Raw genomic sequence first — 72,089 nt, 5'->3', positions numbered from 1 at the left:
ATTCATGGAAAAGAGGCAACAAGAGTCACATGGAGCTTTCGGGTGTGTGGATCATATCATTGATATCCTTCTTGAAAATAAGAATATCCAAAAAAAACACATCATTTGGCACATGAATCAAGTTTATTTTGCAAGACTTTTGGGATATGTACATATACGTTAACCCAAAAACCCAAAGATTCGGAAGATTGGGAATTGAAATTAGGGAGAGGAGTTTGTGTTGAGTAGTTTGAAAGTCTATAACTCAAGAAGGTGTTCGATTGACAAGGTAGTTAGCAGATTTGACAGCTTCGTCCCAATAAAACCAAGGCATGTTTATGCCAAAGAGGGAGCCACACACTACTTCCAAAAGTTGTCTATTCTTACTCTTTGCCAATCCATTTTTTTTGGGAGTATAGGTTCATGAGGTCTGAAGACGAATTCATGATTGTTCAGAAAATTACCGAGAAAAGCTCAACAAACTCAGTACCATTGTAAGATTGCAAAACACGAATCTACTTCTGGTACCGAGTGTGTACCATTTGGTGAATTTCTGAAAAGTTAGACACACATCACTCTTTTTTTTAAGCAAGGATATCCATGTCATTCTAGTGCATTCATCAATAAATGTCACACAGTAACGAGCTCCACAAATAGAGGGAACCTTTGCAGGACCCCAAACATCAGAATGAATAACCTCAAAAAGTTCGGAACTCTTAATCAAACTCGGTAAATAAGTGTTATGGTGGCTCTTAGCTAGTTTACAAGTATTCAAATCTGAAAAAAGTTGTTGTCGCGATTTCTTAAGATAACCAAAGGAAATATGGCTGAGTCATCGGTGCCATAACCATATTATTGCTTGAGCAGTATATTCAGTTCTAACTTGATTTTCCTGACTGATTTTTAATCCCCCATTCTCAGTCAACTTCAAATAATAAAGTTTGTCCCGTCTAAAACTAAACAAAGAATCTTTCGGGTTAAGTGCCATAGCCATATTTTTTTGGTTCTCGGTCCAGTCCCATCTGAGAACTGGTCCGGTAAGCCACTGGGTTGACACAGTTTGGGTCTCTAATTCCGGTTAAGTCCGAGCCCTGGTCGCTCGGCAAAATAATTAAAAAGTGGACCTAAGTTAATGGAAGCAAAAAATTTATTTTATACCATTGTCTTCTTCCTCGAGATGATGCGACTTTTTCATCTCTGGGCGGTGGTACGATCTACTGGAAGGCTGAGCAGTGGCTCGGCTGTTCACCATGATGTTTGGAATGCTACTGGACTTCTCTGATGGTGGCTCTGGTCACGTCAATGACAGAGAAGAATATGGTGTTCACGAAGAAACAGAGAGTCTTCGGCGACGACAGAGCGTCCCTTCATTTCACAGCGATGACAGAGGGTCTTCCGTTTTTTGGTGCGGTCATTGGCGACATTCAAGCTGGTGGTGCGGTCATCAGTGACGTTTAGAGGCCGGTTTAAACCAGCTCTTCATTTACGGCAACTACATAGCAGACCTGCTATGGTTTTTTTTTTATTCGTGACAGATTTGGTGCTTTTCGCTTCGGCTATGGGATAGAGCTTCTGCTCTGCTCTTCGGCTATAGGATATGTTCTTCATTCACGGTGACGGCAAAAGACTTCACCCATTTTGATACCATGTCAAATAGAGTAACCTCAAAGAAAGGTTTCAAAGAAAGTTTTTCCAATATATTCTTCTCTCAAACAGAGGCTATTTAACATACACTTATGTTGGAAGATAGGGCTCAAGCCCACACGACCAAGGAAGGCCCATATATCTAAGAGTATTATAAGATGGGCCAAACAACCAAAGAAGGCCCACAAGATGGGCCCAAGCCCATAAGAAGTAGGACCCACAATAATTACCATAAGCTAGCATCCTTATCACATCAGTTGGAAGATCAAGAAGGACTCAAGAAAGTATTTTTATCTCATGGTCACGCCTAATAAGAGTTTTAGTTGCAATTATGTTTGTCCTTTATCAATATTGAGTTATTTAATTATGGTAAGACTTATCTTTAAGTGTTAGAGTTTGGGTGTAATCGGGACAAAGGTAGTTTTATTGTAATTGGACTCTACTACCTTCCTCTATTATAAATAGAGGTTCATGTACTCTGATTATAACAAGTCAATGTAGTATTTCTCTTTTCCATAAATTCAGCATGGTATCAGAGCAGGTTCTATGAGTTGACTTGGTCAACCCACATTGATAATGAGATTGTTTTCTCTAAACCCTAAACCCTAAGTCTAGGTTCATAGTTTTTTTTTTAGTCCCTACACCTGTAGATTTCTTTGCATTTTTTACCTCTATACGGAGTTTTTCATATTAAAAATTATATATTGACGAAAAGATATTTGAGTCTACTTTCCAAGGAAAAACTATTTTTTTCCTATCGGAGTTATATACAGAGATATATCGATATTTGAATAAGCGAAGGTCAGATTAAAAAAAGGTTCGAGTAGCAGCAGAAAACTTCAGATTTCGAGCAAAGGTCAGATTGAGAAAGAGGTTCGAGTGACAACAGAAAGCCTCAACTTTCGAGTTATTTTATGATATCAAGAAAGATACTTTTATGTAGAATTATATATCAAAATAAATATACATAAGTCTATTTTCTTACGTATTCAACCAATTCTCGGTGTGACTTTTTTTAAGGAGATATTGATCTTGGAAGAGTCAATGGTCATTCTGAAAAAACAGGAGAAACAATTCTTAGTTCTGCCCGATGACAGAGACCAAAATATATCAGATTATTTATCTTCTGATAATTATATTTTATGAAGCTAAGTTATACTTGGATGAAAGGTATTTAAGCACAGTTTCATAAGGATAAAATTTCATGTCAATCTGATCTATATTTAAAGAAATATTCGCATTGGAAGAATCAATGGTCATGCTGGTATTCTGTTGTATTGAAAAATCCGAATTTATGCCCATTGTTTTGCGTCACTTTTTGAGTTGATATATCTAAAAAATATCTCACTTCTCCCTGGTTTGAGGGCTTATCTATACATATATGTTATTTGGGCTTATTGCTACATCTATGATATTTGGTTCAAGCTGGGATCACTGCCATTACCTCCCAGCTTGAGGGGGGGAGAAGTAGAAGAAGAACAAGAAAGAGGTATTTTATTCCATATGTTGTGGATGAGTTTATGTGACCAAATTATTCAAAAAAAGGGGAGCACAAAAGATGAAGATTATGCATCTAAGAAAAAATATTTATATCGGATTATGATTATTTCATGGGTCCTTCTACAAGGTTTATTATTTTGGTTCATGTTATATGTGTTGAAAGATGGTCGTGTTATATTCAACTGCAGCTATTATGTCTCTTTGGGGACATTATTATTGAAGAAGAGGTGGCCTCATATCATCATTTATTTTACCGGGTCAAAAAATATCACAGTTGGGAAACCATGATGGAGGATACCCTGTTAAAAAATATCACGGTTGGGAAACCATGACGGAGGAATTTAATACCCTGTAAAAAAATATCACGGTTGGGAAACCATGATAGGCCCTGTAAAAAAATATCACGGTTGGGAAACCATGACGAAGGAACTTATTATTACATCTATGTTATACCCCCCCTGAATTGGCCAGCTGGGTCTCAAGGAAGAGAGCACCAGCGTGAGGGGGAGTGTTGGAAGATTGGAGGACTGCCATTTTATTCAAAAAGATTCTATACATCATTTGCAGCAAGTTGGGAATTCTTGATGTTCTCTCAACCCTAGTTTGAGGGAGAATGTTAGAAGATAAGTCTCAATCCCACACGACCAAGGAAGGCCTGCATATCTAAGAGTATTATAAGATGGGCCAAATGACCAAAGAAGGCCCACAAGATGGGCCCAAGCCCATAAGAAGTAGGACCCACAATGATAACCATGAGTTGGTGATGAGAATGCAAAATGTCATATTTTTATCTCTTAATGCTTAGAATTTTATAATTATTTGGTGCCAAAATATACTCATTATTTTTATATTTTGATTTAGGATGCGAATGGAAGCGCTAAGTGCAAAACGAAGTTAATTGGGCGATTCTGGACAGTTTTGACACTGATTATTAATATGGTCATAACTCTCTCATCCGAGCTCTGATGGAGATGATTCAAGATGAAATAGAATTACATAAAAAATTTCTATAACTTTTATGTTTCTCGTTTTACGCAATACGGGTTGCATCTAGGTCAAAACCTGTCTTGAAGTTGCGGCACGTGCAGTGTGACCCAAACCGGATGCACGAAAAGAAAAACAATAAATGGGGAGAAAGAGGGGGATTAAAAAGAAAAAAAGGAGTTCGGCACCCCTGACCTCATTTTCACTTCTCCAGTTTCTCCTCTCTATTTTCTCTAGTTTTTTTCCTTCATATTTCTTCATGGCCCTATGTGGCTAAACTTTCAGACTTGGTCAAAGAAACTGAAGCCTCGGTATCAATACAACTGTGAAATCTGATTTATTTTCATCATTCAATTTATGTTTGAGTATCTCATGTTCTTCTGAAATTTTCATTCATGATTGTCTCATTTAATTCCTAGGAGGCCTACTAGTTTATTACTCGTTGCAATCTACTGTTAGGTTAGAGATCAAATCCGTAATTGTTTGATCTCTCTAACCTGTGAAGCAATTGAGATTTGATGATTTGTTGCATCAGAAATTATTAGATCTCGAGAAGAACATTGGACTAAATTAAATGCAGTCGATTGTGCTTGTGTTGTTTAGCTTCATCGATCTCTCTAATTCTTAAGGCTGCTGCTAGATTAAATCTTTAGTACTTGTCTTAGGTTGTTTAGTAGTTAGGGTTAATTGGATTGCTTGTTTTCTAATTAACTACGAAAGGAGAGATAGGAAGATAGTTCAAACGATGAATATTCAAGTGCGAATTGATATATGCTTGCATCGATAATCAGTTGTGAAATTTTGTTGGTGGATGTTGACTTAGACCAAGGTTTGTTCTCTTGATTGATTTCGATTCTTTTAATTTGAATTGTTTCTAAGTTGTTTTTTTAAAAGTGTTTTTGTTATACTCAACCCCCCATCCTTGTTCACGGAGCATAAAATTAGACTAATCACTCTTCGTGGGATCGATCCTTACTCATACTACTACATATATTTTTAGGAGTATAGGTTTTATTTTTGGTTGCCTACGATAGCACACCAAATTTTGGCACTGTTGCCGGGGAGTGATTCTAGTTGATTTTTGTGCTTTTTGTGATCATTATTTCATTCTAGAAATTTTTGAAAAAGAAAATTGTTAGTTTTTCCTTGTTATAGTTTTGGCAGAATTCTAACTCCGAAGGCAAATTCCACTATTTTTTAGGATTTCTAGAATTTTTATTTGTTTTATTTATTCTAGATTTTTCCTGATTTGTTTTTCATGTTTTATTAGAGTTTCCTTGATTGTTTATGATTGTATCTCGATCTTCTAATCAAGGTGATTTGCAGTACAATCCAGAAATAGAGAGAACTTCGTGCAGGTTAAGGAGAGAAGCTCAGAAGAATTCTGAAGAGAACGATCTAACTCTTGATTCCCAATTTGATAGTGAACTTGATTTAGAAGAGGAGGAAGTCATGGCTGGAAATCGAACTTTGAAAGAGCTTGCGGTCCCAGATTTGAATCAACAATCCTTATGCATAATGTTCCCCACTTTAGATGCTACTACTATATTTGAATTAAAATCAGGACTAATATATCTCTTGCCCACTTTTCTTGGTCTTGCAGGTGAAGATCCTCATAAGCATCTAAAAGAGTTTCATGTGGTATGCACGAGTATTAAACCCACGGGAGTGACAAAAGAACAAATTAAATTACGACCCTTTCCATTTTCTTTGAAGGATTTGGCTAAGGATTAGCTCTATTATCTATCCTCCGAGAGTATTACCACATGGAATGAGATGAAGAGATTGTTTTTGGAGAAATATTTCCCAGCTTCAAGGGTGGCCAACATTCGGAAAGAAATTTATGGTGTAAGGTAGCATAACGGAGAGTCCCTACATGAATATTGGGAACGTTTCAATAAATTATGTGCCAGCTGTCCCCATCATCAGATTAGCCAGCAACTTCTTATCCAGTATTTCTATCAGGGCCTTCTACCCACTGATAGGAGCATGATTGATGCTTCTAGTGGAGGTGCTTTGGTGGATAAAACTCCCGAGGCCGTGAGAAACTTGATAGCAAATATGGCGGCCAATTCTTAACAATTTGGCACTAGGCTTGACCTTCCATCTAAGAATGTTAATGAGGTAAATATTTCTTCCATTGAACAACAAATTGTGAGTCTAACTTCTCTTGTTCATCAAATGGTTGTAGGTAATACGCAAACAATGAAGGCTTGTGGAATTTGTTCAGTAGTAGGTCATCCAACCGATATGTGTCCAACTCTTCAAGAGGAGCCCTCTGAGCAAGTGAATGTGGCAGATGGTTTTCCTGGACAACCGCAAAAGAAGTATGATCCCTATTCAAACACGTATAACATGGGATGGAGGGATCATCCCAACCTTAGCTATGGGAATCCACAAGTTAATCCGCCCGCGACTCAAACTCACCCAAGTTACCAGCAATATAGGCAGCCATATTTTGGGATCTTCCCGAACCATGGATCGTGTCACCCTTCTTCCCTCTCTTCCCTCCAGATTTCCTATTGACGCTGGAAGAGGATTCTTGTTCCTTGAAGGTGTAATGGTGGAAATCAGAATGGAATGGATTGAACCTTGAAGGAGATTCAACCTGGACCTCAAAGGGAGAATCCGACCTAGACCTCGGAGGGAGAATCCAACCTATCTAAAATAAATTTCTCAATGCTTAACTTTCATTCATCTTGATGTCCCAATAAATAGGTTTGGGAAAGAAAATACAAGCTAGACCCATGGGTCAATTGGTTCACGCCAAATTACCGCCAAACCAAACCAAACCAAATTGAAATACATGAAAAAGGAAATAACATAATTTAATTCTTACGCCTATTGATAACTCGGGATGCTATGGAGTCCCCTTGGCCTTTCTTTGTTCCATCTCTTGTCTATTCCATTTTTTTATATAAGGGGCTGGTGGCATAGAGGTAGAACTTTTTGCACGATGTGCTGCATTGGGTCTTGAACATGGAGGCCTTGAATATGGTGAGAGCGTAGTGGAGGTTGTCCTGTTTGACCAAACTGGTTTTCTGACCAATGACTCCTTTAAAACACGCTGTTTATTATCAATTACCTTGGCCAAATTCATGACGTGGTCCAATTCTGTAGGACCATGTAATTCAACTTCCAGACGCAAAGCCTCTGTCAAGCCAACAGTAAATATTTGCACATACTGGGAGGGTTTGACAAAATCACTAGCTCTGGCCAAACGTTCCTGGAAGGTCTTTTGGTACACATCTAAGGGCCCAGTCTGTTTATAATTGATCAATTCACCCAATGGATTGCTACTAGCTGGAGGACAAAACCTCAGCATGCAAGATTGTTTAAAGGTCACCCAATCCTGAACCAAATTTTCATTTCAGAATTGGTGATACCATAGGAGCGCTTCATCAAGCATGTGGTATGCGGCCAAATGAACCCTGTCATCTGCCAGTGTTTTTTTATGGGAAAAGAACTGGTCATATTTGTGTAACCAGATCAAGGGGTCCTTCGACCCATCAAATGTAGGAAAGTCCAGTTTGAAATACTTGGGAACTGAATTTGGTACCTGTGGGTGAGGAGGCATTGGGGGATGGGGTTGGCGCAGTGGTGGTGGCTGGTGGAGGTGTTGCTCGACCTGAGGAGAATAGTCTGCTGGCGGCGGTGGCCCTCGACCCCCAAGCACAGCAAGTTGCCGCAAAATCTGTTGTAAGGACGAATCCATGGTGTTCACTGTGGTTTGTAGGTCATCAATTTTCTGGCGCTGAGTAGAAAGACTTGCCTCTGATCTGTGGCGATTTTCATCAATTATCTGTCGCAAATCCTCTGGGGAAGAGGAATCCCCAAGGGTGGACCTATCTAATACCTAGATGTTGGGATCTTCCCGAGCCATGGATCGTGTCACCCTTCTTCCCTCTCTTCCCTCCAAATTGCTTATTGACGTTGGAAGAAGATTCTTGTTCCTTGAACGTTTAATGGTGGAAATTGGAATGGAATGGATTGAACCTTGAAGGAGATTCAACCGAACCTCCAAGGGAGAATCCGACCTAGACCTCGGAGGGAGAATCTGACCTGTCTAAAATAAATTTCTCAATGCTTAACCTTCATTCATCTTGATGTCCCAATAAATAGGTTTGGGAACGAAAATACAAGCTAAACCCATGGGTCAATTGGTTCACGCCAAATTACCTCCAAACCAAACCAAACCAAATTGAAATACAAGAAAATGAAAATAACATAATTTAATTCCTATGCCTGTTGATAACCTAGGATGCTATGGAGTCCATAACACCATATCCCCCTAGACAACAACTGGGCCAAACTTCCAACTCTGGTATGTCTTTAGAAGATATTATTAAATCTCTTGCGATTAATAATTTGCAATTTCAATAGGAGACAAGGGCCAGTATTCAAAGTTTGGACAATCAGATGGGTCAGATGGCAACTGCAATTAGTCGGCTAGAGGCACAAAATTCGGGGAAATTACCCTCTCAAATGGTAGTAAATCCAAGAGAAAATGCCAATGTAATCTTTTTGAGAAGTGGTTAAGAGGTTGAGATTCCGGTAAAGGCAACCCCTGCATCGTCAAAGCAAGAAAAGGAGAAAAATATCATTGCAGACATGAACGTTCCCAATGATGATGACATACCTAAGCGTAAGTTTCCTTCTCTTTCTAACTATAAACCAGTTCCTCCTTTCCCTCAGGCTTTGGCAGATTCTAGAAAAGATGACCAAAATAAAGATTTATATGAGACTTTCTGTAGATGTGAGGTAAATATTCTATTTTTAGATGTGATTAAACAAGTGCCTCGTTATGCTAAATTCCTGAAAGAACTGTGCACAATTAAAAGGAAACATAAACTTAAAGGATGTGAGAAGGTGAGAGTAGGGGAGAATGTTTCTGCAATTATTCAAAGAAAACTCCATGTGAAGTGCAAAGATCCAGGTATGTTTACTATCCCTTGTACGTTAGGTAACATCGGATTTGAGAAGGCCATGATAGATTTAGGAGCTTCGATTAATGTCATGCCATATTCTATATATGCTTTTTTGAAACTTGGACCTTTGAATAAAACTGGTGTGGTGATTCAATTTGCTGACAGATCTATTGCCTATCCTAAGGGTGTAGTTGAGGATGTTCTTGTGCAAGTTAATGATTTGATTTTCCCTGCTGATTTCTATGTGCTTGATATGGAAAATGGTGACCAAACTGCTCCTATTTTGTTAGGAAGACCATTCTTAAAGACATCCAAGACTAAGATAGATGTTCATAGTGGCACACTTACCATGAAATTTGATGGTGAAATTGTTAAGTTTAACATTTATGATACCATGAAATATCCTGGTGATGATAATCTTGTTTATTCAATTGATGTGATTGATTCTTTCGCACTTGAAGTTTTTAAACTTGATGAAAAAGATGAATTAGAACTTGCCATTAGTAAGCATCTTGAGAAAGAGAATGAGGAGTTAGCTTTGAGTTCAGATTTACAGAAAACTGTTGCAACATTGAATGATATTCCATAGTTACAGCAGTCAGGTAACGTTCTTTATATTGTGTTACCAATTTCTAATGAGAGGCCTTTACCCTCTGTTTTGCAGGCTCCCACTCCATATTTGAAGCCTATCCGTAGTCACCTCAAGTACGTGTTCCTTGGAGATGGAGGAACGTTACCAATGATCATCTTCAGTAAACTTAGTACACACAAGAAGAAAAGCATGTGCAGGATGAACCTCATTTGCAGGAAGACCAACTGGCATCCTTATCACATCAATTGGAAGATCAAGAAGGACTCAAGAAATTATATTTATCTAATGGTCACGCCCAAGAAGAGTTTTAGTTTGAGTTATGTTTGTCTTTTATCTATATTGAGTTATTTAATTATGCTAGGACTTATTGTTAACTGTTAGAGTTTGAGTGCAATTGGGACAAAGGTAATTTTATTGTAATTGGACTCTACTACCTTCCTCTATTATAAATAGAGGTTCATGTACTTTGATTATAACAAGTCAATGTAGTATTTCTCTTTTCCATAAATTCAACAACTTACAACCTAAAATTAGGTCCAATTTAGATCCTAAAATCAGGGAAACAAATCGTTTCCTACAATTACTCTAATTATACAACTCATAATTTTACATTAAAGCTTCACACACAAATTTATATTGAGAATTATATATCAAAAGAAGGCTATGTGAGTCTACTTTCTATCCCAATAAACCGTTTATCAATCTGGTTTTTCTAGAGATACATCCACATTGGAAGAATCAAAAGTGATGTTGATATTCTGTTGCATGTGAAAATCCAAATTCTAACTGAATTTTTTGTTTCACTTTTTGAGTTGCTAAAGTTGGTAGAGTTTCCTATTTGTTTTCAAAATATAATCAAGATTTTACCAACTTGTGTATCTTTCCTTCTTTAAAAGTTTCTTTTGTTTGATCTCACGTTACATTAGTTTCCTTGAGAGAAATCTTTCCATTATGAGTTCCATTTCTGTTTTGATAAAGTCTGAAAAATTTTAATTAAAATTTTTTTTTTCCTAATCCTAGATTCCAAATAAGTGTCCTAAGTATCCCTTATTCCAGAATTATCTCTTGAATATTTTCTTTACAAATTGGTCAAGTTATGATAAAAGGTAATTGTTTTATATGAGAGTTCTATTTTTAGAATGTTTCCATTATTATGTTCCAAATGAAAACTTTCTTATTATGGTTTTTTAAGTTTCCTTAATCATCATGTTCATAAATGAATTATTTTTTTACCTCCCTTTTTAAGTAAAACCTGGTAACTTTTTATCCATCTATTGGTCTAAAAGCGCCTCCTTCTTACTTAGAAGTATGAATAGTTACTTTGTGCACCTTCTTTCTTTGGAAGTAGGAGAGTTGCTATCATTTTATTCACACCCTTAATTCCCCAAAGTACTTCTTTCAATTTGTGTTTGTTAAAACCATTTCAGAGCAATGCGTATAGACCACAATCTAAAAGTATAGAAGTGTGCTCATCATACAGGTAAGAGTCAAGTATTTTATTTTTCACCTAAGAGGTGATTCTATTTGAACTACCCTTAAAATTTGAGTAGTTTCTTTGTTGTGCCCTAATGTTGGGATGTTTTTCTACCATTGAAATTGAGCGGAGTGTGTTTTAGAGTATGACCAATTTGACTTGTGTATGGAGTTTTGTCGTATGGCTAGTAGTAATTTTTCTTCTGTCACTATTATGTTAAGCAAGTTGGGTATCTTGGTAAAGAACAAAGACATCCTTAGCTTGAAGGGGAGAAGTAGAAGAAGTACAAGATAGAGGTAACCAACAATGAAGAATTCCACGTATTGTGGTAATCAAGTTTTATGTGGTTAGAATATCCAAGTAAGAGGGAAGCAAGATGAGGACTATAAGCAAGTTGTGAAGAAGAAGAAGAAGCATCAAATTAATGCAATCAAAATTTCTTTTTCAAACACAACTTTTTTTGCCAAGATTATTTGCAATGTGGAGTTACAAACAGAGGGGGGGGGGGGGGGGGGGGGGGGGGGGGGAGGGGGGATTGTTAAAAGACACCCACGTGTGTAGGGGTTGCATTCCTAAAAAATAAGAACTTTTATAGAGATAGCATATAATTATAACTATGCAAGCTGGTGTCCTCTCTATTCTCCATTGGTTTCTTCTTTCCTCTCTTCCAAGAGGTAGAGTTCCTCTATTTTATCATTTCCTTGATATCTTTTGTGTTTATGTGTTGGCCCTAGAAATCATCCTAACTAACTAATCAAATAATAATTAACTCATGGATAATTCATTTATGTAATTAACAAAGTATTAGGAAATTAAATAAAAAATACAATAGTAAATTAAGTAATTGATTGTTATGCAACTAATTAAATATTATGATTAAGTAATTAAGTGCATAAGAAATTAATTATGTAATTTAACCTTGGGCCAAAGAATTGTTTTGGGCCATTCTACTTGAAAAAAAATAACTGGTAATAACGTTTTGGACTCTGCCACACATACTACCTTCAAGACTCTTTAGGAATTTCTTTTATTGTTTATTGTTCATTGACATTGTGAAAGAATGAAAAGTAATTGGTAAAAAAATCATTGATTTTGATTGATTAATTAGATATATTATATTAAATAATTAATTAATATGTTAATTTTTATTATTTAGTTACATAATTAATAAATTAATTGGATGATTTATATCACTTAATTTCCCTGACCGGCCCTCCTTAAAGTGGGAAAGAAAATCCACTTCCTCCACACTCGGGATGGTGCCCCTTCCCCCAATTAAGCACCTAGCCAATACTACCCAAAAGACCAGCCTGTTAGGAGCAGAAGACATAGGTATTTAACTCAAGACCATAACATCACACCCACCGTTGCGAGGCCGACGCCCACAACGGCCTACACTGGAGACGGCCCACTCTAGCGACGGCCCTAAGGTGCGGGAACACACTCAGGTCACCCCTTCTACTTATAGCGATGGCCCATGGTATGGGAACACACTCTGGTCACCCCTTCTGCTAGGTCACCCCCTCCGCCTAGGGTTACACACCTCCACACACCGCTTGCAGCACACGGGAATCGAACTCGCGACATAGCGCTAGCTTTGATACCAAATGTTAAGTACCTATCTAAAACTACCCAAAAGACCGTCCTGTTAGGAGCGGAAGACAGAGGTACTTAACCCAGGACCATAACACCCCCCTCCACGTTTCTACTCAAGCAAAGGCGAGCATGGCATATTTTTTAGGGTATTATAGTCATTGCACTTAATTCAATGTTACAAACAAATATTTTTTGGGTAAGAATGATTGCCCCTTTTCGTAACACTTTAGATACAAACTCATTGTTAACAAGATTAAGATGAATGGCGGAGATGTTTTCAAATTTATTTTTAACATTCGGAGTGTCAATCTCTTCCACGCAGAGTCTAATGGTAAGTATTAAGTTAAAATTTATGTAATTCAAGTGTTAAGATGGGAATTTTTAGAGTTATCAAAGAGCCCCTGATTTCATTTTATTTGCCATTTAGTATTTGGTATATATTCCATCCAATATGAGACAGGAATAATATTAGATACAGTACTAACTTGGTATCTGGTAAAAATGCATGTCACGTATTTGGCGTCTGGATGAATCCCATGCATTGAGATGGGTCCAGCCGGGGCGATAACACTTCTTCAACGTTTCAGATCGATCTTCATTATCTAATGGCTGAGATGAACTTTAGGCTCGTTTCTGGAGTCTATTTTATGTTTAAAAGAGTTGAACCGCCTCGTCTCCATTGTTTCCTTTCAGTCTCTCTTCTTCCACAGTGCGAGAGCCTCCACAGACGAAGGAAGAAAGAGCCTCCACAGACGAAGGAAGAAAGAACCTCCATGTATTCACATTCACTATCTCTCTCCTTTCTCCTCTCTCTCCCCATAATTATTCGGGGGAAAAAAGCAGGTCTGGAGAGAGAGCGAGAGAGCAGTGAGATATTGAATATTTTCAAGAGGGATCGACTCCATCGGGTGAGAAGATCTTTTGCGTTTTCTGCATTCTATGTTTCTTGATTATCGCCTTGCAGAGCGGGTTTTGTTTCTTTTTCTAATACTTACCGTACCATCCAGAGCTTCGGCGCTCTGTTTTTCTTTTTCCTTCGTTGGTCTAGAAATTGAATTGTTGAGGCATCGTTATTGTTGAATTGTTGTGCATTTCGCCATTCTTCCTACCCCTTTTTTCTATTTTGTTCCGTTTCTTTCTTTTAAGTCCTCTTTTTTTCTCCTTCTTGTTGAGTCATGCAGAGCTGCTATGCTCTGTTTTCATTCTTTTTGTTTATCCCGGTTCTCTTTGTCTGTTTTTTTTTCTTCTCTTCTTTCTCTTCTTTCTGCCTTCGTTTTTATATCGGCACAACGAAGACCTTTGAAGCCCTCAGATTCTTTCTGTCTTTCTTTCTTTCTTTTGTTCTTTTCTTTTTCTTTTTTAATTTCTTCATTGCCTTTTATGTCTTTATTCGTTTTCTCCATGCAGCTCTGATGTCCGGCATCAACTATCCCCGGTTGGCTTGAGAAAATCATTCGGAACCAGAGCAGGTGTATGCTGGATTTACCCACTAGAAGTCTCCACATTCGGTAAGATGTTTTTCTCCGAGAGGTCATGATATTATGTGGGCATTAGATGCTGCTGTTAGAATTATGGTTTCAAATAGATAATTTATAAAATAAAATTACCATGATATTAGAGGCGTGGGGCCCACTTCTAAATGTTGTCATTGGATGTTCAGTACAGGGAATAATGGCCAGCACAACCCCCTCTAGAGGTAGATTAAATGGGTGCATTGACTTAGTGGACACATCCCTTGGGACTAAGGAGATATGTCTCTCTTGAGGGGATGTATCCCTCCTGAGATGATGTATCTCTTCTAAGAGGATGTGTCCTTATGAAAAGTCATTAGTGCACCCTTTGAAAATCTATATAAACCTCCATGGTCTTACAAGTGAGGCTAAGACTATTTGCACACCGAGTCTGGCTGAATGGGAGCAAACTTATCACTTGTAAACGAAGTATAAAAGATTATCTTGTGCACTTCAAGTTATGTTTATATTCTTCAAGATGAAAGGTACGCTCTGTTTGTTCTTCTTATTTCAATTCTATGATATATGTATGGTTGTCATGATAATGGAATTATGGAGGATTTAAGATCTATTTTCTATGATATTTATATTATTATTAGACATCAACTCTAACAAATACAAGTGAATAATGCCTCTGCTGGTATCATAGAGATAGATTATAGGTTTCTATATTTTTTCATAATTGTTTTGGATTTTTTGGCTATTTATTAGTGAATGAAAATAAGCCTAATTTAGGCTTATTGGAATCTGGCGCCGCAGGCGGTCTTGCTGCGCGAGCTACTGTGCGCGGGCCTGCAGTGTGCAGGCTACTGTGCACGAGCTTGCTGCGCGGGCTACTGTTTGCGGGCCTACTGTGTGCGGGCTACTGTGCGCGGGCTACTGGCCACGGGCCTGCTGGTGCAGGCTTGTGCGGCCCGGGTCGGTGATGACCCAGAACCATGAACCAAACCGGGTTTTTACTAATATAATGAACCAGAATGTGTTTTAAGGGTTTATTATTACCCATAATTGTATTTTGAATAGGATTTCCATATTATTTGGCTATTTGAAGTATTTATAATTAGTGTTATTGCATACCTTGTTATATATTTATGTATTTGTATGTGAAAATTAACTTAATTATATAATTTGCAAAATCCCCAAAGGGTAATGCATTTTGTATAAATTAAATTAATTTTATGTGTGTTTATTTTGAGTATAATTTGTTTTATGAGTTATACTAATTTTATTATATGATTAGCAAAATCCCCAAAGGGTAATGCGAATTGTATAATTAGATTAGTATGTTGTAAATTAATTCATATGAATCCCCAAAGGGTAAATATGAATTAATTTATTTGTTTGTTTGTTGGTTTGTGATTGTTGGTTGTTTATCATGTGTGGAATGATTTGCCTAGTAACTCTCATGAATCCCCAAAGGGTAAATGGGAGTACTAGATGGTTGAAATGATTCTATAATTATGTATGTTCTCCCAAATATTGAAATATTTTCTGGATGACAGGAATATCCAGTAGTGGACATAATTTTGCTGAGTCCCTAAAGAAAAATGTGCTTGATGGGACTAATTATGTGAACTGGTCACAATGGGTTGACTTAATGCTACAAGGCTATAGGTTTGATAAGATTATCAAAGTGGATACTCCTCCTCAAAGACCTTCCCGAATAAACTACCCTGATAATCTGAAACAGTATAAGAAGGACCTTAGAAAATTCAAGGAATGGGATAATGCTAATGAAATTTCTAGGTCACATATTCTTGGGGCTCTAAGTGAGACTCTCTTGATGACTTATTTTCATGTCCCCACTACAAAAGAGATTCTCGACCAGATTGAGGCTAAATATGGTAAAAAGTCGTCTACTCACATCAATAACTTATGGCAAAAGTTCACTCGTGCCAAATGGGAAGAAAATGCTGATGTGAGAAAACATGTAAATGACATGCTTGCCATGGCAGATGAGTTACAATATCATGGTAGACCAATGGATGAAGAAACTAAAGTGGTCACCATTATCAACTCTTTACCCAAATCTCTCAAATATATTCAAGACTTTTATTCTTTGTCCAAGACAAAGTGGACTATATTTGATTTGGTTAATATGATCGACCACCAGTCCGAAAGACTCAATCCAAGTATTGAGTTAAATAAACCTTCACCTAGTGCTAACGTAGTTTTGAAGTCTAAGAAAAAGAATTTTAAGAAGAAGGGAAAGAACTTTCGATTTCAAAATTTCAAGGACAAAAAGGTCAATCAACAAAGGGTTGAAGTACATGCAAATCAACGTGTTTGCTTCTTCTGTAATAAGCCAGGACATATAAAGAAGTATTGTAGGGCTTTGAAAACCATGCAAGAAGGGCAACAGGAGAACACCAGTGAGTCCTTATCTCTTGAAACTTGTACTATTTATATCAAGCCTTTTAGTTGGTGGGCTGATTCTGGTGCAACTGTTCATGTATCGAATGAGTTGCAGGGTTTCAAGGAGCTAAGAAAGATTGAGGACAAAACAAGCTTTATTTACATGGGAAATGATGAAAAGGCCATTGTGGAAGGCATGGGAACTTACCCGCTAACGCTTGTTGATAATAAGTTTTTTGATTTAGAAGATTGTCTTTATGCTTCTTCTATGAGAAGAAGTCTATTATCTGTATCTTGTCTTGAGAAACTTGGATTTACATTTTACTTTGGAAATGGAAAGTTTCTTATGTTACAAGATGATAAAGTTATTTTGAGAGATTTTCAAAATTCTGGTCTATATCAATTGCAACTTAGTGGAAATATGGTGTTCAATGTTTCTACTTCTTTGGATATTAAAGAAAATGAATTGTATTTGTGGCATTTACGACTAGGGCATATAAACAAGGATAGAATTATAAGACTTGTGACACAAGGATTATTGAAAAATCTTTCACATAATGATTTTCCTATTTGTGAGTGTTGTATATATGGGAAAATGACAAAGATACCCTTTCCATCCAAATGCTCAAGAAGTTCTCATGTTTTGGATATTATTCATTCTGATATATGCGGACCTATGAATGTGAATACCCGTAATGGTCATTCGTATTTTATCACATTTATAGATGATTTCTCAAGATATGGAAGAGTATATTTACTGCATAGAAAAAATGAGGCCTTAGATTATTTCAAAACCTTCAAATTGGAGGTAGAAAATGCCACAGGAAAGAAGATCAAAACATTGCACACCAACAGAGGTGGAGAGTATTGTTCGGAGTTATTCCCTGAATTTTGCAAGTCAAACGGGATTATCCATATGTTTAGCATGCCTTATACACCTGAACAGAATGGTATTGCTGAAAGGAGAAATCGAACCTTACTAGAGATGGTAAGATCTATGATGACACTTGCAAATTTGCCAATATCCTTTTGGGGCGAAGCTTTATTGACAGCTACCTATATCTCAAATAGAGTGCCTTCAAAGTCGGTTGAGAAAACACCTTATGAGGTATGGTCAGGCAAAACTCCTAGTCTTAACCATTTTAAAGTATGGGGATGTGTTGCTCATGTTTTAAAACTTGATCCTAAGGACAAATTGAAGGCTAAGACTCGAAGATGTTTATTCGTGGGGTACTCTGAACATTCGAAAGGATATAGGTTACATGATCCTAAGGAGAAGGTGGTTATTGAAAGTAGACATGTAAAATTCATTGAGGATAGATTTGATTGTGATGAAGATTTAGGTATGAAGTCTCACTTGGAAGAATGTGTTGAAATGTCTTCTTCTAAATCTCCTTCTAATATAGAGAATTCTACCCAAATGGATATTCGAAGAGGGACTAGAGAAAGAAAACTTAGTCAACTCTTATCATCTTCAGATTTTTATACCTATACTGGAGAAACTTATGAAAGAACAAGGTTGAATGAAGATGTTACTGATCATGACACTTACGAGGAAGCACTCCTTGATGTGGATTCTGACAAGTGGAAGTTAGCAATGGAAGAAGAGATGGATTCTATGTATAAAAATGAAGTTTGGAAACTTGTTGATCCTCCTACATCGGTTAAGCCCATTAAGTGCAAGTGGATTTTTACAAGGAAGAGAAATGTTGAAGGTAAATTTGAAAGATTCAAAGCTCGTCTTGTTGCCAAGGGTTTTACTCAACAATACGGGATTGATTATGATGAAACATTCTCTCCTGTTGCAAGAATACAGTCTATTCGAGCTCTCCTGGCATTGGTAGCATATTATGACTATGAGTTGTTCCAAATGGATGTTAAAACTGCTTTTCTAAATGGAAATTTGGATGAGAAGATTTATATGGAACAACCACGTGGATTTGTTAGATCTGGAACTGAAGCAAAAGTGTGAAAGTTGGACAAGTCTATTTACGGTTTGAAACAAGCCTCAAGATTATGGAATATCAAGTTCAATAAAGCAATTACAGCGTATGGTTTTACTCAGAATCCAGAAGATCACTGTGTTTATATAAAAATAGTGGGAGATCGCATTGCTTTTCTTACTTTATACGTAGATGATATTTTATTAGCCGGGAATGATATTCAATTACTCCAAGGTATAAAGACATGGTTGTTTCAGACATTTGATATGAAAGACCTGGGGAAGCTTCTTATATTCTTGGCATTAAAATTCTACGAGATAGATCTTTACGAAAATTGAGTTTGTCTCAAGAGAAGTATATCGACACTCTTCTGGATCGGTTTCACATGTCTAACTGTATACAAGGTAAAGTACCTTATGATAGCACTAATAAGATGAGCCATGTGGATTGTCCTTCTCGCCTCAAAGATAAGTTGGACGAATCTAAGTATCCATACGCTTCAGCTGTGGGGAGTTTTATGTATGCTCTTTTATGTACAAGACCTGATCTTGCTTATGCTGTTGGGATTCTTACCCGGTTTCAAGCTAATCCAGGTTTCACTCACTGGGAAGGGGTAAAATGGGTAATGCGCTATCTAAAAAGAACAAAGTCATATGCTTTGACTTATCAAGCGGACAAGTTAGAATTGGTTGGTTATTCCAACTCAGATTATCAAGGATGTGTTGATACCCGAAAGTCTACTTCTGGTTTTATCTTTATGTTTGGAGGAGGTGCCATTTCTTGGAAAAGCAAGAAGCAAGATTGTGTCGCACAATCAACCATGGAGGCAGAATATGTGGCAATGAACTTAGCTACAAGGGAAGTTGTCTATCTTCACAAATTCTTGCGAAGTCTTCTAGTGGTAGACTGTGTGGAGCGACCTATTCCTCTCTTTTGTGATAATGAATCTGCTATTGCTATCACGAAAGATCCGAAGTGTCACTCCAAGGCTAAACATATCGAAGAAAAATACCACTACATACGAGACATGCTGAGGAAGGAGGAATTTGTTCTTTATAAGATATCTTCTCTGGATAACTTAGCTGATCCACTAACCAAGTGTCTTCCCGTGACCAGTTTCACTTTCCATGTGGGGAACATGGGTTTGATTTGTTTATAATTGATGAGACCAAGTGGGAGAACATTGTTTTGTATGCATTGTGGTCTCAATGATTTGTAATACTATGTATGTCATGACATTGTAATTTATATTCCATGGAATGAAAGAATGCATATGCTTTTGTGAGATAATATGAGTACTCAGTGTATGCCTTGAGATTCAGCTTCCCTATTAGGTATGCACTTGTACGTGTATATGTGAGGGTCTCAATAGGGAATGACGGTTGAGTCTCTAAATTATCCAGGCCAATGGGACTGCATAGGCACAGTTTCCTTTACGGTTAATACTCATGCTGGTATAGAGCTTTACCCTGAGCTCCTCAAGTATTGAGTATGCTATGGACGGTGAGATGCCTTGATGTCCAACTTTTCTATTAGGTATATACTTGTATGTATATACGGAAGGGTCTCAATAGGAAGGTAGGGTTGGATGTCTAAATTATTCAGGCCTACGGTACTGATTAGGCACAGTTACCTTAGTGGCTAATACTCGAACTGGTACAGAGCTTTACCCTGAGTTCAGGTCCGAGTATGCTATGAATGGAGACCGCTGAATTGGCAAATTTGACAAGTATGGATTTGGTTTATTCCCCAGCCTTGGATATCTATGATATATATTGTGTAGGCCCGGGTTAACTACACATGTATATTAAAGTGTTTAAGGTAATGCCTATGGTCATGGTATGGTTTTATGTGTCAAAATTGATTTTTCATGTTTTTTTTCGAAAATCGGAATTTGAAATGGATTTGAAACCAAATGGGAGTTTGTTAGAATTATGGTTTCAAATAGATAATTTATAAAATAAAATTACCATGATATTAGAGGCGTGGGGCCCACTTCTAGATGTTGTCATTGGATGTTCAGTACAGGGAATAATGGCCAGAACATCCCCCTATAGAGGTAGATTAAATGGGTCCATTGACTTAGTGAACACATCCCTTGGGACTAAGGAGATATGTCTCTCTTGAGGGGATGTATGCCTCCTGAGAGGATGTATCTCTTCTAAGAGGATGTGTCCTTATGAAAAGTCATTAGTGCACCCTTTGAAAATCTATATAAACCTCCATGGTCTTACAAGTGAGGCTAAGGCTATTTGCACACCCAGTCTGGCGGAACGGGAGCAAGCTTATCACTTGTAAACGAAGTATAAAAGATTATCTTGTGCTCTTCAAGTTCTGTTTATATTCTTCAAGATGAAAGGTACGCTCTCTTTATTCTTCTTATTTCAATTCTATGATATATGTATGGTTTTCATGATAATGGAATTATGGAGGATTTAAGATCTATTTTCTATGATGTTTATATTATTATTAGACATCAAGTGTAACAGCTGCATCAACATCTTCAAGATTATACTCAATCAATTTTGCCATTGTCATACACCGATCAATCATTCTTCACTGTGTGCACACGATTTTCCTGCAATATAAGAAAATAGGTTAAGTGGGACAAAGACTGTGTGAATGAATTTCTCAAGTGATGCCCATTGCTATTGCCAAACTAATTCTAGTACCTGATATCTTTTCGATCAAACATAATTCAGGAATTTTCTGTGTCAGTGAAATCTAAAGAGAAAACTGAACCTGATCTAATCGTATCTTATTAAGTTTCCGAATAGCAACTTCTTCTTTGGCTTGCTTTTGTTCTTCTGCCCTTTGGACTTTCAATTCTTCCAATGAAGTATCAAATGTATCAAATTTTAGAATCTCTCTTGACTTGAATTGATTCAATAAAATGGCACATAATTCATCTTACACCTACAAACAGATAAGAGGTAGTTAACATAAATTGTCTCCAATGTTTCCTAATGATTTTTGTTATGATCATGGGTTAAGTATTTGGGCTTCCGCTACCTACCAGGCTGGACTTTTGGGTAGTATTGGCTAGGTGCTTAACAAAATTTTGGTTGATTCGTATTAAGGGGTCTAATCCTAAACGAACTAGTCCATAATGGACATATTTGAATCATTTCAGTTTGGTTAACTCTGACTCATTTAATAATCTGTAACAGAAGGTACCTGAGTCGGTATCCTGTATTTCTACAGATAGTTCCTTCTGAAAAATGAAGGATTTCTTTTGGAACTCAATCCAATCTCTATTGTAGATTTCAATTATTTTAGGGATACTAATTGTCCATTTTTGTCCATCCTTCATAAGGTTAGGATGTTCTTCGTATTCTCCCTCTATTTCATGATGTACATGAACACTATTTTGAAGAGAAGTACATTTTATTCCTATTTGTTCAGACATTTAGTAATTTTAGTTGAGATGCTGTCTCTACTATTTTTAGGAACAAAATCTGAAGAAGATGTTCCAATTGATACAAAGTTATGAATGGAGACCTATGTTGAACAACAAGTTCTCTTAATTCATTATTTTGAGTCAAAGTGCAGATGTCTCTGTTGAATTTATGGAAAAGTGAAATACTTCATTGATATAAATAACTTGTTGTAATCAGAGTACATGAACCTCTATTTATAATAGAGGAAGGTATTAGAGTCCAATTACAATAAAACTACCATTGTCCCAATTACACCCAAACTCTAACACTTAAGGTAAGTCCTAACATAATTAGGTAACTCAATATTGATAAAAGACAAATATAACTTAAACTAAAACTCTTCTTAGTCGTGACCCTAAGATAAAGATACTTTTGTGAATCCTTCTTGATCTTCCAATTGATGTGATAAGGATGCCAGCTTTTGGTAATCATTGTGGGTCCTACTTCTTATAGGCCTGGGCCCATCTTGTGGGCCTTCCTTGTTCATGTGACCCATCTTATAATAATCTTACATATGAGGGCCTGCCTTGGTCGTTTGGGCTTGATCTTATCTTCCAACACTCCCCCGCAAGTTGGGGCTGAGAGAACAACATAAACTCCCACATTGCTGCAAATGATGTATAAAATATTTTTGTATAAAATGGCACATCTTCCAATATGCCTTCATCTTCCAACATTCCCCTCACACTATTGCATCCTTCCATGAGGCCCTGCGGTATTATAAGTGAGAGTAAAAATCACTCCTAGCCGGTAAGCTATTGCTTTATACTCTAGTCTTAATACTGGATGTAGGGCACACTCCATTGCTATTAGTAGTGTGTCTATCGGCATTGCTCTGAAGTGTCCACCACCGTGTCCCTCCATAGGACAACGACTCTCAAGTGGTAGGAGACATAAAAGCCATTATAGGGGGGATGGGGGATAACATAGATGTAATCATAAGTTCCTCCATCATGGACATCCAACCACAAATAATTTTTATCTTTTTGAGGGGGATGAAGTTCCTCCGTAGTGGACTTCCAACCACAAATAATTTTCATCTTTTTTACGGGGCTGAAGTTCCTCTGTCGTGGACTCCTAACCACAAATAATTTTCATCTTTTTGACGGGGATGAAGTTCCTCCGTCGTAGACTCCCAATCACAAACAATTGTGATATTTCTGATGGGTTGTCAAAGAACCCATGAAATAATCCGATATAAAAATTTCTTTTTGATGCACAAGCTTCATCTTTTGTGCTCCCCTTTTCTTGAATATTTTGGTCACATAAACTTATCCACAACATAAGGAATACTTCATTGACATCAATAACTTGTTGTAATCAGAGTACATGAACCTCTATTTATAATAGAGGAAGGTAGTGGAGTCCAATTACAATAAAACTACCCTTGTCCCAATTACACCCAAACTCTAACACTTAAGGTAAGTCCTAACATAATTAGGCAATTCAATATTGATAAAATACAAATATAACTTAAACTAAAACTCTTCTTGGTTGTGACCCTAAGATACAGATACTTTTGTGAGTCCTTCTTGATCTTCTAACTGATGTGATAAGGATGTCAGCTCTTGGTAATCATTGTGGGTCCTACTTCTTGTGGGCTTGGGCCCATATTGTGGGCCTTCCTTGGTCATGTGGCCCATCTTATAATAATCTTACATATGTGGGTTTGATCTTATCATCCAACAGTCTCGTATAAGACGATCTTTATCTATACTTTGTTGATTTTTTACTGAAACTATTTTACAAATAACTTCTTGTAATTCTTTTCTACTTGGTTTATTATTAACCAATTTAGTTTTCGTCTCTGGGATAAGTGTTAATATCCTAGAGTGATCTATTTTTTTATCTACAAAACTTTATAGGTCTGTAAGGAGTTTTATTGTAGATTGAGTATATCCTATTTTTGTACCTCAAGATGGGCATTGATTCCTCTCTTGAGTTTTTGTACTTGTTCATTAATGTCACTTTCTATTCCTAGGCATAGGAAGGCAACGTATTCCGCAATGTATTTTTCACAACAATTTTTCATAAAGAAGCTATGATGAATATCACTGACTAAAGCCCATTATATTATTTAATATTACATTATGTTTGTCAAGCCATCCATGTGGATAGTCAATTATTGGACAAACATGAGTCTGTCCAGTTTTTAAAATTGTGTCATATGAAGGACCGTTAAGTTCCTTCTGACTGACCGATTGAGGTCTTTGGTACATTTGTAGATTACAAATATTGTTTGGGATGTGACCGGTTTTGGGTCGTAATTGTTTTGGGAGTATGTAAACCTAAACAAAAAGAAACAAAGTTAATCCTCGTCTCTGATACCAGTTTTAACTACAGAGCTTACAACTTGTTGATTTATTGAGAAACTGTTACGTGGCATTGTTAAACCAGTGGCAACAACCCTTTTGGTGAGTGAGCCTCTACAGACCATAGCCCTGCAGCCTCGGGTATTCCATCCAATATAACATGAGTCTCAATTTATCAATGATAAACACTAGATACTCTCCTAGACACATATTAGTATCTGATAAACCCAACACGACTTCTGCTACTACTCAGTACTATTCAGGGTTTGACCCTATTCCTGCCAGCTTACCATCACATGGGCTAAATTGTCATGCGACCTCACGGTTTTCAGAGGTCCCCAAGCTGTACATGTCAACAGATGCGGCTCCATCGCTGATGCAGTAGGGTAGAGCATAGCTCCGTTTCATTTTCTACCTTGGAGCGAGGCCGAATAATACCAAGTACCTAGCTTGAATCTTATTAGGCACTATTCTGATACTATTACTATTATGAGTGAATAGTAAAAGTGAACAGTAAAAACACTTACTGTGGAGATTCATATTTATATATGCGGAGAATGAACAGTAAAAACAAGCACTGTATGAATTTAAATATTACATAGATGCAAAAAATTAAAATATTATTTCAAACAAAATACATAACTACATAACTCCTAAAGTTACTAACCGTGCTACCGATCAGCTCCCTCTTTACTACTCAGCCATTCTAGTTGTTTTGCACATACCGTGCTTAGGAACTTTGCCAGAGGACGCTCGCCAAAAATTAACTTCTTTGCTCAGACCGCCTCTTCTTCTGGAAAAAATCGGGGTGATTTTTGAATGCCTTGAACTCCGTCGGAGCTTCAAATTTATAACTCAGGGTTTCTTCTTTTCTTCCCCATTTACCCTTAATCAAATGGTCTATGTTGAAAGACAAAGGGTATCTTTCGTCTTTTCATTTTTTCATATATGCCCTTGCATTATTTACCTTTCAGGGCCGAAAGTAGGGGTAGCATTGACTTTTCATCTTCTAATGTCATCCTGCTTACGTAAAGGAATCTTTTTATCTCTGTCATTTTGCTGACTCAGATTTTTGTCTTCTGCCTTCGCGAATGCTAACGTTCCTTCTTTCTAACATGTTGTCTTCTAATGGTTTCTTGGTGCATAGTTATCATTTATGCAATTTGTTGAAAGTAAGTTGGGCCATGCCACAAAAGCTTTCTTTTGTACTTTTAGTTGCTGGTATTTTCCCATTAAGTATTTTTTTGAGTGTTTCTTCCAATGATTTTTGTACATTGGCTGCCTGGAGACTCTTTAAAGCTTTTTGATACAATAGTCAGTGGTACTGATGTTTTGTATACATAACTCTTCTTTTTTTGAACCAGTAGTTGAAGGTACTGGATAATATTCTTAATCCCCATGGTCCTTTTGCTCTTCCAAACCTCTTTGGGACATGGTCATGATTTTTGTTTAAGCTTGGGATCGAAATCCGGTAGCTTTCCTTCCTTGTCAAGGATTTCAATAGTTATCACCGAAAGACTTGGTATAACTTTGTTATTTTCAATGATTTCAGCTATGAAAGAGATGAACTTCAACCTTAAAACTTTAGCCTTGGTAGCAGAGTAGAAACTCTTGCAAGCCTCGGTTATTTCTTTTCGTAATCTTTCAAGTACAGTTAAATTTGTTGTTTGTATAAAGATTTGTCCAATTAGTCTGTATGTATATAACATACTGGCATATTTACTATCCATTTCTAGATGTATCACCAAACGGTTCCAGCGTTCACTGGAGTCTGTGGTCATAAAGGCAGTATGAATCTCTATGCCAAGATTTTCATTCCAATTTTGGAACTGAGTCTTATGGCAAATAGTATCTTTTGAACTATCACTGGCCACCTTTTGAGGGTGTAGCGAAGGTTCTGTAGACATAATGTCTTGGAGCTTTAGAGGTTTGACTTTTATAAGAAACTCATTAAACTCTTTTTTATCTGGTTTACCTAGGCTTGTCAACCTAGTGAACTTAGATGGGGTAACTAATCATGCCTTTAAAGAAGTATCTTTGGCATGTCCATCTCCATGGGTTCTAGAGTCGTTTTGGCTTCCTTTCCGACTCGAGACTGGCAGGTAGATGTCCATGATTCCCCATTCTTCATAGAAGACTGGGTTTTGATTTCCTTTTCATGCCTAGCATGATTGGTAGAAATCCCAGGCCGACCTGTGTTTATCAAAACATTAAAGTCATCCGTCTGTTAGTTGGCTAATGTTATGACTTTTTTTTCTCGTGATGAAGATCTAGTAGAAGTCCCGGAGGAGCTTGGCGTATCATGTTTTTTTGTGAGTTCTTTTATCTCTTCGGTTGATTCCTTAACCTTGAGTTGTAAGTTCTCTCCACTTAACCATAAACAGGAACAGTTCTCTGATAATTCTCCTCGTTCAGAAAGAACTAAGAGGTTGTTGAATAGTGACTATAATGCTGAGAGAAATACCGTAAGGGTGGCGATTGCTACTACCAGATCTGTCAATGTGTTGCCGAGGAGATCCATTTTACCTGTCTATAACACAAGAAAATTCTCGAGTAAGAGTATCAGGTAAATAATTTTTGTCTCCATTAATGTGTTTGATAGTAAAAGAGAATTAAAAGAACTATTCCTGCCAGTGGAGTAATCTACCACGACAAAGTGAATCTTCTAGATTTCTTGTCATAAAACCGACAAAATTCTGACAGTTAGTTCTCACTAGAAATTCTTTGGGGGCAAGATATATATAAAATTTCTTTATCCCGTTTTTAACTGCTAAAATTTCTTTTCCATAAGAATGATAGTTTATTTCAGCTGATGTAAATATTCCTAAGGTATATTTACATATTCTCTCGGAATCATTGGTTTTACATTTTAGTACTGCTGCCCAAGTATAATCCGAGGCATCAGTTTCTACAATTAGTTTTGCATCTGGATCTGGTAGATTTAATGTCGGGAGGTGTTTCATCATTTCTTTGATCCTGATTACTTCTAAACTATCAATGGGAGTCCACTCCCATTTGACATCTTTCTTTAACTTCTGTGGAAAAGATTTTCTAATTTTTGCTAATTTTTGTATGAATTGTTCAGCATACGTTAGACATCCTAAGAAACATTGAAGTTGTTATATATCTTTTATTTCATTTGGGAAAACATCTAGTTTTTCTAGAATATGATTTTGAAGAATGATTTCTCCTTTAGAGATGTTTAGTCCTAAGAAATCTATCTTAGTTTTAAACAGTTCTAATTTCTTTTTGCTGAGTGCTATCCTAGCATTTTTAGGGCGTTTAATACCTTCAACAATTGCTTTTTACGTCGTCAACATAAACTTAGCAAAATTTAAAGAATGGTTTGAGGATATCGTCCATTCTTCTTTGAAATATATTGGGTACTTGTTTTAACCCGAAGGGCATAACAAGCCACTCATAATGTCCAAAAGGACAACTGAATGCAGTAAGGGGAATAACTTTTTCAGTTAGACAAATCTGCCAAAACCTTGATTTGGAATCAAACTTGGAAAACCATTGTTTTCCTCTTATTGTGGCTATTAACCATTATTTTTTGTGGCTTCATTAACCATTTTATAGTTAATGACCATTCTAGCTTTTCCATGTTTTATCTCTGCATGATTCCGAACAAGGAAAACAGATGTATGTGGAGAATAACTTGCACGGATTAATCCTTGAGTTAACAAGTCATTGATCTGTGTCAAAAATTCTTCAACATCAGTGGGAGTGTAAACCATAGGTTTTTTCTCGAATTTCTTTTTCAGGATCAAGAAGTTCGAAGTCGGCAAATGGTCTTTGTTTATTCTACCATTCTAAGGGTTTCTCAAAACAAGTGGAATCCAGAAGCTGTTGAACTTCTGATTCGCAAGATTCTGCGAGGAGGAGAGATTCCAGGGGGGAACCTCATCACCATGCTTGCTGTGCTTTTTGAAGACTTGGTGAAGGACTTCTCCATTGCCAGAAATGGCAAAGGCTTTAGTGGGTTTGACTGCGTATATGTATAAGGCAGAATTATTTATTTTGCATCTAGTACGACAACGAAATTTGTAGTAGGCTGGTGTTTGTTCTACTGGGGCGTGGAACATTAACCATTCATTTCCAAGGACGAGATCGGGTCCTGAGTTTATATCTGGTCCCAAAGTAACAAGTTTTGGGATCATAAAATTTTCACCGCCGATGTTGAGATGAATGTTTCTTGCTTCTGTAGGAAGAGAAATATTTTCGCATGAGCCAACTGTTACTTGAAGGGGTACTTCAAGTGTTTTTCATAAATTTTTTGGAAGTAAATTTTGTCTGGTGAGGCAATATGAACTTCTAGTATCTACTAGAGTGTGTATACGGAATTTTATATATCCTGGAAGCTTTAGCATGAATATGATATAAGAATTTCTAGATGCTACGTACTCTGCATTTATGTGTATACTCATTCAGAGAAGGTGTCTGAAGAGTCCGACATGTTTTCTGAGTTTTTTGAGGTGGAAAACTCTGTTTCGAGATGAAGTTCATATACTTCATCTTTCTACTGGATTTCATCATGATGGATATTTATAATCATTTTTCTTCAGCTAGTAACATGTAAGTAATGTACTGCCATTTTTCCTTATCATTTGGACAAAAGCTAGTGAAATGTCCTTCTTTCTTGCATATCCAACATTTACACTTGCTCGGGGTTTCCCCTTTGGGCAATATGCATTTGACCCTTTACTAGACGTGGTGGGGCCAGAGTTCGTTCACTTTCTAAAGTATCTCTTTCGGGGAGTATACCTGGATTTTGAACTTTGTTGTATCCTAAATTTTTTCTTATGAAATTTCTTAGGATATTTTATTTGCTTATGGGAGTTGGTTTTGCAATCATAAGCCCCTACATTTTTGTTCTGGTTAGAACAACATAGTGTTTGCTTATATGCCTTACTACTTTTCTATTGTCGTTTTGGGGTTCACAGAGGTTTGTGAACATGTCTTGTACAAACCTGTCTTCTTCCAAGAGTATCAAAACTTAGGAAAGAGTCCATGGTTAAAGCTGGAAACTCTGGGTTGTTTTGCCAATATTTTGTAATGTAGTCTTTTTTGACAACAGTTGCAAAAGGTTCTGGCAATTTTGAATAAAAGATGGAAAAATAAGGTTTTTGATCGTCTTTTTGTAGTTTACAGAAGTAACTTGCAGATTTGCAATAATACTTCTCATAAAAATAGATGTTACCTTGTTTAATTTTTGAAGAGTTTTTAAATGTTTTCGTTGTTTAGTATTCTCATTGTGAGCTTCTAGGGTTGGATGTATTCCTAGAAATTCTTATGATATCTTAGCTACTAATCTTTTTAAGATTGAAGCTATGATGTGGATGTAGCAGTTTTTTGGTTTTTGTGAAGGTTGTCCCACCAATGTGCTACGTTACCCTGTAAAGCATGTGCATAGAAATTAAATGTTGAATCTTTATCCCAAGATTCGTGCATATTGGTAGCATTACTCATGCTTATTTCGCATTCTCTGAGGACTTTTTCTCCATCCTTGGGGCAATCCAAGTTGAGATAAAATCCAAAAGGGTTTATGCTATCTATGGATTGGTGTCCCTTAGTAGCATATGATGGATCGACATTTGTGTATTTTTTCGACCTTTGTCCTCCTAAAGATATTTTGGAGTGGGAGTAACTTTCTCTTTCGCTAGAGTTATCCGTTGTGCGGTCTCAAAAATTATCTTTCATGTAGGTATCTCGTACCCTAGAAGTTTCTGCTTCATGTTGCCTTGTGTTGCTGCCTAGAAGCTTTCTAAATCTTTCACCAAGATCATCTGCCTTTTCATCTTTAGCATAATAGTCTTTTTCTTGGTATTTTTTGTAGGAACATTGTCAAAGTCCCAAGCCTGTAGTTCACTTTGTGGTTGATCCTTTTGTTTGCATGAGGATGATTTTTCCTCTTGAACATAATAAATTGGTTGACACCCGAAAGTATTATATTTAGCATAGACTTCATCATCAATAGAGGATGAAGCTTTTGAAGTGATCCTAAAAGCTGATGGTTCTAGATATTTCTTTCTAGGTGCTATGCAAGGTGCAATATACATTAGTTTTTTAAGCTATCCTGTGATGTCGGGAAGGCCTAAGGGTAGTGGAGTTTCCATCTCTGTTAAATAGAAAAACTCATTCATAATTATAGAACTATTTGTTGAAGCTTTCTTTGAAGTCTCCTGATTATGCACTGTAGTGTGCGTGCTCCAATGTTTAATCTTATCCATTAAGTCTAAAACTCGATCTAAGCTATCATAGTTTCATTTTCTGGTCTAAGATTATCTCAATATTGTAGAGCGCAAACTCTTGTTGTTCGTGCCAGTATTAAAGGATCTAAGAGGCGTTCTCTATAGATCATTTTATAAAGCTAAGTTTTCTAACTTCCGTTTAATTCATTTGATCTTGCATCTTATTTTATGGGCATGATCATTATATCTTTCCCATAAATAATGGTACATTACTATTGATGGGATTGTGTCGTCTTCAGGTTGAAGAGTGTCTCTTTGTAGTAAAGCGAAGGTGAGGCCTTCTCTACATTATTCTAAACGATCTAAAAGTTTCCACTTATAGATCATTCTGGAGTCCAAGGTGTAAAAGGTGTTTTATACCTTGATGGACTTGAAGAACCTAAATGTTCTTTTAATGCTAAGACCTTGGTTAGAAGTTCTTGGATTTTGTCTTTGTTTAGATTATCTAAACTTTTTTTTAGTTCTTTAATTCTTTCAAGAAGACAGAACTATTTCCATGGTCAATCTTTTCTAAAATGATTTCTAAGATAGTTTGACATTTTATTATTTCTCTATATTTATGCTCATCATAGAGGAAGCTTACCTTTTGCTGTAGACTATCAACAATATTTTCTAACCTAGTAAGGGTCTTTCCATAAGACTCTATGGTTTGGTTTGTATAGGTGACTATGTCACTGTTTCCTATTGATGGGTCTAAGGCTTTATATGGGCTATGAGCCATCATCGATGTGAAGTGGAACATAGGCATTGGGCCTTGGATTTCCGATTCCTTCAAAATAGGAACTGGTTGAGGCTCTACTGGTAGAGGTAGAGGGCCTATCCTGTTCGAGGGAAAATATTGATCTAGCATCGGTGATTACTATAAATCCTTCATTTTTCAGAAGGAACTATCTGTAGAAATACAGGATACCGACTCAGGTACCTTATGGTACAGATTATTAAATGAATCAGACTTAGCCAAGATAAAACAATTCACATTATGGACTAGTTCGTATAGGATTAGACCCATTAATATGAATCAATCAAAATTTACCCTTCATAGCAGCTATCGTAGATAACTCAGTAAGGAATTTTCTCTTTATGTTGATCTTTGTTTTCAGAGAAAATGAGGATATAGTCAACATAAAATAAGCATAATTTAAAGAATGTTTTGAGGATATCGTCCTTTCTTCTTGAAATATGTTGGGTGCTTGTTTTAACCTGAAGGGCATACCAAGCCACTTATAATATCCAGAAGGACAACTGAATGCAGTAAGGGGAATAGCACTTTCGATTAGACAAATCTGATAAAACCCTGATTTGCAATCAAACTTGGAAAACCATTGTTTTCCTCATATTGCGGCTATTAACCGTTCTTTGTTAGGAAGATAGTAGCCATCCATTTTTGTGGCTAATGAATTTATGGAAAAGAGAAATACTTCATTGACTTCATTAACTTATTATAATCAGATTACATGAACCTCTATTTATAATAGAGGAAGGTAGTAGAGTCCAATTACAATAAAACTACCTTTTATCCCAATTATACCCAAACTCTAACACTTAAAGATAAGTCCTAGAACTCTTCTAGAACTCAATATAGATAAAAGACAAGCATAACTCAAACTAGAACTCTTCTAGGACGTGACCATAAGATAAAGATGCCTTTGTGAGTCCTTATTGATCTTCCAACTTATGTGATAAGGATGCCAACTTGTGATAATCATGGTGGGTTCTACTTCTTATGTGCTTGGGCCCATCTTGTGGGCCTTCCTTGGTCATGTGGCCCATCTTATAATACTATTAGATATGTGGGTCTTCCTTGGTTATGTGGGTTGGAGCCCATCTTCCAACACTCCTCCTTATGCTGGGGGTGAGAGAACATCATGAACTCCCAACTTGCTACAAATGATGTTTTGAATATTTTTTGTATAAAATGGCACATCTTCCAATATGCCTTCATCTTCCAACATTCCCCCTCACACTGTTGCATCCTTCCATGAGGCCCTGCTGGCATAATATAAGTGAGAGTAAAAAACACTCCTAGCCAGTAAGACATTGCCCCATACTCCAGTCATAATGCTGGATGTAGGGCACCGTTTTCTGTGGGTAGTGTGTCTATCGGCATTGCTCTGAAGTGTCCACCACCGTGTCCCTCCACAGGACAACGACTCTCAAGTGGTAGAAGTAATAAAATCCATTACAGGGAGGGGGAGGGGGGGGTGGGCAGGCGGTTGGGGGTTGAGTTATATTGTTGTCCCAATCTGGACACCAACTCTCCTGGTATCTTAACCATAATATATTTTAGAGTTAAATTTATCATGGTGTCCAAATCCGGGCACCGACTCTCATGGTATCCCAACCATGATATTTTTTAGAGTCAAATAAATTAAGGTATGAGAAAAGGTATTGAGGCCACCTCTTCTTCAATAATGATGTCTCATCTAAAGAGACATAATAGCAACAACTGTAATGTAACACGACCATTTTCCATCACATATAACACGAACCAAAATAATAAACCTTGTAGAAAGACCCATGAAATAATCATAATCTGATATAAATATTTTTTCTTAGATGCATAAGCTTCATATTTTGTGCTCCCCTTTTCTTGAATATTTTGGTTACATAAACTTATCCACAATATATGGAATAAAATACCTCTGTCTTGTACTTCTTCTACTTCTCCCCCTCATGGTGAGAGGTAATGGCGGTGATCCCAGCTTTAACCAAATATCATAGATGCAGCAATAAGGAAATAACATAGATGTAGTAATAAGAACTTAAACGAGGGAGAAGTGAGATATTTTCCTGATATAACAACTCAAACATTGACACAAAACAAGGGGCATAAATTTGGATTTTTCAATACAACAGAATACCAGCACGACCTTTGATTCTTTCGATGTGAATATATCTTTAAATTTAGATCAGATTGACATGAAATTTTCTCCTTCTGAAATTAGAATTAAATAAATTTTATACAAATATAACTTCTATTCATAAAATATAATTATCAAGAGATAAATAATCTGATAGAATTCGGTCTCTGTCATCTGGCCGAACTTAGCACTGTTTCTCCTTTTTTTCAGCATGACCATTGACTCTTCCAACATCAATATCTCCTTGTAAAAAGCTCAGATCGAGAATTGATTGAATAGGTAGGAAAATAAACTTATAGATATTTCGTTTGATATATAATTATCTATATAAACTCTAGTTCTTGATATCATAAAATACCTCAGAATTTGAAGCTTTATACTGTTGCGTGAACCTTTTATTTCAATCTGACCTTTGCTGCTTCAAATATCGATTTCTCTTTGTAGATAAATCCAATTGAAAATTGGTTGAATATATAAGAGAATAGACTTATAGATATTTATTTATATATATCCATATAAAGTCTCATTCTGGATAGCATAAAATACCGCGGAAGTTGAAGCTTTCTGCTGCTACTCGAACCTCTTTCGCAATCTGACCTTCACTAATTAAAATATCGATTTCTCTTTGTAGATAAATCAGATTAGAAAAAATCTTTTTTCCTTGGAAATTAGACTTAAATATGTTTTTGTCAATATATAATTTTAAATATTAAAATCTCATTATGGAGGTGAAAAATGCAAAGAAAAATACTGGACTGAAAAACAATAACTACGAACCTACACTTAGGGCTTAGGGATTAGAGAAAAGGATCTCATTATCTCTCTGGGTTGACCAAGTCAACTCACAGAACCTGCTCTGATACCTTGTTGAATTTATGAAAAAGATAAAAACTTCATTGACTTGTTATAATCAGAGTACATGAACATCTATTTATAATAGAGGAAGGTAGTAGAGTCCAATTACAATAAAACTACCTTCGTCCCAATTACACCCAAACTCTAACACTTAAAAATAATTCCTAGCATAATTAAATAACTCAATATAGATGAAAGACAAACACCACTCAAACTAGAACTCTTCTAGGACATGACCATAAGATAAAGATGCCTCTGTCAGTCCTTATTGATCTTCCAACTTATGTGATAAGGATGACAGCTTGGGCCCTACTTCTTATGTGCTTGGGCCCATCTTGTGGGCCTTCCTTTGTCATGTGGCCTATATTATAATACTATTAGATATGTAGGTCTTCCTTGGTCATGTGGGTTGGAGCCCATCTTCCAACAGTGGCTTCATTAACCTTTGTATAGTTAATGACCATTCTAGCTTTTCCACATTTTGTCTCTGCATGCTTTCGAACAAGGAAAGTATGAGATGTATGTGGAGAATAACTTGCACAGATTAATCCTTGAGTTAGCAAGTCATTGATCTATGTCAAAAATTCTTCAAAATTAGAGGGAGTGTAAACAATAGGTTTTTCTCGAATTTCTTTTTCAAGATCAAGAAGTTTGAGGTTGACAATGGTCTTTGTTTATTCCACCATTCTAAGGGTTTCTCAGAACAAGTGGAATCCAAAAGCTATTGAACTTCTGATTCGCAAGATTCTGCGAGGAGGAGAGATAGAAGTAACTTGCAAATTCGTAATAATATTTCTTATAAAAAATGTTACAAAATTTTAACTTTTTTTTTAAGAGTTTCTAAACGTTTTCGTTGTTTAGTATTCTCATCGTGAACTTCTAGGGTTGGGTGTATTCCTAGAAATTCTTTTCATATCTTAGCTACTAATCCTTTTAAGATTGAAGCTATAGATGTGGATGTAGCTGTGTTTTGGTTTTGGGAAGGTTGCCCCACCAATGTGCTACGTTACCCTACAAAACCATGGGTAAAGAAATTAAATGTTGAATCTTTACCCCAAGATTTGTGCATATTGGAAGCATTTCTTGTACTTCTTCCCCATTCTCTGAGGACTTTTTCTCCATCCTTGGGGCAATCCAAGTTGAGATAAAATCCAAAAGGGTTTATGATATCTATGGATTGGTATCCCTTACTAGCATGTGATGGATTGACATTTGTGTGTATCAGAGCTATACCATTGTTACAAATTCGAATTCCGGAGGGGGCGACCTAGATGCCAGATTAAAATTACTGGTAGACTCAAAACTTGGGTCAGGCCAGTGTTGGTAGAGTGGGCCACCGATGACATCGGCTCATAATGGTGGGAGTATTGTTATGATCCTGGGTTAAGTGTTTGGCTTTTCGCTACCTACCTGGCCGGTCTTTTGGGTAGTATTGGTTAGGTGCTTAACACACTCTCTATAGTTTCCCCTTGGGGAGGAAAACTACCTCATGTAAGCAGTTGTGTGCAACCTCACTCTCACCAGATTTTGTAGAATAGTGTTCACACCAGTGCAAGAAGCTGCTCTTGTTACAAGATCTACAATAGAGTCTCAGCCAGATGGTGATCAAAATCGCCAACACTTCCCTTCTTGCTATAGAAGGTTCACATCTGCTCTGCTTTTGCTCGTCCAGTTGTCCGATTCTAGGATTGACGACAACAAGCATTTAGTAGTCATTGTGGGTAACACCATAGAAAAGTATCTAGTGAAGAAGAGCATCCATTATTGGAAAAAGTGTTCCAATTCCGGTTTGATACAATCCATCTTTTTCTCAAGCTACTTAACTATTAACTAATTAACCATTATGATACTTCACTCTCTGACCGTATGTTTCATATAGCAAATTATATACCATTAGAATGATCTTTGATTCTAGTTTAAAAATAAAAAAGAAGAATTTTTGAAATCATATTTTTTAGAAAGAGAAACTGACATAAGTAGCAAAGGTCAAGCATTTGAAAGGTTTCTTGTAGAAAAAAAAACCTTAACTTCCTGAATGTTTTGCACCAACATTACTGAGGTTTTTGTCAAACGGAGTAACACCAAAGAAAGGTTTCAAAGAATGATTTTCTGATACATTCTTCTCTCAAACGGAGGCTATTTAACATACACTTACAACATAAAATTAGGTCCAATTTAGATCCTAAAATCAGGGAAACAAATCGTTTTCTACAATTACGCTTGTAGAAGTTAGGACCCCATGAGAATGACTCTAGGTTAACATGGAAGAAGAAGGAGAGAAGAGAGAGAATAGGGAGAAAGGAGAAGGACGTTTGAGAGGAGAGTTTGGATTAAGGGAAGGAGAGAATGCGTCAAGAGAGAAGACAGGGTGGCTGGACGTTTTTCCAAATAGCGGAGAAGGATTGAAATCCTTACCTCTTAGCTAATGCTCTTATTTATAGTGTTACAAAGCCCTTAGGGTTACAACTCAATAGATTAAAAGACATACTAAGACAATGTATTTACATATCCATGTCATCCTTATGGAACATATCATAAATAACCACTTTGCCACTCCTTTGACGTGTGGGCTTCTAGCCATGAGCTTGTGGGTTTGAGCCCATCTTCCAACACTCCCCCTCAAACTGGTGAACAAAATACATCAAAAAATAGCCAGCTTGCCACCTATATTAGATAGAACTTTGGACGTTACCGTTTGGTGAGGATATCAGCTAATTTCTCTTGAGATGAAACATATTTGAGAGAAATTATTCCTGCTTGACACTTTTCCCTTATAAAATGACAATCCATTTCAATATGTTTAGTTCTTTCATGAAAAACTGGATTTGACGTAATGTGCATAGCTGCTTGATTATCACAATGTAGGCCCAAGAAGCGTCTTTATCCATAAAAGTTCACTTACAGTGTAGGCCATAGCTCAGTATTCTACTTCAGCACTAGATCTTGCAACCACATTTTGCTTTTTGCTTTTCCATGTGACCAAGTTTCCCCCAACAAGGGTATAATACCAAGATGTAGATTTTCTATCAATGGGTGATCCAGCCCAATCTGCATCTGAGAAGCCTTCTATATTGAAGTGACCGTGTTGTTTATATAGCAATCCTCTTCCTGGAGCATCTTTTAAGTATCATAGTATTCTCTCCAACGATTGTCAGTGAGTAATTTGTGGTTTGTGTATGAATTGGCTTACCACACTCACAACATATGATATATCTGGCCTGGTTACCGTGAGATAGATCAATTTTCCCACAAGTCTTTGATATTTTCCAGTGTCAACATCTTCTCCAGTTGTGGCACACAATTTTTCATTCGCATCCAGAGGTGTATCAACTGGTCTACAACCCTTCATTCATGTTTCTTCAAGAATATCAAATACTAATTTCTTTGAGACAATACTATTCCATGATTTGACTGAAGGACTTCTAAACCCAGAAAATATTTGAGTTTACCCAAATCTTTAGTCTTGAACTCTTTACATATCATATTCTTCACTTCTTGTATACTATGAGCATAATTTCCAGTCAAGAGAATATCATCAACATACACGGCCAATAATATCTTCCTTTTGATAGTATCTTTAACATATACTGATCAACCGAGCTCCTATGGAAGCCAAATCGTAGAAGTGTTTGACTGAATTTATCAAACCAAGCCCGAGGGGACTATTTAAGCCCATAGAAAGATTTCTTTAATTGACATACGGACTCCCACTCAACCACATATCCTGGTGGTTGGACCATATAAATTTCTTCGCGTATATCACCATTTAAAAAGGCATTTTTTACATCGAGTTGATATACTGGCCAAGATGAGTTAGCTGCAATAGAAAGGGTGATACGTACCGAGTTCAGTTTTGCAAATGGAGAGAAAGTCTCTTCATAATCTATCCCATAGCACTGAGTATAACCTTTTGCAACCAGACGTGCTTTAAGGCGAGCAACTGACCCATATGGGTTGTGTTTCACTGAAAAAATCCATCAGCAACCAACTGGCCTTTTACCTTTTGGGAGTGATGCCAATGTCCATGTTTGATTTGCATATAATGCATGCATTTCTTCATCCATAGCCGCCTTCCATCCTGGATACTTCAGGGCCTCCTGATAGGATTGTGGTATGGAAACAGACGAAAGGGAAGCAAGAAACTGAACACACTGAGAAATAAGCGATGTGAAGACATAAAATTGGCAATTGGATGAGATGTAGTGCAAGAATGGGTTGCCTTTCGTAATGCAATAGGTCAAGTATCAAATTCAGGCCCAAACATAGGAGGAGGAGAAAGACTTACCTCAGGTGGATCAGACAACTCCACAGGTGAGGGAATGGCCAGTGCTTCAGGGGGTTGAGTAATATCTTCATGAAACGGTACAAGCGGACATGGAGTTGTAGGAGTAGATGTAAACCCTAGAGAAGCCTCATGTGAGGAGTAGAAGGAAGTATCTTCAAAGAAAGTCACATCCCGAGATACCATCAACCTTCGAAGTGTAGGATTATAACAAATATATCCTTTCTGAGTTCGAAAATACCCCAAAAAGTATACCTCAAAGACCGAGGATCAAGTTTATTTTTATGTGGTGAAGTATCATGAACAAAACATGTGCAACCAAATACTTTAAGAGGAAGAGAAAATGGATCTTTACCATGAAACAAAACAGAATACGGAGTTTGATTTCTAAGTACTGATGAAGGGAACATATTGATGAGAAAACATGTTGTAAGAATAGCATGAGGCCAATAAAAGTAGGGTACCATCATGGAGTAGAGGAGGCCCCGAGCAACCTCAAGGAGGTGACGATTCTTTCTTTCAGCAACACCATTTTGTTGAGGGGTATAGGCACATGATGTTTGATGAAGAAGCCCATTACCCTCACAAAAGGATTTGAACTCATTAGAAAAATATTCCTTAGCATTATCGGATATAAGGATTTGAATTTTTTCCAAATTGCGTTAGAACCATTACATGAAATTTTTTAAAAATTGAAAGAATTTCTGATCGTTCTTTAAACAAAAACAACCACTCAAGTAAAATCATCCACAAAAGCAACAAAATATTGAACCTGAGAAATGTTAGAGACCTTTAAAGGGCCCCATACATCAGAACATATTAAATCAAACGGAGCAGTACTAGTAGTTGTAAGACGAGGAGAATATGTACTCCTAATATGCTTACTTAATTGACATGCCTCACAATTAAAACTAGACAAATATTTAAGAGATGGAACTAAAGAACGAAGTGACGAGATAGATGGATGACCAAGCCGGTTGTGCCACATATGAGCCTCGGATGTACTAGATGAAATAGCAGCCACTGGTGGAAGAGTAAAATAATATAAACCCCATTTTTCATGGCCGCCACCAATCACCTGTTTCGTAGTTAGATCCTGAAATATACACGAAGATGGTGAGAAGGTGACAAAACAATTCAATTGTTTGGTTAATTGACTAACGGTGAGAAAATTTAACGGAAATTGAGGAACAAATAACACATCTTTGAGAGGAATAGACATTGTAAGAGAGAAGGAACCCTTGCCAAGCACCTTGGTTTGGGAACCATTAGAAACAATGACCAATTTATGAGGAAGACATGGAGACAATGAATGAAGCCTGTGTTTGTTACCTGACAAGTGTTCGGAAGCCCCGGAGTCAATGATCCAAGAGGAAAGGCAGTAAGGCCTGGTGGAGTAGAGGACTGGTCCAATAAGGATTTCAGCTTCTGAATTACAGCATAGTCGTCCAAAGAGATAGTCACATTCCCGGAATGAGAATTAGTCTTGTTCTCTATTTTCTCAACATTAACTGAGGCTGGATTGGCTGTCACCCAATCAGGCTTACCATGGAGTTTCCAGCATGAATCCACAAGGTGGTTCTGACCACCACAGTAAGAGCACAATTGAGGCTCAGTGCGAGAATGGGTCGGACCTGTTAGACCACCTCTATTGCGGCCTCCTCTTGTATTTCTGCCATGTCCTCGAAATGGGGATGATGTACCCCGATTACCAAAGAACATAGCTGATGGAGCATCAATCGGAAAAGGAGGAGATGGATCAGAAATCCGTAACAACATTGCACTGATGTCATCAAAAGAGGGAAGGGCAGAGGAACTAAGAAGCTGAGTCTTAGCCACCTCTAGATACGGCTTAATATTGGTAAGGCAAATAGCCACTGCCAAGGCCTCGCGCTGTTTTTCTTGGACAACAATGTCGGTAGAGTATGGTTGAGCAATTTTCCATTCTTGGAGAAGGCCACGAAACCGGGCCAGAAACTCATGAATATTATCTCCATGTTTTGTAGCCAACGTACTTTGGAAAACATCATATACTCTTTGCAAGGAGGCGGTACTAGAATAGAGCTTAACACATGTGTCCCAAATATCCTTCGAAGTTTCCAAGTGGACCACATTGTTAGTAACATGCTCTTCCATGCTATTAATAAGCCAACTGATAACCATGTTATCATTTTTTACCCATTTATGGTAGACTTCATCTTCGTCATCAATCAGAGGAGGGATTTTGATAACATGATTGAGAAGGTCATGAGTAATGAGAACCCTTCGTACCGATTGTGACCAGCTGAGGTAATTGGAAAGACCTCTTAGTGGAATTGTAGTAATTCTGAGTATGTCACTCTTATTACTCATATGTCCACTCTCCATGTTGACGCAAATCAACTAGTAAGATCAATTGTCAAATGGGCTCAAATAACAATTACACAACGTAATTTGAAGCACCCGTAGGCCAATTTAGCCACCAAAACTAAGTAGAGAATATTTTCACGATAATAAGCACTAAATCATGGAAAAAATGGTGCTTTTGTGAAGTGTTAACAACAAACAACCACTACTCAACTTCTCTTATATTTATCAAAAAAATATAGAGAAGAGAATAGATGCAACTCTTATCCTTAATCCAAACTCAACCACAAAATCGGGAGCAACTTTAGACACGGCCTTTCTTGGCAAACCGAGAGCAATTTCTTGGCCAAAGAAACTCTAACTCATGGGAATACTTCAACAAAACAAAAGATTCAATTGCTGAAGTTCAAACACAACAAATAATAGGGATAAGTTAGTACTGGAATTTCATCAAACATATAACGGGCATCCAACAACATGACACACTCCCATGAGTAACATTAGATTATAGAATGGATAGCAACATATGCTAGAATCCCATATCAATAATGTGTGATTCCCATTACATAAAGGTAACTGAATCCAAATAACAAACCAAAAAAAAAAAAAAAAAACCGTTGATCAATCATGTAATTGTGCTACAAGATGATCAAGACTACAATATCCTTTTAGTCATAAAGGATAGATCTTCACAATGTTTATGAATATTATCTTGCCTTGATATGAATCAACAATTCTATAAGAGAGGAAAAAATTGAAACCATAAAGAGAGAATATGCAAAAAAAAAAAAAAAAAATTACCTATCTCTTCATGGCAGAATTCCTTCTATACACAACTTCTTGAATGGATGACATAACTACTTGAATACGGATCCTAACCTCCGAGCTCTGATACCATGTAGAAGTTAGGACCCCATGAGAAGGACTCTAGGTTAACATGGAAGAAGAAGGAGAGAAGAGAGAGAGAAGAGGGAGAAAGGAGAAGGACGTTTGAGAGGAGAGCTTGGATTAAGGGAAGGAGAGAATGCGTCAAGAGAGAAGAGAGGGTGGTTGGACATTTTTCCAAATAGAGGAGAAGGATTGAATTCCTTACGTCTTAGCTAATGCTCTTATTTATAGTGTTACAAAGCCCTTAGGGTTAAAACTCAGTAGATTAAAAGACATACTAAGACAATGTATTTACATATCCATGCCATCCTTATAGAACATATCATAAATAACCACTTTGCCACTCCTTTGACGTGTGGGCCTCTAGCCTTGAGCCTGTGGGCTTGAGCCCATCTTCCACCAACGCTAATTATACAACTCATAATTTTACATTACAGCTTTGCACACACTCCCCCTCAAGTTGGTGCATAGATATCAGTCATGCCCAACTTGTCAATTATACCATGAAATGCCTCCTTGATACTACCTTCGTGAGCATATCATCCAACTGACTCTCAGATTGAATAAACAGGAATTGTATAATCTTTGCATCGAGGTTCTCCTTGATGAAATGATGATCAATTTCAACATGTTTAGTGTGATCATGTTAAAACAGGATTTTGTGCAATTGCAATGGCTACCTTGTTATCACAATGGAGATTCATAGGTTTAGCCTATTCAATCCCTAAGTCCCTCATTATATTCCTTATCCATAACAACTCGCAGACACCATGAGCCATGCCTCGAAATTCAGCTTCAGCACTTGATCTTGATACTACCTTCTATTTTTTGCTTTTCCTAGTGACAAGATTCCCTTCCACAAAATTAAAGTAACCCGACGTGGATCTTCTGGTTGTCCGGTCACCTGCCCAATTAAAATTTGTATATCCTTCAATGTTAGAGATACCCCTTTTTGAGAATAACAAACCTTTTTCTAGAGCACTCTTTAAGTATCTCAAGATCTGATAGACCGCTTCCATATGTTCTTCACTTTGTGCATGCATGAACTGACTAACAACACTCACTGCATATGTGACATCTGGCCTTGTGTACGATAGGTAGATTAATCTTCCCAATAATCATTGATAATGCCCTTTGTCTACTGAGGCTTGATATGGGAGAATACCGAGCTTATGATTCATTTCCATGGGCGTCTCTAATGGTTTACAATCAAGCATTTCGGCTTCGGCTAGAAGATCCAACACATATTTTCGCTGTGAAAGGATTTTCGATCTTACAACCTCAATTCCCAAAAAAATATGTGAATTGTCCGAGATCCTTCATTTCGAATTTAGTGGCAAAATACCCTTGTAAAGCTTGTATTTCACATGGGTCATCTCCTATAGAGACCATATCATCAACATGCACAATTAAAGTTATTACTTTTCCTTCTATGTGTTTTATAAACAAAGTATGATCTATGTTACTTTGATTATAGCCAAACTCCTTCATTCTAGCTGAGAATCTCCCAAACCATGCTCTAGGTGACTGTTTTAGCCCGTACAATGACTTCTTTGATTTACAGACTTCACCTTGACACAAAGAACTATTTTTTATTCCGCATGGTAGCTCCATGTAGACATCTTCTTCTATTTCTCCATTGAGATAGACATTTTTAACATCAAATTGTTGTAGAGGCCAATCTCAATTTGCTGCTATAGATATAAGAATGTGAATTGTATTGATCTTAACTATTGGTACAAAAGTATCTTGATAATCTATCCCATACCTTTGCGTAAATACCTTTGCCACTAGTCGAGCTTTATATATTTCTATACTTCCATCCTATTTGAGTTTCACCTTGAACACCCATCGACATCCAATTGTCTTCACTCCTTTAGGCTATGGAACAAGTTCCCAAGTGGCATTTTTTTTGTAGAGCCTCCATCTCTTCGTTTATCGACTTTTTCTATTTTGGATCAGCTAATGTATCCTCCACATTACTAGAAATAGAAACCCTGAATAATTGATCGACAGTAAATGCATACGATTTAATCAACCTATGGGAGGACACATAGTTGTTGATTGAGTATTTGGTCTTGGCTTCAAGATCAGGTTCAAACTGTTTCTTTGGAACTCCACTATTTAATCTTTGTGGATATCTAGGAGTTATATTTTTTATACACATGTTTCATTAGACTCATCAAACACATGATTCGTATTTACCTGAGGAGGAACATTCTGGGTTGATTCTTCAATTGATGGTGCCGACAAAGGCAATTCTGAGGGTTCTTCAGGAGAAATTAATGATTCACTCTCGACTTCATGATTGTGATCACAGTCTTGTTGGATATCATGACGACCTGGTTGCTTAAAAAAATCATTCACCGCTTCTAACTCAATAAACTCATCACCTCTGTTAATCTCTTTTTGATTAAAAAATTCATTCACCGCTTCTAACTCAAACTTAGCCACTTCGCTATTCTCTTGTTGAACATTCTCTTCTGCTGAGCACTCCCCTTGAAGAGAATTCCGAGAGACTCCTCCTGAGTAATAAGGTGTTAATTCATGGAAAAAGGCATCTAGAGTCACATGGAGCTTTCGAGTGTGTGGATTATAGCACTGATATCCTTTTTGAAATAGGAATAGCCAACAAAAACACATCGTTTGGCACATGGATCAAGTTTATTTCACATGACTTTTGGGATATGTACATATACAGTAACCCAAAAAATCGGGGTTCAAGATTCAAAAAATGGGGAACGAAAATTAGTGAGTGGAGTTTTTGTTGAGGAGTTTGAAAGTCTATAACTGGAGAAGGTGTTCGATTGATAAGGTAGGCAGCATATTTGACTGCTTCGCCCCAATAAAATCGAGGCATGTTCTTGCAAAAGAGGGAGGCATGCACTACTTCCAAAAGTTATCTATTCTTCCTCTCTACCAATCCATTTTTTTGGGAAGTATAGGTGCATGAGGTCTGATGAAGAATTCCATGATTATTCAAAAAATTACAAAGAGAAACATTGACAAACTTAGGACCATTGTTTGATTGCAAAACATTAATCTACTTCTGGTACTGAGTGTGTACCATTTTGTGAAATTTCTAAAAAGTTAGACACACATCACTCTTTTTTCTAAGCAAGGATATGCAAGTCATTCTAGTGCATTCATCAATAAATGTCACAAAGTAACGAGCTCTCAAAATAGAGGGAACCTTTGCCGGACCACAAACATCATAATGAATAACCTTAAAAGGTTCGGAACTCTTATTCAAACTTGGTAAATAAGCGATACAATGGCTCTTAGCTAGTTCACAAGTCTCACAATGAAAATCCATATTATTCAAACCTGAAAAAAGTTGTGGTCACAATTTCTTAAGATAATCAAAGGAAAGATGGCCGAGTCTTCGGTGCCATAACCATATAGTTGCTTGAGCATTCTCTTAAGTGCTTGCTTGATTTTCCTGACTTATTTTTTATCCCCCATTCCCTGTCAACTCCAAATAGTAGAGTTTGCCCCGTCTAACACCCTAAACAAGAATCTTTCGGGGTTAAAATGTCCTCAAAGACACAAATGAGGCCCAGAAAGTTACAATACAAGCAAGAGTGAAGGAATTTGGCTAACAGACAAAAGATTGTATTTGAGAGATGGAACAACAAAGACAGTATCTAATGTAAGATTATTCGACAAGATAACTGATCATTCCCCAGTAATAGGATAGGTACTACCATTGGCGATGGAAATAACAAATTGAAGAGCAGGTAGGACATATTTTAACTGACTGGAATCCCTTGTCATGTGATCAGATGCACCTGTATCAATAAGCCAAGTTCTATTCTTAGAATATGCAAGGAATATTGATGTTTTACCAAGGATACCCGGATAGGCAACATTTGTCGTAGGTAGCTGATTTTCTTTTGTGGATGTCAACATGGTTTTCCCAACAATCTTTTTTTGAGGTTTTTGTTTAGAAGTCCCACTACTTTGTAGGCAATAATCTCATAACAATGTTGTTGTGAATGACCTTTTTGCCTGCAGTGAGTGCTTACCAGGTTGTTAGCTTTTCCATAGGATTGAGTGTTTTGACTATGTGATGATCGTTGTCGAGTTCAATCCATTTAAAAAAAAAAAATTGGTTCTCGGTCCGGTCCGGTCCGGTTTGGGAACTGGTCCGGTAAGCCGCTAGGTTGACTTAGTTTGGGTCTCTTATTCCGGTCCAGTCTGAGTCCGGGTCGCTCAGCAGAATAATAAAAAAATGGACCGAAGTTAACTGAAACAAAAATTTATTTTTGCCTTTGTCTTCTTCCTCGAGATGATGCGGCTTTTCCTTCTCTGGTCGGTGGTGCAGTATGCTGGAAGGCTGATTGGTGGCTCGGCTATTCACGACGATGTTTGGAATACTTCTGGACTTCTTTGATGGTGGCTCTGGTCACGGCGATGACAAAGAAGAATATGGTGTTCACGACGAAATAGAGAGTCTTCGGCGACGACAGAGCGTCCCTTCGTTTCTCGGCGACGATAGAGTGTCTTCGGCGACGATATAGCATCTTCAGTTTAGTGGTGCGGGCATCGACGACATTCAAGCTGGTGGTTCGGTCATCAACAACGTTCAGAAGTCAACTTAAACCAGCTCTTCATTCACGGAAACTACAGAGCAGACCAGCTCTTGTATTTTTTCTTTTTTTTTGTGGTAGAGTTGGTGCTCTGCGCTTCGGCTACGGGACATGATATCTTCTTCATTCAAGGCGAGGACAAAAGACTTCTCCCGCTCTGATACCATGTCAAACATAGTGACACCAAAGAAAGGTTTCAAATAATGATTTTCTGATATATTCTTCTCTCAAATAGAGGCTATTTAACATACACTTACAACCGAAAATTAGGTCCAATTTATATCCTAAAATCAGGGAAACGAATAAGGAAACAAATTGTTTCCTACAATTATGCTAATTATACAACTCATAATTTTACATTACACCTTTGCACACATATTTATATTGAGAATTATATCTCAAAAGAAAGCCATGTGAGTCCACTTTCTATCCCAATAAACAGTTTCTCAATCTGATCTTTCTAGAGAGACATGTTCACATTGGAAGAATCAAAAGTCATGTTGGTATTTTGTGGCATGCAAAAATATGAATTCTAGCTGAATTTTTTGTTTCACTTTTTGAGTTGCTAATGTTGGAAGAGTTTCCTATTTGTTTTCAAAATCTAATCAAGATTTTACCAACTTGTGTATCTTTCCTTCCTTAAAAGCTTCTTTTTTTATGATCTCACCTTACATTAGTTTCCTTGAGAGGAATCTTTCGTTTATCAGTTCGTTTCCGTTTTGATAAAGTCTGAAAAATTTTAATTAAAAAATTTGGTTTTCTAATTCAAGATTCCAAATAATTGTCCAAAGTATCCCTTATTCTAGAATTATCTCTTGAATATTTTCTTTACAAATTGGTCAAGTTATGATAAAAGGTAACTGCTTTATATGAGAGGTCTATTTTTAGAATGTTTCCATTATTATGTTCCATCTAAAATCTTTCTTATTAGGGGTTTTTAAGTTTCCTTAATCATCATGTTCATAAAGGAATTATTTTTTTACGTCCCTTTTAAGTAAAACCTGGTAACTTTTTATCCATCTATTGGTCTAAAAGCACCTCATCCTTACTTGGAAGTATGAATAGTTACATTGTGCACCTCCTTTCTTTTGAAGTATGAGAGTTGCTATCATTTTATTCACACCCTTAATTCCTCAAAGTACTTCCTTCAATTTGTGTTTGTTAAAACCACTCTAGAGCAATGCGTATAGACCACTATCTAAAAGTATAGAAGTGTGCTCATCATACAGGTAAGAGTCAAGTATTTTATTTTTTACCTAAGACGTGACTGTGTTTGAACTACCCTTAAAAATTGAGTAGTCTTTTTGTTGTACCCTAATGTTGAGCGGAGTCTGTTTCAGACTATGACCGGTTTGACTAGGGTATGGAGTTTTGTCGTATGGCTAGGAGTAATTTTTCTTCTGTCACTATTATGTTGTTGGTGTGTTGTCACGAGCAGCCAAAAATAAAACCTATACTCCTAAAAATATATGTAGTAGTGAGAGTAAGAATCGATCCCACGAAGAGTGATTAGTCCACTTTTATGCTCCATGAACAAGGATGAGGCGGTGAGGGAGGGGAGGTTTTGAATATAAAGAAAACACTTTTTAAAAAAAACAACTTAGAAACAATTCAAATTAAAAGAATCAAAATCAATCAAGAGAACAAACTTTGGTCTAAGTCAACATCCACCATCGGAATACCACAACTGATCATCAATGCAAGCATATGTCAATTCGCACTTGAATAATCACTGTTGGAACTATCTTCCTATCTCTCCTTTCATAGTTAATTAGAAAACAAGCGATCCAATTAACCCTAACTACTAAACAACCCAAGACAAGTGCTGAAGGCTTAATCTAGCAGCAGCCTTAAGAATTAGAGGGATCGATGAAGCTAAAAAACACAAGCACAAGTGGCTACATTTAATTTAGTCCAGCATTCTTCTCAAGATCAAATAATTTATCACGCAACAAATCATCAAATCTCAATTGCTTCACAGGTTAGAGAGATCAAACAATTACGGATTTGACATTTAACCTAGCAATAGATTGCAACGAGTAATAAACAAGTAGGCCTCCTAGGGATTAAATGAGACAATCATGAACGAAAATTTCAGAAGAACATAGGAAGTGGAATATTTACCTCACATCTATTGAAAGTCTTATATAAATATTGATTGTGCTCATCTTGTCTAGAATCTGGCAAAGCCTAAGGAAAAAGAGGAACTGGTTTATAATCAGAAAGAGGTGAAAAATTAAGCTTAGGTACATCATCATCATCTAGAATGTTCCTGTCTGCAACGACATTTTTCTCTTTTCCTTGCTCCGACGATGCAAGGGCCGCCTTTACCGGAATCTCAACTTCTTTACCACTTCTCAAAATGATTGCACTTGCATTTTCTCTTGGATTTACTTTCGTTTGAGAGGGTTATTTCCCTGAACTTTGTACCTCTAGCCGACTAATTGCGGTTGCCATCTGACCCATCTGATTGTCCAAAATTTGAATACTGGCCCATGTCTCATATCGAAATTTCAAATTATTAGTCACAAGAGATTTAACAATATCTTCTAAAGACATACTAGAATTGGAAGTATGGCCCAATTGTTATCTAGGGGGATATTGCTGCCTATATTCCTGGTAACTTGGGTGATTTTGAGTCACAAGTTGATTAACTTGTGGATTCCCATAGCAAAGGTTGGGATGTGTTGTGGACTCAATAGCACACCAAGTCACACAACGAAGGAGGCAACAACAACTCACTCAATAGGATTTATTTCTTATATTACTTTGAGTAGGATTTATTTCTTATATTACTTTGAGTAGGATTTATTTCTTATATTACTTTGAGTAGGATTTATTACTTTGAGTAGGATTTATTTCTTATATTGTTTTGACTAGGAGTTATTTCTAATTACTTTTATATGTAGGGGCATTATGGGAATTATTGTAACCCTAACCCTAAAAATCCATGACGTGATCTATTTAAAGGTAAAGAATGAATGAATGAGGCAAGCTTTGAGATTTTAGAATAACCTACTGTAAACAGATTGAGATCACCTCTTGATCTCGAGTTTAGAGTTTACTCCAAAAATTCAACGTATCCTTCACCCTCCATTGCCATCCATCTTCATCCACCTTCATCCTCCATCATCCATAGTTGGAAGAGGAGCTTCCTGCCCCTTTTCCAAGCCCAAAGAGAGGGTCTTCCCTCCTTCTCAGCGTCAACAGCCAGCAAGGGTTCTAATCCTCTTGACGAGCAGCAAAAGGAAGGGTTTTTTGGTTCTTCCACGTGAAGGTCTGGTGCATCTCTTCCTAGCATGGAAGCATCATGGAAACCTAGCATCAATGTCCACCAAGGTGAGCCAAGGGCTACACATAAGCTAAGACTTCAATCCTAGCATGAGCAGCAACCAAACTAGGGTTGAAACCCTTGTTTTCGTGAGCAACAAAAGGTATCTCTTCCAGTCTTTTCTCCATGTGAATTAATTCAATTATAGTTATAACTTAGCACTAGAGTGGATACATAAAAAGGGGAATTGATCATGTGTGGAAGATCAATCAAAGAAGGGAGTTTTAACCCTCCTTATCGAGTCCAACAACTCTGTACAAGTGTTGGATTCAAAAATCCCACGCCGTGTTACTCGATCCATGATCCGGGATCGTAACAACATGGTATCAAAGTAGGGTAACATGGGGGATACTCTCAGCAATGAAGAAATACAAATCAGGATACAAAAGATAGAAGATAACCTTGAAACAGCACAACCAGTCCTAGGGAAGGTTTGTGGTTTGGAAGAAGAGATGAGTCGAGTCATCAGCATGCTAACTGAGCTGAAGGCAGAGAGACGTTAGAGTCCAGAGCCGAGAGAGGTGGCTCAACCATATCACAGAAGAGGGGAGCAGTGGCCTGGGCTCACGGCTGTCCAAGGATGTTATGGACTTCATAGCATCACGAGTTATCCACACGCATAGGAATTAAATTATGTCAATTTACTTTTAATGTAATTCCATTTGGTTTGGTTTGGTTTAGATGTAATATGGCATGAACCAATTGACCCATGGGTCTAATTTGTATTTACGTCCTCAACCCTATTTATGGGGACATCAAGGTGAAGGAAAGTAAGTAATGAGAAAATTAGAATTAAACAGGTCAGATTCTCCCTCAGAGGCCTAGGTCGGATTCTCCGTCTGAGGTCCAGATCGAGCTTCCTTCAAAGCTCAAGCATTCCATTCCTATTTCCATCATTCCACGTTCAAGAAACAAGAATCCTCTTCCAACGTCAAGATTCAATATGGAGGGAAGAGAGGAAAGAAGGGTGACTCGATATATGGCTCGGGAAGAACCTAACATCTTGGTATCAAACAGGTCCACCCTTGGGGATTCCTCTTCCCCTGAGGAATTGAGGCAATTAGTTGAAGATAATCACCAGAGGACAGACGTTCAAGCTCAATCCCTGGAAGAAGTGCGTCAGACTACATCTAACCATCGTGAGGCCATCAAATCCATGGATGCCACCATACAAGCCCTCCTCCGGCGACACGATGACAGTGGTATACGAGCACCACCGCCGGCTTCATCGAGCATGTGGGAAACCTTTAGACAATCATGCATCATCAGGTTAGGTCCTCCAGCTAGTAGTAATCCATTGGGAAAATTAATCAATTATAAACAGACTTGATATCTAGAGGTGTATCAAAAGACCTTTCAGGAACGTTTGGCCCGCGCTAATGAGTTTGTCAGTCACACCTAGTATGTTCACATCTTTACTTCTGGTTTGACAGAAGCTCTGCGGTTGGAAGTTGAATTACATGGTCCTACAAATTTGGACCACGCTATGAATATAGCCAGGTCAAATGAGCATAAGCAGCGTGTTCTGAAGGATTCACTGGTCAGAAAACCAGCTTGGCCTGGAAGGCACAATGCCACTGTGCCAGCACCATATTATGGGCCTCCACATTCTGGAGCCAGTACAACACCGCACCCAGACAGTTCTAACTCTACTCCACCAGCTCCTACAAAAAATTGAACAGACAAGAAATGGATCAGAGAAAGGCCAAGGGCCTTTGTTGAACTGTGATGAACAATATGTATAGGGTCACCTATGCAAAAGATTATTCAGTATATGTCTGTGGGAGGATTGTGAGGACATACTACTAGAGGAGGAGATTGTGGAGACAGGCCAAGAGGGTCCAAAGATTTCACTTCATACCATGACGGGTCTGCGCAGTTCTAATACCATGCAAGTTAAAGCCCAATTACATCATCTACTTTTGCAGTACACATAATTTCATCAGTTAGCCAGCGGCCGAACAACTTGGGTTATTCGTCTAGCAACAGACATGCGTTTCTGTCTCAGTAGCCAATGGGGCTAAAATTACCAGTGTGGGCATCTCTCCAGCCACAAACTTAGATATTGAAGGACACACATTTATTGCAGATTTCCTGGTGATCCCACTGTCAGGATTTTGATTTTGTATTGGGAATTAAATGGCTATAAGTGTTGGGGCCTATTTTATGGGATTTCCAGGCTCTGACCATGACCTTCACAGAGGACTACAATCAGATTACATTGCATGGCACCCAGGCACCAGTGCCCTACACCCTTCAGGCTGTCCAGGTCCATAACACCGACAATTGTAAGTTATCTCTATTAGTTACAGCCTTTGAGGATATCTTTCAGGAAGCTACTGCTCTACTGCTTATTAGGCACTGTGATCACCGCACCTTTTTTAAAACGGGCATTGAACCTGTACTGGTGCGTCCTTATCGTTACCCCCACTTAAAGAAGGATGAGATTGAAAGGCAAGCAGGTCTCCTTTTTCCTCCCCGGTATTACTAGTCCGCAAGCATGATAAGTCATGGAGGTTTTGTGTGAATTACAGGCAACTCAATGCGCACACCATTAAAGACAAGTTTCCCATACCAGTGGTGGACGAGTTGCTAGATGAGTTACATGGTGCTACTATATTTACCAAGCTAAATTTGAAGTCTGGGTATCATCAAATCCACGTTCATCCATCAAATGTGGAGAAAACTGTGTTCCGCATGCACCACCGGCATTTCAAGTTCCTCGTGATGCCATTTGGTCTCTCAAATGCGCCTTCCACATTCCAAGTCATCATGAATGAGGTATTTTCCTCTCTCTTGAGGAAATACGTTTTGGTATTTTTTTATGATATTTTGGTACATAGCAACAGTTGGGAAGAGCATCTTCAGCACCTTCACCAGGTATTTACTCTTAACCACTCACATCATTTGGTTTTAAATCAGTCCAAATGTTCTATGGGTACCTCATAAATGGCGTACTTGGGTCACATTATTTCAGTAGTTGGGGTGAAGGTAGACCAGAGTAAGATACAGGCCGTCATAGATTGGCCTCCTCCTACCTCCATTACAGCATTAAGGGGATTTTTGGGCCTAGTTGGTTATTACAGGAAATTTATTCGCAGCTATGGCCAAATTGGAGCACCGCTCAACAACCTACTCAAGAAAAATGCCTTTACCTGGTCCGAGACAGCGGCTCATGGCTTTCAGCAGTTGAAAGAGGGCTTATCATCCGCACCGGTTTTGCAGTTACCGAACTTTAATGGGTCATTTGTGGTGGAATGTGATGCTTCGGGGGGCGGTATTGGTGCAGTGTTACACCAACAGGGACACCCGATCGCTTATTCTAGCCGCCAACTTGGCCACCACCACCCCAAATTAGAAGCTTATGAGAGGGAACTAATCGGTTTAGCTAAAGCAATATAGCAATGGCGGCCTTATCTCTGGGGGCACTCATTTCTGATTCGCACTGATCATTGCGGCCTCAAGTATTTGCTTGAACAGCTCCTCACTATCTCACCGCAGCAACATTGGTTAAGTAAACTTATGGGGTTTGACTTTACAGTGGAGTATAAACCTGGGAGTTTGAATGTAGGGGTTGATGCTTTATCTCGCCGAGACATTCCAGAGCTGCAATTACATGCCATTAGTCAACCTAGAGATCTCTTGTTGGATTCTATTCGGGAAGAGACACACCAGTACCCAAAAATTATCGCTTTATATCATGAGATCCAGCAGGGGAGATCGAAAAAAGATTGGACAGTTCAGGATAGTCTGGTCCTCTTCAAAAACCGGATCTTTCTACACCACACGTCACCACTTATTCACAACATTTTAGCCTCCTTCCATGATAGTACACATGAGGGCCGACAAAAATTATATTTCTGGATAAGTCGGGAATTTTATTGGAGGGGTATGAAGCGCAGTATAGCCAATTATGTGGCGGCTTGTCAGATTTGTCAATGGAATAAAGCTGAATCATTAAGTTCAGCTGGGTTGCTCCAACCTCTTCAGCTACCGTCACAAGTCTAGTCAAATATTTCCATGGACTTCATCGCGATGGCCTTCCCTCATCGTCCGGCAAATCCATTATCTTTGTAGTGGTTGATCATTTTTCAAAGTATGGCCATTTCATACCTCTGGTGCATCCTTACACTGCAGCTCACGTAGCTCAGCTCTTTATGGATAATATTGTCCGCTTACATGGGATGCCTACTTCCATTACCAGTGATAGATATGTCATCTTTACCAGTACATTCTGGAAAGAACTATTCAAGCTACAGAGCACAATGTTAGCATTCTCTTCCGCCTACCATCTGTAGACTGATGGTAAGACAGAGGTCGTCAACCGAACAATTGAGATGTATCTTCATTGTTTCGTGGGGGACTCACCTAAACGGTGGGTTAAGTGGCTCGCCTGGGCTGAATTCTATTACAACACCTCCTACCACAGCGCACTCGGAACTACCCCATTCAAGGTAGTATATGGTAGAGACCCACCCAGCCTTTTATCATATGAACCAGGTGCCTCCAAGTTTGCCACTTTGGACCAAGCATTAGCAGAAAGAGACACCTTGCTCACTGAGGTGCGCACTCATCTCCAGGAGGCCCATAATACTATAAAATTTTATTATGACAAGAAGCACCAGGAAGTCTTCTCTTCTCCAGAAGATTATGTATGGCTGCGTCTCCAACACGACAGGCAGTTGTCACTGACAGCCTCCAAACATCACAAGCTCTCTCCGAAGTATTATGGTCCCTTGCAGGTAATGGACCGCATTGGTACAGTTGTCTACAGCTTGCAACTTCCGCTAGAGGCCAAGATTCACAATGTGTTTCACGTCTCCCAACTGAAGGCCTTCCAAGGTGACTCTCCCTTGCTGCACACACCTCTGCCATCACTACATGGGGGACGTATCCTTTCTACTCCAGCACAAGTGTTACAGGCTCGCCACATTCACGGTGATTGGGAGATCCTAGTGCAATGGGCTGATGTTGATCCCAATGACATGAAATGGGAGCCATTAGACGCATTCCAAACCCTCTACCCCTTCTTCGAGCTTGAGGACAAGCTCTTTCTCCAGGAGGGGGTGATGTTATGGACTCCATAGCATCACGAGTTATCCATAGGCATAGGAATTAAATTATATCAATTTACTTTTAATGTAATTCCATTTGGTTTGGTTTGGTTTAGATGTAATATGGCATGAACAAATTGACCCATGGGTCTAATTTGTATTTCCGTCCTCTACCCTATTTATGGGGACGTCAAGGTGAAGGAAAGTAAGTATTGAGAAAATTAGAATTAAACAGGTCAGATTCTCCCTCAAAGGTCTAGGTTGGATTCTCCCTCTGAGGTCCAGGTCGAGCTTCCTTCAAAGCTCAAGCATTCCATTTCTATTTCCATCATTCCACGTTCAAGAAACAAGAATCCTCTTCCAGCGTCAAGATTCAATATGGAGGGAAGAGAGGAAAGAAGGGTGACTCGATCCATGGCTCAGGAAGAACCTAACAAAAGACCCCAACATGGAGGCACAGTTCCAAGGTACACCAAGTTAGATTTTCCCTCTTTCAATTGTTCAGTTGATCCCTTAATTTGGTTGCATAGATGTGAATTTATTTTTTTAAACCAAGGGACTACTGAATGGGATAAGGTGCAACTAGCCTCTTTCCATATGATAGATGAAGCCCTATTATGGGTTACTCAAGTAGAAAAAGAGAGACTAGGGATGAATTGGGGAGAATTTAAAAATCTATGCACAGTTAGATTTGGCCCTCCTGCCAACAGCATCCCCCTAGGGGAGTTAGTCCCATTGTGACAAACTGGTTTTGTGGAACAATATAAAAAACTATTCCAGGAAAAGTTGGCTCGTGTGGGTGAGAGGGTATTGGTTGACCAACAGGTCTCCCTATTCACAGCAGGTCTCAATGAGTATTTACAGCTAGAGGTGGAACTCGTTATGCCTACAGAAATAGCTCATGCAATGAATATGGCCCGAGCAATGGAACAACGACAATAGTTGCAACAACGTAAGCCTGGTTGGTCGGGTGAGAGGAACACTTGGCAAGGGCACCACTATACTTCATCTCATGGGGCATCTCCAGCAGCACCATCCTCCATACACACTCCGACTATGACTCAGGTAATCGATCCCCGCCCTACCAAACTTTATTAAAAAATTAATGAGTGCCGAGATGGCTGAACGACGGTCCAAAACTTTATGTTATAACTGCGATGAGCAGTATCGGGTGGGGCACCAATGTAAACGATTGTTTTGGCTCGAGGTGGTAGATTCAGAGGATCCAGAGGAGCCTGATGATACTATCGAGGAGGAACCACCGGAGATATGTTTGCATGCTATTATTGGGCAGAAATCGCCTAACACAATGCAAGTCCGAGCTTATGTCATTGACCGAGAATTGGTGGGACTAGTCAACTTGGGGAGTACACACATTTTTTTGAGTTTGACAGCCGCATAGCACCTCCAGCTCCAGATACACCCTCATCCGATAGCCACCGTCTCAGTGGCCAATGGCAAGAAGGTCCCTAGCTATGGGATTAGTAACACGGTAACTTTTTCCATTGGCTCTACTTCATTTAATGCTGATTTTTTTGTTATTCCCCTTGCTGGATTTGATATGGTATTAGGCATTAAATGGTTACAAACGTTGGGGTCCATTTTGTGGGACTTTTCGGCTTTAACCATGAGCTTTGATTTGGCAGGGAGTTGGGTGCTCTTACTAGGCTGTCAGGTGGATAGGGCCCACCGCATGCACACTTTGTAGACACAGGAACAGCCTGACAGTACTAGTGATGGTCTGGTTGAGGAGGTTTCTGACCTCTTCCAGGAGCCTTTGGGATTGCCTCCCCTGAGGCACTATGACCATAGGATCTGTTTGAAACCAGGATCTGAGGTAGTGGTCGTGCGACCATACCATTACCCACACCTTCAAAAGGGCGAGATAGAGCATCAGTGCCAGGAGATGTTGAAACAGGGTCTTATTCGTCCCAGTCGCTCCCCGTTCTCTTCACCCGTCTTACTTGTGAAGAAACATGATGGGACATGGAGATTCTACGTGGATTATCGGGAGTTGAACGTGCTGACAGTGAAAGACAAGTTTCTGATTCCGATAGTGGATGAGCTCCTAGATGAGTTACATGGGTTGTGGTTATTCACTAAACTCGACCTACGTTCAGGATACCATCAGGTCCGGATGCACCCCTCTGATATCGAGAAGATGGCGTTCCGCACACATCATGGCCACTTTGAGTTCGTCGTCATGTTGTTCGGGTTATCCAATGCACCCTCCACTTTTCAAGCTTTGATGAACGAGGAATTTAGCCCCTATCTTCAAAATTTTGTCCTTGTGTTTTTCGATGATATTTTTATATATAGCAAGTCGGTTGAGTAGCACTTGGCACACTTGAGGATTGTTTTTGACTTGTTACGAGCACATCAACTCTATTTAAAACATTCCAAGTGTTCTTTAGCGGCTTCACATGTGGCTTATCTGGGACACATTATCTCACATGAGGGGGTTACGGTGGATCCCGAGAAGATCCGAGTTATTCATGAGTCGCCGAAGGCACAGTCTTGTTCTGCATTACGGGATTTTTTGGGTCATGCGGGCTACTACCGCAAATTTATTCAGAACTATGGGCCGGTGGCAGCACCATTGACCAGTCTGCTCAAGAAAAATTCCTTCCTTTAGAATGAGGAGGCCACCAGTCGTTTGCGGCACTAAAATCTGTTCTCGCATCCACACCAGTATTATAGCTTCCCAACTTTGACAAATTATTTGTGTAGAGTGTGACGCTTCGAGCATGAGCATTGGGGTCGTTTTACAGCAGTTGGGCCATCCTATTGCTTATTTTAGCAGATAGTTGGTAGTCCGTCATAACAAGTTGGCAGCCTATGAGCGAGAATTGATTGGGTTGGCTAAGGCGGTCCAACATTAGAGGCCTTATCTATGGGGCCGGGCTTTTCTCATACGCACGGATCACTATAGCCTTAAATTCCTACTGGAACAGTATTTGACGACGACGACGCCACAACAACACTAGATCAATAAGTTGTTGGGGTTTGACTTCTCGGTGGAATATCGTGCAGGGAGATTGAATAAGGCGGCAGACGCCTTGTCACGGTGTTTTGAGGATAAGAAGTCGGTCTATTTGATCAGCCAGCCGAGATTTCTCATCCTTGACTTGATGAGACATGCACATGCCACTGACCCTACACTACAGGAACTGCATCAGAAGATTTCAGAAGGGACAATGAATTCGAAGTGGTCCATCCAGGATTCACTTATTTATTACAAACAACGGCTTTTTCTTCTACCTGAGTCCGAGTTGATTCCAGCTATTCTCTCAGCCTACCATGACAGTACACACGAGGGTATACAGAAGATCTAGCACAGAATTCAAGCTGATTTTTACTGGCAAGCCATGAAGCCCTTTATTGCTACTTATGTGGGTGATTGTCAGGTCTGCCAACGCAACAAAGTCGAACACTTGAGTCCAGCTGGTCTTATCCAGCCTCTGGCCCTTCCTACTCAGGTTTGGGCCGACATTTTGATGGATTTTGTGGAAGGTCTACCCATGTCCTCCGACAAATCCATACTTTTCGTGGTGGTCGATAGATTCTCCAAGTACGGACATTTTATACCGTTGGCACATCCTTATACAGCAACACGGGTTGGTTAGACTTTCCTGGAGCAGATAGTCCGCTTACATGGCATTCTAGAATCCATTGTGAGTGACCGAGATGCAGTTTTCATGAGCACCTTTTGGTGGGAAATCTTTCGCTTGAGTGGGACTAAATTGAAGTTCTCCTCCGCCTATCATCCGCAGACAGACGGGCAGACAGAGGTGGTGAACCGCACCATCGAGATGTATCTATGGTGCTTGGTGGCTGATCGTCCGTGGCAATGGGTTCAATGGCTTCCGTGGGCCGAATACTGTTACAACACTTCATTCCACTCTGCCTTGCAATCCCCTCCTTTTCGGGTTATGTATGGCCGGGATCCACCTCGCCTTCTCTCGTACATTCCAGGGTCCACCCGCGTGGATGTGATTGATCAGGCACTCATGAATCGGGATCTGCTGCTACAAAATATCACAGAACGGCTACGACGCGCCCTAGTTCGGATGAAAGATGTCTACGACAAAGGCCATCGTGAGGTCTCTTTGAGGTTGGGGATTATGTGTGGCTACGGGTCCAGCCCTACCGTCAGCAGTCTCTTGCGGGACCTCCATGACATAAGCTCTCTCTCAGAGTTTTTGGGTCGTTCCCCATTTTTCGACGAGTGGGACCAGTTGCCTATTAGCTCAAATTACCCGACACGGCCAAACTTCATGATGTGTTTCATGTCTCTCTTTTGAAGCCACATTCCAGGGTGCAGCCTACATCCACTCCATTCCTACCACCAGTTGATAATGGCAAGTTTATTCTTAGCTGCGGTGTTACACGCTCGACTGACCAATGACCATTGGGAGATTCTCTTTCAGTGGACGGACACTGACTCCGACGCTACAACATGGGAACGTGTGGACATCTTCAAACAAGTCGATCCAGCTTTTGAGCTTGAGGACAAGTTCTTTCTCTAAGGGGAGGCAGATGTTGTGGACTCAATAGCACACCGAGTCACACAACGAAGAAGGCAACAACAACTCACTCAATAGGATTTATTTCTTATATTACTTTGAGTATGATTTATTTCTTATATTACTTTGAGTAGGATTTATTTCTTATATTTTTTTAAGTAGGAGTTATCTCTAATTACTTTTATATGTAGGGACATTATGGGAATTATTGTAACCCTAACCCTAAAACTCCATGACGTGATCTATTTAAAGGGAAAGAATGAATGAATGAGGCAAGCTTTGAGATTTTAGAATATCCTAGTGTAAACAGGCTGAGATCACCTCTTGATCTCGAGTTTAGGGTTTACTCCAATAATCCAACGTATCCTTCACCCTCCATTGCCATCCATCTTCATCCACCTTCATCCTCCATCATCCATAGCTGGAAGAGGAGCTTCCTGCCCCTTTTCCAAGCCCAAAGAGAGGGTCTTCCCTCCTTCTCAGCGTCAACAGCCAGCAAGGGCTCTAACCCTATTGACGAGCTGAAAAAGGAAGGATTTTTTGGTTCTTCCACGTGAAGGTCTGGTGCATCTCTTCCTAGCTTGGAAGCATCATGGAAACCTAGCATCAATGTCCACCAAGGTGAGCCAAGGGCTACACATAAGCTAGGACTTCAATCCTAGCACGAGTAGCAACGAAACCAGGGTTGAAACCCTGGTTTCTGTGAGCGACAAAAGGTATCTCTTCTAGTCTTTTCTCCATGTGAATTAATTCAATTCTAGCTATAACTTAGCACTAGAGTGGATACATAAAAAGGGGAACTGATCACGTGTGGAAGATCATCCAAAGAAGGGAGCATTCACCCTCCTTATCAAGTCCAACAACTCTGTACAAGTGCTGGATTAACAAATCCCACACCGTGTTACTTGACTCTTGACCCGGGACCGTAACAGGATGATCCTTCCATCCCATGTTATTTGTGTTCAAATAGGGATCATTCTTCCTTTGCGGTGGTCCAAGATAACCACTTGCCACATTCACTTGCTCAGTGGGCTCCTCTTGAAGAGTTGGGCACATATCAGTTGGAAGCCTTACTACTAAACAAATCCCACAAACCTTCGTTGTTTATGTATTACCTACAGCCATTTGAAAAACAAGAGAAATTATACTTGAAATTTTTTGTTCCAGGGAGAAAATATTTACCTCATTAACATTCTCAAATGGAAGGTCAAGCCTAGCGCCAGATTTTTGAGAATTGGCCGCCATATTTTCAATCAAGTTTCTTGCGGCCTCGGGAGTTTTATCCACCAAATCTCCTCCACTAGCAGCATCAATCCTTCTCCTATCAGTGAGTAGAAAGCCCTCATAGAAATACTGGATAAGAAGCTGCTTGCTAATCTAATGATGGGGTCAACTTGCACATAATTTCTTGAAACGTTCCCATTATTCGTGTAGGGACTCTCCATTATGCTGCCTTACACCACAAATTTCTTTCCGAATGTTGGCCTCCCTTGAAGTTGGGAAATATTTCTCCAAAAACAGTCTCTTCATCTCGCACCATGTGGTAATACTCCCGGAGGGTAGATAATAGAGCCAATCCTTAGCCGAATTCTTCAAAGAAAACCGAAAGGCTCGTAATTTAATTTGTTCTTCAGTCACCCCCGTGGGTTTCATACTCATGCATACCACATGAAACTCCTGTAGATGCTTGTGAGGATATTCACCTGCAACACCATGAAAAGTGGGCACGAGATGTATTAGTCCAGATTTTAATTCAAACATAGTAGTAGCATCTAAAGTAGGGAACGTTATGCATAAGGGTTGTTGATTCAAATATGGGGTTGCAAGCTCTTTAAAAGTTAGATTTCCAGCCATGACTTCCTCTTCCTCTAAATCAGATTCGCTATCAAATGGGGAATCAAGAGCTAGATTGTTCTCTTCAAAATTCCTCCGAGTTTCTCTCCTTAACCTACGCAAAGTTCTTTCTATTTCTGGATCGCACTGCAAATCACCTTGATTAGAAGATCAACATACAGTCATAAACAATCAAGGGAATTCTAATAAAACATGAAAAACAAATCAGGAATTTTTTTTTCAAGAACGAAATAAGGATCACAATAAGCACAAAAAAAATCTACTAGAATTTGTCCCCGACAACGGCGCCAAAATTTGGTGTGCTATTGCGGGCAACCAAAAAGAAAACCTATACTCCTAAAAATATATGTACCAGTGTGAGTAAGCATCGATCTCACGAAGAGTGATTAGTCCACTTTTAAGCTCCGTGAAAAATGATGGGGGGGGGGGGGGGGGGGGGGGGGGGGTTTGTTTAATGAAAAGACTTTTTTAAAAAAACAACTTAGAAACAATTCAAATTAAAAGAATCGAAATCAATCAAGACAATAAACATTGGTCTAAGTCAACTTCCACCATTGGAATTCTACAACTGATCATCAATGCAAGCATATGTCAATTCGCACTTGAATATTCACCGTTGGAACTATCTTCCTATCTCTCCTTTCGTAGTTAATTAGAAAACAAGTGACCCAATTCACCCTAACTACTCAACAACCCAAGACAAGTGCTAAAGGTTTAATATAGCAGCAACCTTAAGAATTAGAGCGATTGATGAAGCTAAACAACACAAGCACAAGCGGTTGCATTTAATTTAGTCCAGTGTTCTTCTCAATATCTAATAATTTCTTACGCACCAAATCATCAAATCTCGATTGCTTCACAAGTTAGAGAGACAAGCAATTATGGATTTGACATCTAACCTAGCAGTTGATTACAACGAGTAATAAACTAGTATGCCTCCTAGGGATTAAACGAGACAATCATGAACCAAAATTTCAGAAGAACATCAGATCCTCAAAACATAAATTGAACGATGAAAATAAATCAGATCTCACAGTTGTATTGATACCGAGGCTTCAGTTTCCTTTGACCAAGTCTGAAAGTTTAGCCATGCAGGGCCATGAAGAAATCTGAAGGAAAAAAATATAGAAAAGAGAGAGGAAAAGCTAGAGAATAGAAAATGAGGCCAGGGGTGCCGAACTCCTTTTCTCCTTTTATTCCCATTCTTTCTCCCAGTTTAGAGTTTTTCTTTTCATGCATCCGATCTAGGTCAGAATGCATGTGCCGCGACTTCAAGCCTGGTTTTGACCCAGATGCATCCCGTATTGATCAAAATTCGAAATATTAAAGTTGTATAAAGTTTTCTTGGAATTTTATAGCATCTTGAATCATCTCCATCATAGCTCATATTAGAGAGTTATGCCCATATTACGGAGCAATCTTGAAACTGTCCAGAATCACCCAATTAACTTCGTTTTGCACTTAACGCTTCCATTCGTATCCTAAATCAAAATATATGAATAATGAGTATATTTAGGCACCAAATAATTATAAAAGCCTAAGAATTAAGCGATAAGAATATGACATTTTGCATTCTCATCAAATTCCCCCACACTTAGCTTTTGCTCGTCCTTAGGCAAAACTCAAATTCACTTTCCCAAAAACACCAAGGTTGTGACGCCATCAACATAAAACAACCAAGCTCTTCAAAACTCATAACTTATCCTGAACAAATATTCTTAAACAACTTAAAATTACTTAGTAAGCATTTTCATTCAAAGATGGAGTAAACTAAATAAGTAGACCCTCACAGAAATAAACACTCGACTCTCATTTGTTTGAAGGGTATGTGTTTCTCTCAAATTCATTCCAATGAAAATGATTTACCATAGGCTTGCATGTCTTCTCATTCTCCACCACTCAGATCACATGCATAAAACAAATCATAAGGACTTTTCGAGGGTTGTAATGGGGTTTAGGATCAGGGCGGGAAATATTTGGGAATGTATCTCAAAAACCATCGAAACTAGTGGAGCAAAAATAAATTAACTCAAGCTCTAATATATTAGACATGTAAAACCAATCACTCCACTCAGCATCTTCTTCAATTAGTATCTATCTTGTATAAATATACCCCTTTCTTGGAATTTTAGGAAGAATTATGAACACGGACAATTTGTAACTTTAAAAGCCATTCCCTCCATCACTTCTTTTCTTCTTCTATTTTTCTCTTCACCTTTTCGTTTTTTACTAACAATGGAACTCATGAATTTAGGATGAAAACATGTTCCATTTCACCGGTCATAGCCATACCACAAAACCAGACACCCCCACACTCACCCATACGAACCATAATGATGAACAATGCTCCTGTAGCTCTACGGCATGGGTAAAGGCTTTTTTTCTTTCTTTTTTTCAGGTTCAAATCTTGTAATGTGGGTTCACACAAAAAAAAAACCAATAAATCTCAAAGGGGTTCAACAAAAGGAAATGCAATTAATTACAAGGTAGGTTATTTGGCTTATGTAGCTTATCACAAAGAGGGCCTTAATCATGTTCATGCATGCATGTGTCAATGTGACCTCAAAGAGAATCAAGGCAAGTTCTAGAGAAACAAATCCATGGAAGATTATCTCTCATGAAAGAAAATAGTGAGACTGATATGGATGTGTCAATCTAAAGGCTCAAAATTTCACCGGCTTTTCTCTACCAAATTTAGTCACTACCATCCTCTAAGAAAATAACTAGACTAATTCATTCTCAATTGGAAGATTACTTATTCAATCATGTTATGAATCTTTCAAGAGCCTAATTTAATCTCGCTCATGACATACACAACCAAAAAATCATTAAAAAACACAAAAAAATAAAGAATTTAAAAAAAATTGAATTGAAACACAACCTAAATCCCCCTCCCCTACACTTAGAACGTACATTGTCTCCATTGTAAGGTGAAAAGTTAAGAAAAGGAAAAATAATCCAAATATAAATGAAAAAATAGAAAGAAAAAGGAATGAACTCCCCTTGGGTTTCCTCCCATGTAGCACCTTTGTTTATTGTCATTGGCTCAACTCAATGCTTCTGTAATTATGGGTCATCCCACACATAGTATTTGGCATCACTCTTGACTTTAACTCTTTGAGCCCTAGACAAATCAGGAGGTAACATATTAGTAACCAAATAATTTACAATATTCACATACCAAGGTAATGTCACACTCGCGGAGAGCAATTGCTCCTCATGGAACATTTCCTGCAAATGAAGTTCATCATGCACATGCTTTTCTTTTTGAGGTGCACTAAGTATATTGAAGATGATCACTGGTAACGTTCCTCTATCTCCAAGGAACGTACTTGAGGTGACTGTGGTGAGGCTTCATATCTGGAGTGGGAGCTTGCAAAACATAGGGTAAAGGCCTCTCATTAGAAACTGGTATTGCAATATAAAGATCGTTACCTAACTGTTGTAACTATGGAATATCATTCAACACTGCAACAGTTTCCTGCAAATCAAAACTGAAGGCTAACTCCTCATTCTCTTTCTCAAGATGCTTACTAATGGCAACTTCCATTTCATCTTTTCCATCATGTGCGAAAGAATCAATCACATCAATAGAAAAAATAGGATTACCATCACCGGGATATTTCATGGCATCATAAACATCAAACTTAACAATTTCATCATCAAATTCCATGGTAAGTGTGCCACTATGAACATCTATCTTAGTCTTGGATGTCTTTAAGAATGGTCTTCCTAACAAAATAGGAGCAGTTTGGTCACCATTTTCATATCAAGCACATAGAAATCAGTAGGGAAAATCAAATAAGTAACTTGCACAAGAACATCCTCAATTACACCCTTAGGATAGGCATTGGATCTATTAGCCAATTAAATCACAACACTAGTTTTATTCAAAGTCCCAAGTTTCAAAGAAGCATATATAGATTATGGCATGACATTAATCGAAGCACCTAAATCTATCATGGCCTTCTCAAATCCAATGTTACCTAACATACAAGGGATAGTAAACATACCTGGATCTTTTCACTACACAGGGAGTTTTCATTGAATAATTGCATAAACATTGTCCCCTACTCTCTCCTTGTCACATCCTTTAATTTTTTGTTTCCTTTTAATTGTGCACAGTTCTTTCAGAAATTTAGCATAACGAGGCACTTGTTTAATAGCATCTAAAAGTGGAATATTTACCTCACATCTACGGAAAATCTCATATAAATCTTTATTTTGCTCATATTTTCTAGAATTTGTCAAAGCCTAAGGAAAAGGAGGAACTGGTTTATAATCAGAAGGAGGTGGAAATTACTCTTAGGTACATCATCATCATCTGGAACGTTCCTGTCTGCAACGACGTTTTCCTCTTTTTCTTGCTTCGACGATGCATGGGCTGCCTTTACCGGAATCTCAACTTCTTTACCACTTCTCAAAATGATTGTACTTTTATTTTCTCTTGGATTTATTACCGTTTGAGTGGGTAATTTCCCCGAACTTTGTGCCTCTAGCCGACTAATTGTGGTTGCCATCTGACCCATCTGATTGTCCAAACTTTGAATACTAGCCCTTGTCTAATATTGAAATTGCAAATTATTAGTTGCACGAGATTTAACAATATCTTCTAAAGACATACTAGAATTGGAAGTTTGGCCCGGTTGTTGTCTAAGGGGATATGGCTGCCTATATTGCTAGTAACTTGGGTGATTTTGAGTCGCAGGCTGATTAACTTGTGGATTCCCATAGCTAAGGTTGGGATGATCCCTCCATCCCATGTTATACGTGTTCGAATAGGGATCATACTTCCTTTGCGGTGGTCTAGGATAACCACCCACCGCATTCACTTGCTCACTGGGCTCCTCTTGAAGAGTTGGGCACATATCGGTTGGATGCCCTACTACTGAAAAAATCCCACGAGCCTTCGATGTTTGCGTATTTCCTACAGGCATTGATGAACAAGAGAAGTTATACTCGCAATTTGTTATTCAAGGGAGGAAATATTAACTTCATTACCATTCTTAGATGGAAGGTCAAGCCTAGTGCCAAATTGTTGAGAATTGGTCGCCATATTTACAATCAAGTTTCTCGTGGCCTCGGGAGTTTTATCCACCAAAGTTCCTCCACTAGCAGCATTAATCATGCTTCTATCAGTGGGTAGAAGGCCCTCATAGAAATACTGGATAGGAAGTTGCTCGCTAATCTGATGATGGGGGCAGCTTGCACATAATTTTTTGAAACGTTCCCAATATTCGTGTAGGGACTCTCCATTATGCTACCTTACACCACAAATTTCTTTCCAAATGTTGGCCACCCTTAAAGCTGGGAAATATTTCTCCAAAAACAATCTCTTCATCTCGCCCCATGTGGTAATACTCCCAGAGGGTAGATAATAGAGTCAATCCTTAGCCGAATCCTTCAAAGAAAACAAAAAGGCTTGTAATTTAATTTCCTCTTCAGTCACCCCCATGGGTTTCATACTCTTGCATACCACATGAATTCCTTTAGATGCTTGTGAGGATCTTCACCTGCAAGACCATGAAAAGTGGGCAAGAGATGTATCAGTCCAAATTTTAATTCAAACGTAGTAGTAGCATCTAAAGTAGGGAACGTTATGCATAAGGGTTATTGATTCAAATCAGGGGTTGCAAGCTCTTTCAAAGTTCAATATCCAGCCATGACTTCATCCGCCTCTAAATCAGATTCACTATCAAATGGGGAATCAAGAGCTAGATTGTTCTCTATAGAATTCCTCCGAGTTTCTCTCCTTAACCTACGTAAAGTTCTTTCTATTTCTGGATCTCACTGCAAATCACCTTGATTAGAAGATCGAGATATTGTCATAAACAATCAAGGGAACTCTAATAAAACATGAAAAATAAATCAGGAATTTTTTTTTCAAGAACGAAATAAGTATCACAAGAACACAAAAGAAATCAATTAGAATCAGACCCTGGCAACGGCACCAATATTTGGTGTGTTGCCGCCGGCAACCAAAAATAAAACCTATACTCCTAAAAATATATGTAGAAGTGCGAGTAAGGATCGATCCCACGAAGAGTGATTAATCTACTTTTATGCTCCGTGAACAAGGATTAGGGGGGGGGGGGGTTGAGTATAACGAAATTTTTTTTAAAAAAAACAACTTAGAAACAATTCAAATTAAAAGAATCGAAATCAATCAAGAGAACAAAATGTCATATTCTTATCCCTTAATGCTAAAGGCTTAATCTAGCAGCAACCTTAAGAATTAGAGAGATCGATGAAGCTAAACAACACAAGCACAAGTGGCTACATGTAATTTAGTCTAGTGTTCTTCTCACGATCTAATAATAATACTTGTATATGGAGTTTTGTTGTATGGCTAGAAGTAATTTTTCTTTTATCACTATTATGTTATGCAAGTTGGGTATCTTGGTAAAGAACAAAGACATCCTTAGCTTGAAGGGGAGAAGTAGAAGAAGTACAAGATAGAGGTAACCAACAATGAAGAATTCCACGTATTGTGGTAATCAAGTTTTATGTGGTTAGAATATCTAAGTAAGAGGGAGAAAAGATGGAGCAAGATGAAGACTACAAACAAGTTGTGAAGAAGAAGAAGATGCATCAAATTAATGCAATCGAAATTTCTTTTTCAAAAACAAGTTTTTTTGCCAAGATTATTTGCAATGTGGAGTTACAAACAGGGGGAAAGGGGGATTGTTAAAAGACAACCATATGTGTAGGGGTTGCATTCCTAGTATATAGGGAGAACTTTTATAGAGATGGTATATAATTATAACTATGCAAGCTGGTGTCCTCTCTCTTCTCAATGGTCTATTCTGTCCTCACTTCCAAGAGCTAGAGTTCTTCTCTTCTATCATTCCCTTGGTACCTTTGTGTTTATGTGTAGGCCCTAGAAATCAACATAACTAACTAATCAAATAATAATTAACTCATAGATAATTAAGGTACTAATTGATTTATGTAATTAACGAATTAGTTAGGTAATTAAATAATAAAATACAATAGTAAATTAAGTAATTGATTGTTATGCAACTAATTAATTATTATTATTATTTAATTAAGTGGATAAGAAATTAATTAACTAATTAATTATGTAATTTAAGTTAGGGCAAAAGAATTGTTTTGGGCCATTCTACGGAAAAAAAAATTGGTAATAACTCTTTGGACGACTCTTTAGGAATTTATTTTATTGTTTATTGTTCATTGACATAGTGAAAGAATGGAAAGTAATTGGTAAAAAAAATCATTGATTTTAATTGATTAATTAGATATATTATATTAAATAATTAATTAATAAGCTAATTTAAATTATTTAAGTAATTAATTAATTAAGTAATTAGATGATTTATATCACTTAATTCCCCTTAAAGTGGGAAAGAAAATCCACTTCTTCAACGTTTCAGATCGATCTTCATTATCTAATCGTTTCTGGAGTCTATTTTATGTTTAAAAGATTTGAACCGCCTCGTCTCCTTTGTTTCCTTTCAGTCTCTCTTCTTCCACAGTGCGAGAGCTGCAAGAAGAAAGAAGAAAGAACCTCCACGGATTCGAATTCACTATCTCTCTCACCTATACCATGTTACTAGCCATTGTTTCCTTTGAGTCTCTCTACTTCCACAGTGCGAGAGCTGCAAGAAGAAGAGCCTCCACAGAAGAAGGAAGAAAGAACCTCCACATATTCGAATTCACTATCGCTCTCCTTTCTCCTCTCTCCAGAAGCCTCTCTCTCTCCCCATAATTATTCGGGGGAAAAAAAGCAGGTATGGAGAGAGCGAGAGAGCACTGAGATATTGAATTCTTTCAAGAGGGATCGATTTCATCGGGCGAGAAGATCTTTTGCGTTTTCTGCATTCTATTTTTCTCTATCGTCGCCTTGCAGAGCAGGTTTTGTTTCTTTTTCTAATACTTACGTTACCATCCAGAGCTTCGGCGTTCTGTTTTTTCTTTTTCCTTCGTTGGTTTAGAAATTGAATTTTTGAGGCATCGTTATTGTTGAATTGTTGTCCATTTCGCCTTTCTTCCTACCCCTTTTTTTCTATTTTCTCTTTAGTTTTTACTGAAGCAGAAAGATCGAAAAGATATCAGGTACTAGATTTGGCAATAGCAATGGGCAATGGCAAAATTGATTGAGTATAATCTTGAAGATGTTGATGCAGCATCTAATGCGCACATAATATCATTACCTTTCAGAGAAAAACAACTTACCGAATGGGGAGACTTCCAGTGGGTAAATCCCGCATACACAGAGGAGCTCTGGTTGCGAATGATTTTCTCAAGCCAGCCGGGGATGGTTGACGCCGGACGTCGGATCTGCCTGGAGAAAACGAATAAAGAGATAAAAGGCAATGAAGACATTAAAAAAAAAAAAAAAAGAAGAAAAGAAAGAAAGAAAGAAAGAAAGAAAGAATCAGAGGGCTTCAAAGGACGTTGTGCCGAGATAGAAAGAAGGCAGAAAGAACAGAAAGAAGAGAAGGAAAAAAACAGAGAAAGAGAACCGGGAGAAACAAAAATTATGAAAACAGAGCATAGCGGCTCTGCATGACTCAACAAGAAGGAGAAAAAAGAGAACACAAAAGACAGAAACGGAAGAAAATAGAAAAAAAGGGGTAGGAAGAAAGGCGAAATGCACAACAATTCAACAATAACGATGCCTCAACAATTCAATTTCTAGACCAACGAAGGAAAAAGAAAAACAGAGAGCCGAAGCTCTGGATGGTACGGTAAGTATTAGAAAAAGAAACAAAACCCGCTCTGCAAGGCGATAATCAAGAAACATAGAATGCAGAAAACGCAAAAGATCTTCTCGCCCGATGGAGTCGATCCCTCTCGAAAGAATTCAATATCTCACTGCTCTCTCGCTCTCTCTCCAGACCTGCTTTTTCCCCCCGAATAATTATGGGGAGAGAGAGAGGCTTCTGGAGAGAGAGGAGAAAGGAGAGAGATAGTGAATTCGAATATGTGGAGGTTCTTTCTTCCTTCTTCTGTGGAGGCTCTTCTTCTTGCAGCTCTCGCACTGTGGAAGTAGAGAGACTCAAAGGAAACAATGGAGACGAGGCGGTTCAATTCTTTTAAACATAAAATAGACTCCAGAAACGAGCCTAACGTTCATCTCAGCCATTAGATAATGATGATCGATCTGAAACGTTGAAGAAGTGTGATCGCCCCGACTGGACCCATCTCGATGCATGGGATTCGTCCATACGATACCTATATGCTACATAAATTTATCTATTGCATGTCACCCGTACCAACAATTCCATTGATCAATTAGCTTATTAATTAAATATTTAATATAATATATCTAATTAATCAATTAAAATCAATGATTTTTTTACCTATTACTTTCCATTCTTTCACTATGTCAATGAACAATAAACAATAAAATAAATTCCTCAAGAGTGTTGAAGGTAGTATGTGTGGCAGAGTCCAAAGAGTTATTACCAATTTTATTTTTCCGTAGAATGGCCCAAAAGAATTAATTAATTAATTTTTTATGCACTTAATTACTTAATCATAATATTTAATTAGTTGCATAACAATCAATTACTTAATTTACTATCGTATTTTTATTTAATTACCTAATTAATTCGTTAATTACATAAATCAATTACTACCTTAATTATCCATGAGTTAATTATTATTTGATTAGTTAGTTATGTTGATTTCTAGGACCAATACATAAACACAAAAGATATCAAGGGAATGATGAAAGAGAGGAACTCGGAAGAGAGGACAAAAGAAACCAATGCAAAAGAGAGGACACCAGCTTGCATAGTTATAATTATATACCATCTCTATAAAAGTTCTCCTTATTTACTAGGAATGCAACCCCTACACACGTGGGTGTCTTTTAACAATCCCCCCTCCCCCCTGTTTGCAACACCACATTGCAAATAATCTTGGCAAAAAAACTTGTGTTTGAAAAAAAAATTTCGATTGCATTAATTTGATGCATCTTCTTCACGACTTGCTTGTAGTCTTCATCTTGCTCTCATCTTGTCTCCCTCTTACTTGGATATTCTAACCACATAAAACTTGATTACCACAACATAATAGTGACAAAAGAAAAATTACTCCTAGCCATACTGCAAAACTCCATACACCAGTCAAAACGGTCATAGTCCATTCATTTTCAATGGCGGAAAAATGTCCCAACATTAGGATACAACAAAGAAATTACTCAATTTTTATGGGTAGTTCAAACACAATAAACCTCTTAAGTGAAAACTAAAATACTTGACTCTTACCTGTATGTTGAGCACACTTTTATACTTTTAGATAGTGATCTATATGCATTGTACTGAAGTGGTTTTAACAAACACAAATTGAAGGAAGTACTTTGAGGAATTAAGGGTGTGAATAAAATGATAGAAACTCTCGTACTTCAAAAGAAAGGAGGTGCACAATGTAGCTATTCATACTTCCAAGTAAGAAGGAGAAACTTTTAGACCAATAGATGATAAAAAGTTACCAGGTTTTACTTTAAAGGGGGGTAAAAAAATAATTCCTTTATAAACATTATGATTAAGGAAACTTAAAAAACTCTAATAATAAAATTTTGAGATGAAACATAATAATGTAAACTTTCTAAAACTATACCTCTCATATAAAACAATTATCTTTTATCATAACTTGACCAATTTGTAAAGAAAATATTCAAGATTTAATTCTGGAATAAGGGATACTTAGGACACTTATTTGGAATCTAGAATTAGGAAACAAAACTTTTTAATTAAAAATTTTCCGACTTTATCAAAATAGAAACGAAACTCATAATGGAAATATTTCTCTCAAGGAAACTAATGTAACGTGAGATCAAACAAAAGAAACTTCTAAGGAAGGAAAGATACACAAGTTGGTAAAATCTTGACTAGATTTTGAAAATAAATAACAACCTCTACCAACATTAGCAACTCAAAAAGTGAAACCGAAAATTCAGCTAGAATTCGGATTTTAGCATGTAACAAAATACCAATATGACTTTTGATTCTTCCAAT

At 38.0% G+C, this 72,089-nt stretch overlaps 1 protein-coding gene and 1 non-coding gene across 2 annotated transcripts; both read left to right on the top strand.

The window, feature by feature from the left end:
- The first annotated feature begins 52,616 nt into the window (after positions 1–52,616).
- On the top strand, positions 52,617–53,069 carry LOC137954854 (uncharacterized mitochondrial protein AtMg00860-like). The gene has a single exon (XM_068801758.1). The coding sequence runs from the start codon at positions 52,617–52,619 to the stop codon at positions 53,067–53,069; it is 453 nt and encodes a 150-aa protein (XP_068657859.1).
- Positions 53,070–60,622: 7,553 nt separating this feature from the next.
- On the top strand, positions 60,623–60,729 carry LOC137957387 (small nucleolar RNA R71). Its single transcript, XR_011113356.1, has one exon. It is a non-coding gene; the product is annotated as a small nucleolar RNA R71 (small nucleolar RNA).
- The last annotated feature ends 11,360 nt before the right edge of the window (positions 60,730–72,089 follow it).

Source organism: Aristolochia californica, unplaced genomic scaffold (genome assembly GCF_029961685.1).
Source record: "Aristolochia californica isolate CCGP_79_NKW_82.1479 unplaced genomic scaffold, dmAriCali1.0.hap1 SCAF_2, whole genome shotgun sequence".
NCBI classification, from domain to species: domain Eukaryota; kingdom Viridiplantae; phylum Streptophyta; class Magnoliopsida; order Piperales; family Aristolochiaceae; genus Aristolochia; species Aristolochia californica.
The sequence above is the reverse complement of the archived record's forward strand: the minus strand, read 5'-3'. Positions and strand labels throughout refer to the sequence as shown.

What these genes read in the sequence shown, in the direction of transcription:
- LOC137954854 (XM_068801758.1), top strand. Translation starts at nt 52,617, where the DNA reads ATGGCGTACTTGGGTCACATTATTTCAGTAGTTGGGGTGAAGGTAGAC.